Source organism: Vitis riparia, chromosome 9, assembly GCF_004353265.1.
Source record: "Vitis riparia cultivar Riparia Gloire de Montpellier isolate 1030 chromosome 9, EGFV_Vit.rip_1.0, whole genome shotgun sequence".
In the NCBI taxonomy this organism is placed as follows: Eukaryota; Viridiplantae; Streptophyta; class Magnoliopsida; order Vitales; family Vitaceae; genus Vitis; species Vitis riparia.
In genome coordinates, this window is record NC_048439.1 from 8,269,650 (window position 1) to 8,341,738 (window position 72,089).

Here is a 72,089-nt window from a genome sequence, read left to right on the forward strand (position 1 = left end):
CTTTTTCTATAAATTTACTTGATTATCGATGAATACTTACATATATTTACATAGTTTGATAAATATTTTAAAATAATATTAGAATAACTTTGTTTTTTCTCAATTATATTAGAAAATAATATAAAGTTACTTATAAACTTTATATCATTTTCTCAAAGTCAAGTCATTTACAATTATTTCTATCTAGCCTTCTCCATTATGACAACTTTTATATGATAGTCGTTGATTGGAAGAATCTACATGTCTTTTTTGATAGGATAGTTGTTTTTATTTTTTTTTATTCCAAAAATTTGCTTCTATCATTGAAACTTTCAAATCTTTTATGTATATTACCAATCATTTTACAAGTGAGTTAATTTCACTTAGGGTAGATGTACTTAGCCACACCCCTATAGATGTAATTTGTGTTTAAATTTTATTTTTTATTTAGGTAAAAATATCTTAGGTATATGTGTTCAACAATTCTCTAAAAAATAAATTTTCTTATCTAAAAGTTTATATAGACAAAATACATCTATAGAAGTCCTAACTAATGAAATTTAAAATCAATGGTTGTTTAGTGTATTTACATTAAACCTTATGGGGTATGATTGAAATTAACTCTTTTACAAGCACTTGTAGCTAATATGTTTGTAGTTGTAGTGTTGGAAATTGATCATTTTCTTGAAGGCCTCTAAGATATTGAAAATATTGCCATAGTTTTAGACTTTTTTTTTATTACACCTAATAAAAAATATTATTAATTTAACATATATATTCTTGACTTAAAAGTAAAGTCTCTCCATATTGTATAAGCCCTTAGGTGGCAATATTAGGTGAAGTTTTTCTTTCGTTTATTACAAAATATAAATAATTTATTATTGTATGATAAAATTTTATGTAATATATTTTTATAGATGTAAAATTATTAATTGGGTTTTTTTTTTTTACTAAATTGTCATTTCAATATATAAAACTTATTTGTAAAAAGACAATTATAAACTATATGAAATTGAAAAACATTTAGTTTTTTTATTTAATTTAGAATTTTATTTGGATTAATAATTGATATTTATAAGATTTTTTAATATTAAAAAAAGTTAGCATACTTAAGAAAGATATTCAAGATCGGGAGTGTTTGATATTGGATTAATTTCCTTATTTTCTCTATTTTAATAAATTTTCACGTCCATTACAAAATTTTTGTTGTTTATTTTTCACTTCAATATTTTTATTTTGTAATAGACATTTGAAAAGATTTTTTCCTACATGTTAAAAAAAAAAAGATTTGAACACTCCTAAAAAAGAAATATTGCAATAAAATTAAAGTTTACACTGTAGGACTATTAGCAAATGCTATATACTTAAAATAGACCAATTAAAGTAGAAATACTTCTAAAATTGTAATTTAGGTAACAATAATATAAAAAGATAATATTTTTGAAACAATAGTTCTCTTGGAGTTTTGGGTACGATGGACTAGACTTTATGTAACAATAGATATACAAACTTTCCATTAACATCTTGAGAGACATGATGAGGAGCAAAGTCATCCAAGAAGGTACCATAGAGGTACCTTAGCTCCATTCATCTAGACTACATAATGTTTAAAATCAAATTCAATGACTAGATTTCAAAAATCAATATAAGCTTTCTCATATTCTACTCTATATAAGACAATGGTATGATACCTCTCTTGTGTCGTAGAATGCACCATGAAAACCTTATCATTTTAACATCAGTTTGAAACTTAAAAGTCACTTAACACATTCTAGTTATTAATTTAAGAGCATTAAAAGAAAATATAAAAAAAGTTACTTTATCCTTGTGATTTTGATCTAGGACTTTTAATGATATTAAAAAAAAAAAAAAACAGAAAAATAAATGGAAATAAAATCAACAAATTAAACAATTGAATTAAGTTAGTTTAATTTTTGCATCGTTAAATGGGTAAATAAAGACTCTTAGATTTGATATTAATATGAACATCATGACTTCAGTGAATCTTACAAGAAAATTTTAGTTTGAAAGACTTCATTCATTAAACGTGTGGCACGTATTAAAGTAAAACTAAGTCTTCTCTATAATTTGTACCTATCATAGTTTCTTTCCTCATAAATAGCCTTTTTTGATATAATATAGACTTCAACATGCATGGTGGGGCCAATCAAACTACTAGTCAAGACAACTCATGGGCAACAACGATGTACCAACTACATTTAAATACTCTTCATCTATTTGCATATCAAGAGTAATTTAGTAGTGTCTTTCTTATGTACCTCATATCTAGACTTTCAATGGAGAGTTCTTCATCTAAAAATTTGACTTGGGTTTTCATACTAGTTTTGGTTTAGACATGTGGATGCAAAGGTTGCATCAAAGAAGAGAAGTAGGCTAAATCATCTTACAAATTTTCAAGTTCAAATTAGATGCACTAAACATATGCAACATATTTGATATAACTAATATTTTCTTAAGTAATTGAATACAATTTTTTTTTTTATAAATTTACTTGATTATTAATGAATAACTACATGTATGGTATTGACACAACTTGATAAATCTTTTAAAATAGTATTAGAATAACTTTGCTAAAAAAAGTAAAAATAAAAATAAAAATACATCTATATATATAAAATTAAATAAAATTAAAAATTAAAAAAGACTATATATATATATATTCTCTGTGTGTGTGTGTGCATGGTCCCACAACTCATTAGCTACTCATAAGCTTTATATCACTTTCTCAAAGTCAAGTCATTTTGTAATTATTTCTATCTAGCCTTCTCCATTACGACAACTGTATAGGATATTGATTGGTTGGAAAAATCTTCATGTCTTTTTTTATAAGATAGTTTTTTTTTATTATTACTATTCAAAGAATTTGCTTTTATTATTGAAACTTTCAAATCCTTTATGTTTAGTGGTCCTACAATTCCCTATTCATTGGTATTTCATATTACCAATCATTTTACAAATAAGTTTATTTCACCCTGTAAATATACTTAACTACCAATGGTTTCAAAATTAATTGATTAACACACTTATAGATGTAATTTATTTTTAAATTTTATTTTTTTAGAAGAATTGTAGGTAAAAATGTTTTAGGAATATGTGTTCAATAATTCTCTAAAAACAATTTATATAGATGGAATACATTCATGGAAGTTCCAACTAATGAAATTTAAAACCAATGACAATTTAATGTATTTGCACTAAATCTTAGGGGAGGTGTACTAAAACTAGCCCTTTTACAAATATTTGTAGCTAGTATATTTGTAGTTATGGTGTTGGAAGTTGATCATTTTCTTAAAGGCCTCTAAGATATTGGAAATATCGCCAAAGTTTTGAACTTTTTGTTTCACCTAAAAAAAATATCATTAATTTAATATATATACTCTTTGCTTGAAAGTATAGTTTCTTCATATTGTATGAAGTTGTAACTAGGTGACAATATTAGGTGAATTTTTTTTGGTTTACTACAAAATATAAATAATATATTTATTATATGATAAAATTTTGTAAAATATATTATTATAGATGCAAAATTATTAATGGAGTTTTATTTTTTACTAAATTATCATTTCAATAAATAAGAACTTATTTGTTAAAAGAAAATTATAAAATATATGCAGTTGAAAAAAATTTAATTTTTTTATTTAATTTGGTATTTATTTGAATTAATAATTGATATTTGTAAGATCTTTTAATATTAAAAGAAGTTAACATACTTAAAAAAGACATTCAAAATCAAGAGAGTATTTGATATGAAATTAATTAATTAATTTTTTCTATTTAAATAAATTTTTACATCCATTAAAAAAATTTTATTGTTTATTTTTCACTTCAATATTTTTATTTTGTAAAATAAATAGAAATAAAATCAACAAATTAAACAATTGAATTAAGTTAGTTTAATTTTGCCACCGTTAAATTGGTAAATGAAGACTCTTATATTTGATATTAACATGAACATCATGACTTCATTGAATCTCACAAGAAAATTTAGTTTGAAAGATTTTATCCTTTAAACATGTGGCACATATTAAAGTGAGACCAAGTCTTCCCTATAATTTGTATCTATCACAATTTCTTTCCTAATGAATAGCCTTTTTGAATAGAATATAGACTTTAGCATGCATGGTGGGGCCTAGCTATCAAACTACTAGTCAAAACAACTCATGGGCAAGAATGATGTACCAACTAGATTAAGTATTCTCCATCTATTTGCATATCAAGAGTAATTTAGTAGTATCTTTCTTGTGTACCTCATTTCTAGACTTTCAATGAGGAGTTTTTTATCTTAAAATTTGACATGGGTTTTCATACTAGTCTTGGTTCAGATATGTGAATGCAAATGTTGCATCGAAGAAGAGAAGTAGGCTAAGTCATCTTACAAATTTTCAAGTTCAAATTAGATGCATCAAACATGTGCAACATATTTGATATAACTAATATTTTACCAAGCAACTAAATACTTTATATATATATATATATATATATATATATATATATATATAAATTTATTGATGATCAATGAATACCTACATGTATGGTATTGACACAGTTTGATAAATCTTTTAAATAGTATTAGAATAACTTTGCTAAAAAAGTAAAAATAAAAATAAAAATAAATAATATATATATATATATATATAAAATAAAAAATTTAAAAAGAATATATATATTAGTGGTCCCACAACTCATTAGCTACTCATAAGCTTTATATCATTTTCTTAAAGTCAAGTCATTTACAATTATTTCTATCTAGCCTTCTCCGTTGCGACAACTGTACAAGATATTAATTGATTGAAAAAATCATCATGTCTTTTTTGATAGGATAGTTTTTTTTTATTCAAAGAACTTTCAAATCCTTTATGTCTAGTGGTCCTACAATTCCTTATTCATTGGTATTTCATATTACCAATCATTTTACAAATAAGTTAATTTCACTCGGTAAATATACTTAACCACCAATGGTTTCCAATTTGTAACACTCTTATAGATGTAATTTGTTTTAAAATTTTATTTTTTAGAAGAATTGTAGGTAAAAATATTTTAGCTATATATGTTCAACAATTCTCTAAAAACAATTTATATAGATGAAATACATTCATGGAAGTTCCAACTAATGAAATTTAAAACTAATGATGATTTAATGTATTTGTACTAAATCTTAGGGAGTGTGGACTAAAATTAGCCCTTTTACAAATATTTATAACTAGTATATTTGTAGTTGTGGTATTGGAAGTTGATCATTTTCTTAAAAGGTTTACCATTGAAGTTAGTTGAATATAAAGTTAGGTGAACTTTACCATTGTTAAATTGGTAAATGAAGACTCTTAGATTTGATACTAACATGTACATCATGACTTCATTGAATCTCTCACAAGGAAATTTTAGTTTGAAAGACTTCATCCTTTAAACATGTGGCACATATTAAAGTGAGACCAAGTCTTCCCTATAATTTGTATCTATCACAATTTCTTTCCTCATAAATAGCCTTTTTGAATAGAATTAATATAGACTTTAGCATGCATGGTGGGCCCTGTCAAACTATTAGTCAAGATAATTTGTAGGTAAGAACGATGGACCAACTATATTAAATACTCTTCATCTATTTGCATATCAAGAGCAACTTAATATTGTCTTTCTTTTGTACTTCATGTTTGAACTTTCAATGGAGAGTTTGTCATCTAAATATTTGATGTGGGTTTTTATACTACTCTTGGTTCAAATATGTAGATGCAAAGGTTGCATCGAAGAAGAGAAGATGGGTTTGCTTGAATTCAAGGCTTTTCTTAAATTGAATAATGAGCATGCAGATTTTCTTCTCCCTTCATGGATAGATAACAACACTAGTGAATGTTGTAATTGGGAGCGGGTTATTTGCAATCCCACCACAGGTCGAGTTAAGAAGCTTTTCCTCAATGATATAACGCGACAACAAAATTTCTTGGAAGACCATTGGTACCAATATGAAAATGTCAAATTCTGGTTACTAAATGTCTCCCTATTCCTTCCTTTTGAAGAACTTCACCATCTAAACTTGTCTGTAAACTCATTTGATGGGTTTATTGAGAATGAAGGTATGTTACCTCTCACCTTTAAAATTTCTTTTCACTTATACTCCAAACATTCTAAAGGAACTACTAGCATATGTTCTTAAAAGTGTTCAGGTGGAGACCAAATGGTCACTAGTAACTATTGAATTTAATATAAGAACAATTACTAATTATTAAAATTTATAATGTAAATTAACATTTAAACAAAACAATAAAAAAATTATTATTTTAGAAAACTATAGATTACATTAGCCTTATATATATAAGCATACTTGTTATTTATGCCATCATTTCACACTCAACCCAATAAGTGGGATTCAACTAAGAGTGAGCAATTTCACAATTATTAATTAATAGGAACACTTAGGCTCCCATATCCTTATCCTTTTTGCTGAATTGTCTTTCCTTATCTTCCATTCCTAAAAAGCTTGATTTCTATATTCCAAATTGATAGAGATTGGTTAAAGAAAGGTGATCACAAAATTTGACTATTGCTTTCAAATGAGGAATCGCCATCTTCAAAATTTCACATTTACAAAAAAAAAAAAAATCTAGCCTCGGGTAAGGTCCAAGCCTTATTGTTTTAAGTTGATGTCAGGTTGGTTTAATAATGAACAAAGTAAATCCCAACCCATGACCATCTACGCATCTCCAAATTCCACCCATCCACAACCCATTAATATGACATTTTCAAGGACAAAATTTAATCAATTAAACCTATTAGATGGATTCTCCATACAATGTTAAAATGAATATAAAAACTTTAATTCAAAAAATAATTTCCTTTATTTAGTTAGGATTCAAATTATAGGGGCACAAAACATGAAAATTTTCATGTTTAAAATTCACAAAGATCACAAAAGCTCTTTGAAGCTCTATGGACTTTTTTATTTCTAACATTTAAACACAAAAATCACCAAATTGAATTAGAAACTTGGATGCATATTCTTATATTAAAGACATGTAAGCTTACATATTTAAATATGAAGATCTCAACTTGTAATTACATGCTTCTAATTAAAGTTATATTACTCTATTTTACAGGATTTAAAGGGTTATCAAGTTTAAAGAAATTGGAGATCTTGGACATAAGTGGTAATGAGTTTGACAAAAGTGCCTTAAAATCTTTGGGCACAATAACATCACTCAAGACATTGGCTATTTGCAGCATGGGACTGAATGGATCTTTTTCCATTCGAGGCATGTTATATGTCCACATTATTTCTTTGAAATTAAGTAAAATGTATTTCTAACTTTTAATGTTCCTTAGTTAATCTCTCTTTTGATTCATGTTTTTGCAGAATTAGCTAGTTTGAGAAATTTGGAAGTGTTGGATCTAAGCTATAATCATTTGGAAAGCTTTCAACTATTGCAAGGTACTTCATTAACTTGCTAAAAAAACTTATGATATTTTGTTATTAAATTAAAGGTAAGATTAACAAACAATTTCTTCCCATTAGTTACTTTTCTTTGTAATATCATTAAATTTGATATAAAGTAGTCTAAATCATCCTTTCAATTTATAAGTTTTAATTAAAACGCATCAAGCATGCACAAGGTGTTTAATATAACTAATATTTTCATAAGTAATTGAATTTTTTTTATGAATTAATTAACTTGATTATCAATAAATACTTACATGTATAAGATTAATATAGTTTTATAAGTATTTTAAAATTGTCTTACAACACACACACACACACACAGAGGGAAAATGAAAGGTATGTGATACATTTATGCTATGTTTGGTTCCCAAAAAAATTGAGGGAAAATGAAAGGAGAAAAAAGTAGAGAGGAAAAGTAAAAGAAAAGAAAAAAAGTGAAGAAAAATATAAAATTGATTAAAGTAAATACATTATTTTTATATGTTACTTTAAACTTTTTCACTTATTTTAATTCTTCATGTAAAGATGAAATATTTGAAAATGCATAAGTTTCTAATTATTTTTTTATTTTATTTAATAAAATCATTTTCTTTAATTTTTTTTCTTTTCTTAATACTTTTCACGAACCCTTAAGTTATGTTTGGTTTGCAGAAAATATGAGGAATAGCAAATAGAAAAGAAAATTAGAAGGAAAGAAAAAATGAAGTAAAATAAAAATAAATTTAAATTTAATAAATTATTTTTATATGCTACTTTAAGCTTATTTCACTTATTTTAAATTATTTAAACTCATTTCTAATAAATAATAATGGAAATTGTAGAGAAGTTTGTGTTATTCAAGCTTTGCAATGACTTTTCAAGGTGAAGGAAAATATTCTTGCTGAAATTGAAAAAGGAAATACCTTCTTAAATAGCCTATTGACCGAAAACACATTACCCTAACATATACACACACCTTTATTATTTATACAATCATGTAATACTTAATCCAGTTAGTGGGATTCTAGTGGTTGTTTCTATCTTGGTTTCCAATATTTCTGATTGATAGTGTTCGATTAATGAAATATCATAAATTTTGATCCCAGTAAGGACCATTCCCTATTAAATGTAATTGGGTTAACCTAAGACTAAATGCTAGACCCAACTAATAAAAACCCATTTGTTTGTTGGAGTCTAAATAACTGGCCTTAGGTAGGGCCCATGCCTTATTTTTTAAGATGTAGTCCAACTGGTTTAACACTAGATTGAGTAAAGCCCAACTTATGAGCATCTGTGCATTTCCATCCATCCACAACCTACTGGCATGGACAAACTTTGGTCAATTAAAAACCTATTATAACTGTATACAAAATTTTAAGTTCAAAAGATAATTTTCCTTATTTAGTTAGGATTCATATTAAAAAAGCACAAAACATGAATTTTCATGTTTAAATTCACAAATACCACGAAAGCTCCTTCAAGCTCTATGGACCATTTTATTTGCAACATTATATTACTCTTAATTATCAAATTAACCAACAAATTCTTCTCATTACTTATTTTTCTTTTGCAATGTCATAAAATTTGATGTAAAGTAGTATTGGTCATCATTTCAACTTTCAGGTTCCAATTAGATGCATCAATTAAGCATGTGCAACATATTTGATATAACTAATATTTTTATAAGTAATTGATTTTTTTTTCTATGAATCAATTAACTTGATTATCAATGAATACTTTCATACATGATATTGATGTAGTTTCATAAATATTTTAAAACAGTCATAGAAGTCTTTTATCTGATTCACTAGAAAGAAAAATAAACTATTCTAATGAAAATACTTGATGATTTGAAGTGATTGCTTTTGATTTTATTTGATTGCTACCATTATTAATTGTTAGAAATTGGCAACAAATACCCATTTTGCATCACTTCTATATGCATCGGGGGAATGAATTATATTTCATAGAGCTAACAGGGCAAAACTCATACTTTTGGAATTATGGAAAAGGTTGCTAGAAAGCTAATTAACAATTTATATTATGATTAAGACTAGTTGGGTTAGAAATAATTCATATGGAGATTAAAAAAAAACTATGTAATTTAGTTTAGTAGCTTGGGTGCTAATGTAATGATTAATGATCTGCAACTTGAACACATCTACTAGTGCTTTCTATTGTATAGCTAAATTTATGTTACCACTTTGAACTACAGTACTTACATGAGAAGAAAGCTTTTCCTTAGTGATAATGCAAAAGAAATTAAGTATCAATTTTTGTTAAACTAACAAGTGATAGTTTAGATATGTTTTGAATACACTTCCTTTCTTCTATTTTTTTATTTTGAAAAAAAAAAAACTCTTTAATGAAATATAAGAAATCTTATATGTATAAAAAGTAAAGACTTAAACAAAAAAATTCTTCAAATTTTAAAAATTTCGAAAGTATTTTTAAGAATTTGTATTTTTAGTATAATAATTCCTATATTTTGTATAAAAGTTTTTGTTTAAAAAAATAGAAGTGTATCCAAATTACAAATTAATTGTTAAATTAAGAATGTTTCTCAGATCAAGAGATAATGAAAGTTGTAGAGAGTTTGCATTACTCAACCTTTGCAATTACTTTTTGAAGGTAAAAGAAAATACCTTCCTACATAACATACAATGGCAGGTTCTGGTTTGTAAGAAACTAATAAATGATTAAGAATATGAATAAGACTTCCTTTATAATAGATATGTAGAGAAGAATAGTGGATGATAGGAGGTGAAAATCTTGTAATAAAATATCAATATCGGTTATAAGATAATCAACATTTTCTCTATTTCTTGTACCTATGTGATTAAGAATCTTGTAGCTCCCTTATTGAAATATAATATAAAAATATAAATAAACTATTTAGAAGTGCATGTAGTTTTCAACATGAGGAAGTTCAAAAGCAAGTTAATTATGATAATTTTCTATAGTCTATATTGAACACAAATTATTTTTACTAAAGGTTCAATCATTCTATGAAGGTTAAAAGTTTGAATTGTTTACATATGCAAATGTGAAATTTGAAAGTTTATAATTTTTTATAATTTTCTTGTAGATTCAAAAAGCTTGTCCATATTCAAAAAGCTCGAGACCTTGAACCTCAATCACAACAAGTTCAAAAACACTAGCCTACAACAATTGAATATATTTACATCCCTTAAAAATCTTTCTCTAAGAAGGAACTATGTTGGAGGATTTTTTCCGATCCAAGGTATGTGTAATTATTATTATTATTTTTAATGATAAATATTAGAATTGTCAACATCTTTTATCTTTTTTCCCCTCAATGGTGTTGCAGAATTATGCACTCTAGAAAACTTGGTGATGTTGGACCTAAGTGGGAATTACTTTATTGGCATGCAAGGTAAATACAAAGTGAAGTTTTGGTTATATATATATCATGTAAGAACATAACTAAAATCAACATTCTTTGCCTATCAATTTGTGCATGACTATTATTTAGTTATTCTTTGTAACATAATTGAAAGAATGTTTAGGTGTACAACATTTAAGAATTTTACATGGCACAATGAAAAACATGGTAATCAATGTATGCAATAAAATTCTAATAGTTGAAAAAGAATTTTTTGTAATTTTATGTTCATGTATAGTAATCAAAGAGAAAATCATGAAAATGTATATTAGTTAGACTTTATATATCAATAGACAAAAAGAAAGAAAAAAAAAATTAGTTCCTTAACTTATCCTAAAATTTTCTAGATAACAAGGAGTTTTTTTATTTTGGGCTATAAGGTTTACAACCTGAAAAGTGAAGATGATTAATATTAGTAATATAATTTTGAAATATAAAAATTAATGAAATAATGTTCTCTATAACTATAACTATAACTGCAACTGCAACTATTAATAAAAGATAATAAAGGTACTTTAGACTTTGAATCCATGGTTAGGTTTGCAATTTTTTGATGATCAATAAAGCAACAACTTATGCTGCAAAAGGCTATACAAAATGTATTAGGAGCATTGCTAAGCTCATTTATCAATAAAAGAAATCCAGTAATACTTTGATTGGAAAAAACCTAGAATCATGTTTGATATATATAATAGGTGAAGAAACAAAATAACAATTCCATGGTATTAGTTAGTTTGATATCTCTTTTGTTATATGGAATAACTATTCCATTTTAAAATAATTATTTCATCTTATCGCTAGAACAAAAAATTTCAGGCGGTTATATGGGCTTTTGGGTTTCTTAAGAATTTAAGCATTTATGGGTCACCCATATATATATAGGAAGAATAAAAAAATATATATATTCTATGGAGACAAGGGTAGACACCCATAAATGTACATATAATTATTTAAATAAAAATATCAATAAGAAACAATATACAACAAAATAGAAAATTTTAATCTTCCTAAATTTTAAAAATAAAAAATAAATGAAAAAAAATTAAAAAGTAAAAAAAATAATAAAAAGGTCAAGAATACAAATAGATAAGTAAACAAAATATAAAAAAATACATAAATTAAAATTAAAATTAAAAAAAAAATACATAGATTAATATGAACACTAAATGAGGTTTTTTGAGATAGAATTAGTTAGACTTGAACTAGATGGATATTAAAAAAAAAAAAAATTCAAAGAAATGAAAACTAATTAGATGCTAAATATTGGATTAAAATAACCAAATGAATAAAGAGTAATTATTAATTTTTAACATTTTTCATTCCTTAGAATTATTATTTTGTGTATTAAATGTATTATGAGTGTAGTGGTATAAAAAATGTAGTTAAGAATACTATGAAGAATAATAATGGTGATGATAATGGTGACGACACTTAATACCTTTTATTGTATATTTAGAAAAAATAAGGTTCTTGATCTTTATGGAGATTATCATTACTCATCCGCAAGCATGTTGATAGTTGAAACTACTCAATTATCAAAAATTGAATTTCTAACCTTCAATTTTTCTCTCTCAAATGCATATGTGGGTGAGAAAGCACTAGGAAGATTATAAGGTCTCACATGTATATGAGTCATAGGATAAAAAATATAGAGACAATACTAGCATTTATTTGATCCAGTGGCAAATAGAGAAATATAACATAACCATAACCATAATGTTCTAACCTTATATATATCAGAACCATGTTTCCTTCATTCAATTTTGCAACTTTTTCTTTTCAAATTAGAATGTAACTCGTAGGATCCATTGCCCATCAAAATTTTGAATCGAATATTATAAGATATTTCACATTTCAACCTACTAAAGCATGAGCTTCAATGTTCTCATGCACTTTTGGCTACTAAGTTAAAGAACCTTTGAGGATAATGGAGTTTCTATGAGTAGCAAAGCATTATAATCACAAAGTCTTATCAGTGATATGCAATTTAACCAAGAACTTATTCCCAACTATTTTATGACTTTTATGCCTTTTCTTGGCTACTTGTAGGCAAGCTAAAGAAATTTTCTGGTTTGTTCAAGTCTAAAAAGTGGTTTCAAGTTTAGGGCCAAGCTTGGGCTGCACCTAGGTCCTTGGGCCTTGTTCAGCTCCACGTTTAAACCAACCTTGAGTCCATCTTTGAAATTTTTCTCCCAATTCATTGATTAATATTAGGATTTTATAGAGCCTATAAATTGACCAACTAAATAAAGTAGGTTCATAAACTTTTAGGTGAAAATTTTCTCTCTAATAAATGTTAATTCAAGAGTCTCCGTAATCTTTTTATATTCATATTAATTGGTATTTAAACCAACCTTACTATATTAAAGTCAATTACCAAATAGTGAACACTATATCTGCTACTACCACTATGATGGTCACAAACATAGAATGCTTTTTTTTTTAGAGTCAATTGATGCTTATAACCAACAGCTTTGTTTGAAAATAAAATACATCGAGTGATTGCATCAAGAGATTGATGTAATAATTGCATACTTGATCTTGATAATGCTAATATGAGTTGACTAAATAAATGAGTATTTACTTATAAGGTAGCCCATAGAACATTATTTGTGGAAATATTCATGCACCTCTACATATGTTCATGATAACTTAGGTTGATAAATTTAAGAAGAACAAATTCATAACCTTGGGCATAGTTAGTAAGAAATTTCACCAATAGAGTTTGGTATCATGATTCTAATTGTTCAAATTGTTTTAAAGGAGTATTTTAAATTGCATGTTAATTTGCTTCTAATAAATGGAGAGAAACCAATTCAAGAAGAGAATTGTACTCAAGCTATGTATAGCATTCATGAAGATGTAGAAAATATTGATGAACTTACTTTTGAGCAAGTTGAAATCATAATTAAATAAAAGAACAAACCCAAGGGTTAAGATTGTCAAGTAAAACTTTAACTAAAATTTATTGATTTTTTAAATGCCTATTAGAGGGACAATAGAAGTTCTAGATAGAAAGTAAGAACTTTTCTAAGGAATCACTTGTTAGATTTTAAGTGATCAATAAATATAATGTCCAATTTAAAACTTTTATAAAAGCAATGCTTCTAAAGAATAACTTGATTTGAATTTAAAGTTATTATTGATATTTGTTTATAATGGATGTAGTTAATCAACTGAACATAGTAAAAAACACATAAATTTTTCAAAATACCTTCTAGTTGTTGGGTATATTTAAGTAGTCATCCATATCTCATTATCTTTTCACTCACATACTGATCTCCTTATTGATTATTTACCAATTACAAGTAGGTTGAAAGTTAATCAATGTTAACTTGATAACAAATAAGTCTCTCTTTGAAACTTGTTTTACAAGATAACGAAATGTAGTTGATCAATCATCAAAACAATGTTTAAGCATTAGGATTTAGTTGTTAATTTTTATTTTTTATTTTTGTGCTTAAACAAAGACATAAATGATAAAAACTCCTTAAAAGTACATAGTAATTGAATTTAATTTATACATCAAACAAGAACAAACTAGTCTTGGATTTAAAATTCATCAGGTTTTGTAATTATAATTCCTAAAAATTTGTAAGACAACAAAATTATTGCACACTAGGTTATTGGGTGTGTATGACTAAGAGGTGAAGGAGGGTTCATCTTATACAAAGGATGATTTGATTAATTTTAAAGAATGGATAAACAATAATTGCATATTCAAGTAAAAATAACATTGCTAAAAAGGAAAATAAGTATTTTAGTCCTCAAACCTAAAATGGCTAAAAATTTTAATTAATACAATACAACTTCACCTACAAAAGAAAAAAAAAAACCCAAAACTTTTCAATAGCACAACTAAGTCCATTTATCAAAAGCTCTATGAACAACAACAACTATCAAATCACATAAATCATGTTGTTTTCAAAGTGCCCTCGATGTTTTAAAACTTAAGATATTACATAAAAATCAACCAATGGTGTATGACATTATAAAAAACATATCCAAATCCATTGTCGAACTTAAACTAAATTCAACTTTATATGCATAGTCGCAAGTGGGTCTTTTTGTCTTTCAATTTGGGTCAAATTTAGATGTTAGTTTTTTACACGACAAGAGATTATCAAGGTGATAATTCATGCATATAAATAGTATTACTAATAAAAAAAAAGATGGTAAATGCAATTTTTTTGTATTCACTCACCATTTGGCATACTAATAAGAAAAAAATATATAATAGGTGTTATCAATAATATTACTCATCACTAGAAAGTATAATTTTTCATTTGTTGTCACTATTTGTGCACTTTGGAAAGCTTGCTAGGTACAACAAATTAGCTCAATGAAGAAATTGATCAATTCCTTCATTTCTAAATAAATTTGCATATACACTAGAATAAAAACAACTTTTTAACTTAACAAGTTGACTGAGTCTCAGAACTTAGTAGGTTGAAGGCATAAATTTCCATCCAAACTCATTTACTGGCACCACATGTTGGAAAAATAAATAAAAATCAAAACACTTGAGTATAGTTGCAAACCAATCTAAATATAGAGTGAGATCTACCTTTCTTTGAAAGTTTAGAACAAATTTTTATTTTTATGGTAAGACTATGCAGTACTTATCCCTCTCTTACAAGTCTATAATAAGTCCAAAGCATGGGATATTGCATAAATTCTTGAACTCAATTAGCCTTTAATCCATGCTTTTCAAGTAAATGTAAAACCTGGTGTACTTGTTCTTGATTCACATCCTTGTCACTATTATCATTACTTGTTCTTGAATATAGAACCTTTTTGTCTATTAACAAGTGGGCCTATGTTCCTCCATGATTCAAGAGTATTATGTTTTGTTCATCATTAGTTGGTTTTGCTCTAAAGCTTCTTTTTTATGACTATCAATAACCAAACTTAGATACCAAAATTTATGCAAGAGAGCATGTACTTTATACAGTCAAGAACTTGTGAGTTTAGATTTTGTTATCTAGGTAAAAGAATAAATTGGTTTGTTAAAATAGCTAGCATTAGGTATCTATTCAATTCCTATCTTAGACAATAAAGATAGAAGTGATAAAATACATTCTTATTAAGAAACATTTGATACCAAAAGTGATGTAAGACAACATAGTTCCTCTATTCAATCAAGTTTAAGGCTTAGATGAACCTATGAATTTATATTAATTAATTGGGAAAGAGAATAAATAGGCTAAGTAGAAGTGATAGGATTGTAATAGCATTAAGTTAATGATCTTGTTTAGGTCTTCTACTAAATTAGAGAAGAAACAAACAAAAGTAATCAAACGTGTTAGTGATAATTATATCTACTTAACATTGAGACAATAGTTGTACTAATGGTAATTATATTATTTCTTGAGAGTTTAAACAATATATATTGAAAATATTTTTAAAGGTTTAGCAACTACCAAGGTTATAATCAACTACGAGCTTTTTATTTTTAATATTATGAAATATTAATATCTTTACTTTCTTTGATCTTCTTGTAGGTTTTAAAAGTTTGCCTAAGCTGAAAAAGCTGGAAATCTTAAACCTTGGTTATAATGGGTTCAACAAGACCATTATAAAACAGTTGAGTGGACTCACATCCCTTAAAACACTAGTTGTAAGCAACAACTATATTGAGGGACTTTTTCCTTCCCAAGGTATTGCTTATTCTTTTAATATCCTTAGTAACCACTCTACCATAATTTATTTTTTCAATTTTATTTTCTTTCTTGAACCATCTTACAGAATTATCTATTTTTGGAAACTTGATGACACTGGATTTAAGCAGGAATAGATTCAATGGCTCCCTATCAATCCAAGGTAAATTCTAATTAGAATTATCATTATATTTAGGACATATAATAAATCAATTAAATTGTTTTATCTATTATCATTACTTGGTTATTTGGATTTTCTTGATATTGTTTATCATTTTACATAGGAAAATGAAATTAAAAAATCAACCATGCTTAGTGTTTAAGCATTGGGCTAGAAGTATATTTTTCTTCCCAATTTAATCAAAGAGAAAAGTCATAAATAACATAATTTAACTTATACCTTATATTGATTGAAGAGGTTAGACTACTTTTGGATTTAATGGTCAATATTTGTTGAAGGTAGGGTTTCCTAAATTTGATCAAAAGAACTTCAATTTAAATTACCATAACTACATAAAGTTGTGACTAGCATAATTAAACTCTTTTATTAATAGATGTTCATAGACTAGTATTACAATCCCACACTCACAAATAATAAAAATTTGAAATTAGACTTCAAATAACTATGCAATATACGAAACTAAAAAATGAATGGTAGGTCATAATTAATTAAATTCGTACTATATTCAATGTTGGTCAACACGTGTCAAGTAAAAGTTTTGGCCTAAGTGTAAGGGCTCACTTGCTCCTATATAGATGTTATTCACTTTGGGTCAAGGCCTACTTTAAAATATCTCTATACATTTATGAGAAGTCTACTAAATATAAAGTCGTAGAAACTTTTCTCCTTAGCTGATGTGGAATTTCACATTAGGACTAACATTTTATATATTTTGAAAACATAATTTAATTAACATTTTAGAACTAATTATTAGTTATCCATTTATAATCCTAGAGGAAATTCCTTTTACCTATGCAAATTATATACCTCTAGTAATTACCTTTAATTTCTCATTTACAACTTCCTAAAATAATATGAAAAATGACAAAGTGTACAATATCTACCAATATGGGTGGAATATGCAATGAGATCCACAATGTTCAATATAGTACTAGTATCTATGTCATCTAATAGAAATGAAAGTACTAAGTAATAAAAACAATTGTTTTGGGCACTTTATGCAATTGGCCTTGTAAAAAAAGAAATCTAAGGTAGTTGGACTCATTTACTATTAATTTAACATATGACTAGAACCTATTGAATCATTTGCAATAGCACTTACTTTGGTCATGTCCAAATTTATTGCACATGGTGCAAAAAGGGGTGGTGCTAGAGGATGCTTTGTTTTCCCACTTATGGAAGTCTCAATCTTGCTAATATATTTTATGCCATGTTTGTCATATACAAATTTAGCCTAAGTGTAAGGGCTTGCTTGCTCCTATATAGATGTTATTCATTTTGGGTTGAGGCCTACTTTAAAATATCTCTATAGGTTTATGAGAAGTCTACTAAATATAAAGTCGTAGAAACTTTTCTCCTTAGCTGATGTGGAATTTCACATTAGGACCAACATTTTATATATTTTGAAAACATAATTTAATTAACATTCTAGAACTAATTATTAGTTATCCATTTATAATCCTTGAGGAAATTCCTTTTACCTATGAAAATTATATACCTCTAGTAATTACTTTTAATTTCTCATTTACAACTTCCCAAAATAATATGAAAAATGACAAGGTGTATAATATGAGCCAATATGGGTGGTATATGCAGTGAGACCCACAATGCTCAATATAATACTAGAATAACAATTTAACATATGTTTTGGGTACTTCATGCAATGGCCTTGTAAAAAAAGAAATATAAGGAAGTTGGACTCATTTACTAGCAATTTAACATATGACTAAAACCTATTGAAGAATTTGCAATAGCACTTACTTTGGTCATGTCCAAACTTATTGCACACAGTGCAAAAAGGGGTAGTGCTCGAGGATGCTTCCACATAAGAAAGACCCTACTTAACTGTTACAAAGATTGTTTTCCCACTTGTGGGAGTCCTAACCTTGCTAATATATTATATGCCATGTTCATCATGTACAAATTTTTCTTTACCAAATTTTTCTTTAATGGTCTTGGACCTAAGATTAAATATTTCATTAGTATCGGTCATGTCGTTCCTCAACTTTTCAACTTTTAGAGTTAAATCTTTATCTTTATCAATGATAGTTTTATGTTTAGTCCCTAGAAACTTCACCTTATTAACAATATGTTCATTTAATATGTTGATATTTTTAATATTCAAAGAATCATAGAGCTCATTAATTTTAATGTCTTTTTATTCACTTTTATGCTTTCAACCTTTGTTTTTAGTTTTCCTATAATACTGCATTATAGACCCCATGTACATCATTAAAATAAAACTCATTTTTTTCACTAGGATTCAATTAACCCAATGGATCATAATCAAAATTAGCTACATATGAACAAAAACAATAAGATTATCATTTTGTACATCTTTACTCTCATTTGAGTTCTTAGCCCTACAATCATCAAACATGGAATTACTCCAAGTCCCCTACATAGCCTTCATACCTAATGTTTTTAAGGCAAGGACAATCAATAACCATGTGTCCCATTCCCCCCACAATTAAAGCACTCAATTTTCTTTTTCTTAGATGAACTCTTTTCTTTTTTTCCTTTTGTTTAATTCAAATCCCTTTTGCTTTTTAGAGTCTAATTTGGTGAAAGATCTTTTGTGAGGTTCCATGGCATTTTAAACATTTTAAAGAAAAATGAAAGTTCAACATATGTTAAACATTGGTCATTATATTCTTTAGACTCATTTTCTTTCATAGAAGCTTTTAGGGCTTCGTCCTTAGGCCTCATAGAACTAGGTAAGGGCATCGTGTAAGTTTGAAGGGATTCCATAAGTTCATTAACTCTAATTGAATCAATATCTTTGTCTTTGTTTTCCTCTATGGTAGTTTCCTTAGGTGCCTACAAGAAAGAGAGAGATATAAGGATTTTTTTTACTAGCTTAGATTCAAGAATCTTCTCCCCTACATTAAGCTTGAGTTGCAAATATTACTCAACTCATCATAGAATTTAGAAAATATTTCATCTTTCCACACATTGTAATACTCTCAAACTTAACATTTATATTTTCAACAAACTTCACAACAAAATTGCTCTCATGATATATATATATATATATATATATATATATATATATATATATATATATATATATATATATATATATATATATATATATAAGTCATCAGAACTAGCATCATTAAAGATGCTATAGAAGGCCCTCACTTTTCCTCATGGTCTTTGTTATCAAATTTATCTTAGTCATGTTTTGCCTTTAGTTTAGTAGTGGATTTACTATTTCCATCAAATATTAATGGAAGTCCTCATCCAAATTCAACTACATTCCGAACATGTTCTTTTTACATTTAAAAAAAAAAAATCATATGATCTTTTTTTTTTGGAAACTTTTTAGAAATAGTTTAGGCATTAAGTATTTGAATTTATTGAGTGATTGAATTTCAATCCATTGAATTATGCAACAATTTAATTATAAATCATGTGATTACTAAGTAATGTTAGATTGATAGGTTTGTAAATCAAGAAAATAATCTAGCAATTCAATTGGATTACACAATCTTTCCCTTCATTTCACCGACATTTGGATTTACCTTCAAATCTCTATCACATATATACAACCCATATATGATTCTCTCCAAGCTTAGCCTTTTTTTCTTGCTAAGCGGTAATTTTAAAGGTCAATAATTTTACTATCTTTCATCCCTCGGTCGGATGAAAAGTCTTAGAATTGTCCAATGTCAGGTAGCATTTTTGCAAATGATTTTATTTGATTTTTAAAAAAAATTGTTCTTAAAAATAAGTTTTAATGAATATTCACAATATAAAATAGTAAATTACAGCTCAATTAACCTCAAGATACTATTTATTTTTGGTGACTCATCTTAGTCATTTCTCAAATGTATTTAAGAAAATCATATGATGCACCTAATCAATGTATTTAATCTCCATATATATTTAAAAATATAGCATATGATGCACCTAGTTAAAAAAATACTATAATTGCAATTAAATATAGAATTTAAGTTTTAATTATACAAAAAATATATAAAATGTTTTAAAATTAAAAGAAAAACATATTTTAATAAATAATAAGTAGTTTGAAGCATTTATTTCTAGAAGTAGAGAAAGATGAGGGATTTTAAGAGTTGAAAGAAAAATAATTTGGAAGTCATAAAATTTTTTAAAGAAAAAAAAATTGTACTGAGATTCTAGGAATTTTTTTTTAAAACTAATTTTTAAGAGCAACCAAAATTTGAGAAGAAAGTGGAATAGTATAAAGGTAAAAATAAATTTTAAAGTGACTAGTAATTATTATAAAGGATTATTATAGTACTATGTGCAAAAATTAAATAAAAAAGTGATTCAAGTAAGAACAATTTTTAGAGTAAAAGATAATAATATGAGAAGTCATAAATATTAGGGTCATTGTCAAATATATTAATATAGGTAAAAATAGCTATTAGTAATATAGATATTTCAAAGAAAAGTAGATAAATGTTCCTATTTATAAGAAATAATAAAATTATTGTTTTGCATTTTCGTATGAACCAAGCAAAAATGATAGATATCAAATTGAGGTTTACCAATTTATGGTGTTTTACTTAAATCATTCTAATTTTTTTAAGAATAATGTCCTCTCTTACATTAGTTTTTTTTTTTTTTATTTTCTTTTGATAAATTTTACAACTTTAACCAATTTGGAGATATTGAATTTGAGTGGTAAAGAAAATTTAAAGAAAGTGTATTTTTAAAATATTTAATTTTCTTTTTCTCAAGTTTGCTATGACCACCAAACAGGAAAATGATTTTATATTTTTTTTTTCTAAATTTTTTCTTTCATTCTCTTTTTTTCCCCTACATTATTTCCTTTTCCTCAAACTTTCTAGCTACCAAGTGTAGCCTAAGAAAAATAGGGAAGAGAATCTGTTAGTATTTTTTTTTTTTTTTGAAGTATTTTTTCTTACCTTATTGTATTTTATCCAAATATAAGAAAATTATTTTCTTTATTTGTTATTTTCCTTCTTGCTTTTTAGGAACCAAACATACTTTCAAACAAAATTAATTTTTAATTAGGAGTGACAAAGATTTAAGGAAAAACAAAAAAAAATAAGAAAATTTAATTTTTGAGAGTAACTATAATCGGATTGCTTCATTTAATACAAAATTTGAATAAAAAAATTCTTTCAATGAGAATTCAAGGAAAGGAAAAAACATTTTTATCTCTAGATTATAAAAATTAATTACTTAAAAAATCTCCTAACATCATATACATTCATCTTTCTTTTTATGGATTGGAAAAACTCAACAATTTGGAGAAAACTTAGTCAAGAAAGAACAAATTTTGGAGTAAAATTTTATTATTTAAGAAGATCATAAATATTATGGTCATTATAGAATATGATAATGGTAAAAATATTTGTTGGGAATTTAGATACTTTTATAGAAAAGTAAACAAAGTGCTCTAGTTTATAAGAACAATGCATTTCCTTAGTTTAGTATGAAAAAAATGTAAAATGATAGGTTTTGATCATTTTTAAAGGTAGCAAACATTTTATTTTATTTGTATTTAAGAACAACGTCATTTCTTATACAATGTTTATTTAATTTTCTTTTGATAGATTTTGCAAGCTTAAGCAATTTGGAGATATTGGATTTGAGTTATAATTCCTTCAATGGAATTGTTTCATCATCTATAAGATTAAAGTCTTCTCTCAAGTCTTTATCCTTGGCTGGAAATAGACTCAATGGTTCTTTACAATGTCAAGGTAGGAAACATTTAATTTTATTTGTATTTAAGAACAATGTCTTTTCTTATATAATGTTTTTTTAATTTTCTTTTGATAGATTTTGCAAGCTTAAGAAATTTGGAGATATTGGATTTGAGTTATAATTCCTTCAATGGAATTGTTTCATCATCTATAAGATTAAAGTCTTCTCTCAAGTCTTTATCCTTGGTTGAAAATAGACTCAATGGTTCTTTTCAATATCAAGGTACATATGTTATGCTTTCTTTGTTTCATAAAGATTAGACAAGATAAACATTGTGAAAAAAAGGTTGTCATAGTTAATGTAAAATGATAGGTTTTTGATCATTTTTAAAGGTGGCAAACATTTTATTTTATTTGTATTTAAGAACAATGTCTTTTCTTATATAATGTTATTTTAATTTTCTTTTGACAGATTTTGCAAGCTTAAACAATTTGGAGATATTGGATTTGAGTGGTAATTTCTTCAATGGAATTGTTTCATCATCTATAAGATTAAAGTCTTCTCTCAAGTCTTTATCCTTGGCTAGAAATAGACTCAATGGTTCTTTTCAATATCAAGGTACATATGTTATGCTTTCTTTGTTTCATAACGATTAGACAAGATAAACATTGTGAAAAAAAGGTTGTCATAGTTAATGTAAAATGATAGGTTTTGATCATTTTTAAAGGTGGCAAACATTTTATTTTATTTGTATTTAAGAACAATGTCTTTTCTTATACAATGTTATTTTAATTTTCTTTTGACAGATTTTGCAAGCTTAAACAATTTGGAGATATTGGATTTGAGTGGTAATTTCTTCAATGGAATTTTTTCATCATCTATAAGATTTAAGTCTTCTCTCAAGTCTTTATCCTTGGCTGTAAATAGACTCAGTGGTTCTTTACAATATCAAGGTACATATGTTATGCTTTCTTCGTTTCATAGAGATTAGAGAGGATAAACATTGTAAAAAAAAAGTTGTCATAGTTAATGTAAGCTAAAACTAAAAAACTTGCTTTTTCAATTATGTAAGCATGTTTTGTTCTTGATGAATCTTTACAACATTCAAAGTTACTAATATTTATAATTCATAGAGACCTCATTAACAACCACTAACAACTAATTGTAAGTAACTATGAAAAAAGTAAGGACAAAAATGAGGGAAAAGCAAGGAAAGTGACAAATTTGTTCATCCCCATAAAAAATGCTAAGGAAGAAAAAGGTGAAGAAAATTTAAAGAAAGTATATTTTTCAAAAATTGAATTTTCTTTCCCTTAAAGTTGGTATGGACAACCAAACAAGAAAATGATTTTGAAATTCTTTTTTGACTTTTTTCTTTCATTTTTTTTCCTACTCTATTTTCTTTCCCTTAAACTTTCTAGGTAGTAAACATTACCTAAGATAAATAGGGAAGAAAATATTTTATCATTTATTTATTTAGTATTTTTCTTACATTTTTTGTATTTTATCCAAATATAAGAAAACTATTTTTCTTTATTTTTTCTTTTCCTTGTTGCTTTTCAAGAATCAAGCATACTTTAAACTCTAATTAAGAGTTACATAGATTTACGAAGAAACGATGCAACTGGTAACAAAAAATGAAGGAAATTTAATTTTTGAGAGTAAGTATAATGAGATTGGTTTGTTTGATACAAAATTTGAATAAAAATTCTTTTAATGAAAATTCAAGGAAAGGAAAAAAAACAACTTTATCTCTAGACTATAATACTAAATCAATTAAAAAAATCTCCTAACATCGTTTATGTTCATCTTTCTTTTTATGGATTTGAAAAACTCAATAATTTGGAGAAAACTGATTTCAGGAAGAATATTTTTTAGAGTAAAAGATTATTATTTAAGAAGATCATAAATATTATAGTCATTGTTGAATATGATAAATGATAAAAAATAAAAATAAAAAATAAAAAAGTCGTTGGAAATTTAGATACTTTTATGGAAAGATAGACAAAGTGCTCTAGTTTATAATACTAAAGCACTTTTCTAATTTGGTATGAAAAAAGGTAAAACGATAGGTTTTGATCATTTTTTAAGGTAGTTTGTTTAAATCATTTTAATTTATTTTGATTTATGAACAATAACTTTTATTACACTAGTTATTTTGATTTTCTTTTGATAGATTTTGCAAGCTTAAGCAATTTGGAGGTATTGGATTTGAGGTATAATTCATATAGTGGGATCGTTCCATCATCTATAAGATTGATGTCTTCTCTCAAGTCTTTATCTCTAGCTGGAAATTACCTCAATGGTTCCTTACCAAATCAAGGTACATATATTGTGATTATAGGTTTTTCTGTTTTCTTTTTTAATATCTTGTTTGTTCTTTATGCCAATGAAGTCATGCATGTCTATTAATTTTTGGTATTTAATGAAAAACTTTATTCTTAATTCATAAAGACCTCATCAACTGTGAGTAACAGCTAGTTGTAAGTTTGGGGGCATTGACAAGACGAGGAGATGATTGGTTACATGTCTTATTCTCTTTTGTAGGCTTTTGCCAATTGAATAAGCTTCAAGAGTTGGATCTTAATTACAATTTATTCCAAGGGATCCTTCCTCCATGTTTGAATAATTTGACATATCTGAGGTTATTGGATCTCTCTTCCAACCTATTCTCCGAAAATCTTTCTTCCACTCTGTTACCTAATCTCACATCCCTGGAGTACATCGATCTCAGTTACAATCAGTTTGAGGGTTCATTCTCTTTCAGCTCTTTTGCTAATCACTCCAAGCTTCAAGTGGTCATACTTGGAAGCTATAACAACAAATTTGAGGTAGTTGGAAGGGATAACAACAAATTTGAGGTAGAAACTGAATATCCAGTTGGTTGGGTTCCCCTGTTTCAGTTGAAACCTCACCAGTGACCTTCCTGGTTTTCTTCAATACCAATTTAGATTAACGGCAGTTGATCTCTCCCATAATAACTTGACAGGAAGTTTCCCCAATTGGCTGCTTGAAAACAATATGAGATTGGAATTTCTGTTCCTGAGGAATAACTCTTTAAAGGGTCAACTACTTCCCCTAGGACCTAATACCCTAATCAGTTCGTTGGATATCTCACACAATCAATTGGATGGACAACTTCAAGAAAATATGGCCCATATGATTCCAAATATTTGGAAGTATTCCCAATTCAATCTCTACACTTTTAGAGCTAAGGATTCTTCTGCTAAGAGGAAACCTTTTAAGTGGTTTCATTCCATATCGACTTTGTCATTTGACTAAAATAAGCTTGATGGATCTTTCAAACAACAATTTTTCTGGGTTAATTCCCGGATGCTTTGGTCATATCGGATTTGGAGATTTCAAAACTGAGCACAATGTGTATATACCGATGTTGGATTCATATTCAAAAAGCAATCCTTCTATATATAGGGTTTACTTAATAAAATATTTATTTTTCTCTAGTGAACTCCTTGATAAAGTAGATGAAGTTGAGTTTGTTACCAAGAATAGGTATAGCTCCCACATAGTAGATAAAAATATTTGTTGGGAATTTAGATATTTTTATAGAAAAGTAGACAAGTATTCTAATTTATAAAAACAATGCATTTCTTTAGTTTGGTATAAAAAAAATGAAATAATAGGTATTGGTAATTTTTTTTAAAGTAGCAAACGTTTTATTTTATTTGTATTTAAGAAAGATGTTTTTTCTTATACTAGTTATTTTAATTTTCTTTTGACAGTTTTTGCAAGCTTAAGCAATTTGGAGATACTAGATTTGAGTTCTAATTCCTTAAGTGGGATTATTCCATCATCTATAAGATTGATGTCTCATCTCAAGTTTTTATCGCTGGTCGGAAATCACCTCAATGGTTCTTTACAAAATCAAGGTACATATGTTATGATTTGTTTGTTTCATATAGATTAGAGAAGATAAATATTGTAAAAAAAAAGTTGTAGTTAATGTAAGCTAGAAAAAAGTATCTTGCCTTATAAATTATATAAGCACGTGTTTGTTCTTAATGAATCTTTACAACATTTAGAGTTACCAATCTTTATAATTCATAAAGACCTCATAAACACTGAGTAACAACTAATTGTAAGTAATTGTGGAAAAGTAAGGAAAACAAATTGCTTCATTTGATACAAAATTTGAATAAAAATTCTTTTAATGAAAACTCAAGGAAAGGAATAAACATTTTTATCTCTAGATTATAAGGCTAAATCATGTAAAAAATCTCGTAACATCATTTATATTCATATTTCTTTTTATAGATATGAAAAATTCAACAATTTGGAATAAACTTATTCAATGAAGAATAATTTTTAGATTTAAAGATTATTATTTAAGAAGATCGTAAATATTACCATCATTGTTGATGTCTAAGATCATATTCAACAATTTTTTTAATATGTTGTTTTCTATGGTAATTAATTGATGTCTTGTAATTTTTAATATTTAATGAAAAACATTATTTTAATTCATCTAGAGCTCTTAATTCATGAAGACCTCATTAACGGTGAGTAATAGCTGGCTGTAAGTTTGGAGTCAAAGGCATTTCAAGGAGATGATTAGTTACATGTCTTGTTCTCTTTTGTAGGTTTCTGCCAATTGAATAAGCTTCAAGAATTAGATCTTTCTTACAACTTATTCCAAGGGATTCTTCCTCCATGTTTGAATAATTTGACATCTTTGAGGTTATTGGATCTCTCTTCCAACCATTTATCCGGAAATCTTTCTTCGCCTCTGTTACCTAATCTCACATCCCTGGAGTACATCGATCTCAGTTACAATCATTTTGAGGGTTCATTCTCTTTCAGCTCTTTTGCTAATCACTCCAAGCTTCAAGTGGTCATACTTGGAAGCGATAACAACAAATTTGAGGTAGAAACTGAATATCCAGTTGGTTGGGTTCCCCTGTTTCAATTGAAGGCTCTTTTCCTATCCAACTGCAAGCTCACCGGTGACATTCCTGATTTTCTTCAATACCAATTCAAATTAGTGGTGGTTGATCTATCCCATAATAACTTGACAGGAAGGTTCACCAATTGGTTGCTTGAAAACAACACGAGACTAGAATTTCTAGTCCTAAGGAATAACTCTTTAATGGGTCAACTACTTCCCCTGGGACCTAATATCCGTATCAGTTCATTGGATATCTCACACAATCAGTTGGATGGACGACTTCAAGAAAATGTGGCCCATATGATTCCAAATATTGTGTTTCTAAATTTATCCAACAATGGTTTTGAAGGTCTTCTCCCATCCTCAATAGCTGAAATGAGTTCCTTACGGGTGTTGGATTTGTCTGCCAATAATTTCTCAGGTGAAGTACCAAAGCAGTTGCTTGCAACAAAAGATTTGGTGATTCTAAAATTATCATATAATAAATTTCATGGTGAAATATTTTCAAGGGACATGACTTCGTTGAATATTTTGTATTTAGACAATAATCAGTTCACGGGAACTCTGTCAAATGTAATCTCCGGAAGCTCTCAGTTGAGGGTGTTGGATGTGAGCAACAACTACATGTCAGGTGAAATTCCAAGCGGGATAGGTAACATGACATTATTGAGAACATTGGTCATGGGCAACAATAATTTTAAAGGCAAATTACCACCTGAGATTTCTCAATTGCAACAGATGGAGTTTCTTGATGTTTCTCAAAATGCTCTTTTAGGATCTCTTCCTTCTTTGAAGAGCATGGAGTATTTAGAGCATCTACATTTGCAAGGGAACATGTTTACAGGATTAATACCCAGAGATTTTCTCAATTCCTCATATCTATTGACTTTGGATATGCGAGATAACAGGTTATTTGGAAGTATTCCCAATTCAATCTCTGCATGTTTGGAGATAAGGATTCTTTTGCTAAGAGGAAACCTTTTCAGTGGTTTCATTCCAAATCATCTTTGTCATTTAACTAAAATAAGCTTGATGGATCTTTCAAATAACTCTTTTTCAGGGCCAATTCCCAAATGCTTTGGCGATATCCGATTTGGGGAGATGAAAAAGGAGAATGACGTGTTTAGACAGTTCATTGATTTTGGGTATGGAGGGGATTCTCGTAATTTATATGTTGGATTCACGGTGAAAAAATGGGAGGTTGGGAGTGATGTATATGATGAAAAAGATGAAGTTGGGTTTGTCACCAAGAACAGGCATGACTCCTACAGTGGTGACATCCTTAATTTCATGTCTGGATTGGACTTGTCATGTAATAACTTAACCGGTGAAATCCCTCACAAACTTGGAAAGCTAAGTTGGATTCATGCATTGAACTTGTCTCACAATCAATTGAAGGGCTCCATTCCAAAGAGTTTCTCCAATCTTTCTCAAATAGAGAGCTTAGACCTTTCTTATAATAAATTGAGTGGAGAAATTCCTCTAGAGCTAGTTGAACTCAATTTTCTAGAGGTGTTCAGTGTGGCTTACAACAACATCTCTGGTAGAGTTCCAGGTACCAAAGCACAATTTGGGACATTTGATGAAAGGAGCTATGAAGGTAATCCTTTTCTCTGTGGGACATTGTTAAAGAGAAAATGCAACACAAGTATTGAGCCACCATGCGCACCATCACAATCTTTTGAAAGTGAGGCAAAATGGTATGATATCAATCATGTTGTTTTCTTTGCAAGTTTTACTACTTCATATATCATGATCTTGTTAGGATTTGTTACCATCCTTTACATCAATCCTTATTGGCGTCATAGATGGTTCAATTTTATCGAGGAATGTATATATTCCTGTTATTATTTTGTTTTTGATAGTCTTTCCAAGTTATCAGCATATTTGTATAATTAGATACTTTTAATTGGATGATGTTTGCATAATTAACTACTATTTGTTTCCACTAGATAGAAAGAAATGGGATGTATGATTGCTACGAGCTGAAACTTACATACTTTGCTCAAATTTTGACATCTTTTGATTTTATTTTCAAGTTCCGTTATTTTTTATGTATTGTTTAATTCAAGATTTAACCATATTTTGTTACTCTTATAAAAACAAATTCAAATTTTTAGGAAGTTTTAGCATTAAAATAATTTCATAGTCATATTTTAAAAAATAAAGAAGAAAGAAAATAATAAATAATTGGAAAAACAATTCAAGGGAGTATTAAATTATCATCTTAGAATTGTTTGGCATAGTATGGGAATTCAAAAATAATCTTTCAATTTGTTAGAAGCGTTTATTTATTTATTATAGCAATGATTGAAATATCAATCACAAAGCAATGTTTTCTTTTCTTTTGTAGGGCACTAACACTTTTTCTTTGATCATAATAATTGATAAATATATTACACAATTATTTGTTTTTAAAAAGGAAGGGATGACAAATATAATAACATGTGAAATATTTCTAAATGATGGGAAATAAGCCATCTAATTAGGGTGCAATATTATTCATTTTAATTTATATGAATTTACTTATTTTTATTTGCATCAAATTTTGAACCATTTTATGAAATTAAGGGAGATTAAAACATCACGAGTTTCTTATTTTAATTTATATTTTTAATAATAAAGCATGAAATATTTTTTAAAAAAATCATGAATTTCTTTAATTCCTTAGGAAACCAATATAAAAAAAATTGAATATATTATGATTTTATGTCCTAAATCTCTAAATTTGTTCATCACGTATTTATTTTTATATTAAATTTATTATTATTAATTATTTATTCTATATTATTATTTATGTTTAAAAATGTCCATAAATAATTAAAATTAATAAATATAAAAAAATGAAATATTAAAAAAATTAAATTAAAAAGATTTCATCAAACTAACATATTTAAAAAAAAAAAAAAAGCAAAAAGAAGATGGGGATATTATAGATGAGGGGAAAAAGATTAAAAAAAAAAAATTATGCGGTATGTTAAAGTTATTTTCTTTTTAAAATAATAATAGTAATGGTGAACTCATTTGTCTAAAAAAATATGCTCATAACCTAATTTTTCCAAATTCCAGGTAAATATGCTCATCTAAAAAAAATATTATTAGGTTTTTATGTGCTGATTGGGTTTTTTAAATACCCAATATGCCCTCCAATCTACTAATTAAGCATCCGATATGGCTAAAAATAAATTAAAAAAAAGGAAAAAAAACAAAAGTGTATGATCCTCTTTCGCGAGTCTTCACATTTTGAGACACTGAACCCAAATCAAAATTAATCCTCCAAATTAATTTTCACCTCCAACCCAAACCCTAACTGCTGCCCCGTTTTCTTCTCAAACATAGCTATCCGAAAAACCCTAACCTCTGCCTCGTCTTCCTCTTATCCCGGAAACCTAAATCCCGTGACCCTAACCCCTTCTCTTTCCGAAAACCCTCCGGAATAGGAAGATTCATAATTCTTCAGAATTAATTTTCACCTCGAAGCCAAACCCTAACTGCCTCATCTTCCTCTCATTCATATCCTAAAAGTAGCTTCAACAGTCAGGCCTGTAGCCATGAAAGCCGTAATGATCGCCACTTCCGGTGATCCCCAAGTTCTCCAAGTGCAAGAAGTCGAAAACCCTAAAATTGGAGATGATGAAGTTCTAATTAGAGTGGACACCGCTGCCATTAATCGAGCAGATACGCTTCAGGGGAAGGGCTTGCACCCTCCCTCAAAGGCGGCAGTCCCTACCCCGGCCTCGAATGTTCTGGAATCATCGAAGCTGTTGGAAGGGTCGTCGTTCGATGGAAGGTTGGCGATCAGGTATTTCAATTACTGAATATTTTTTGCTGTTCCTGTATTTTTCTCGGCTATCAAACACCAGGAACGCGTAAATAAGGAGGTTAGCTGATTGCGAAAACGGAAATTTTTTGTTCGTGTTTGTGTTAAGGAGTCTTTGTTGAGAATTTTGGGGAAATTTATGATAAGTTTGTGATTTTATGATTAATTTTGTGTATCAATAAATGTTAATTATTGAGCTTATTGGTTTTTCAAATTTATGGTTGTAAGAAAATTGGTCAGTGTAAGGTTATGGGTTCATTACCAATTTGCTTACTGAAAAATTTTCCAGATATTGTGGGCTGGTTTGGTAGCAGAAATAAGAACTGTGTTTTCTTTTCCAAAACGGAAATAGATGCAGAAAACATGTTTGGTAGCCTACTTTCAGAACTTGTTTCTGAAAATATTTCCTGAAAATGAATTATTTCAGAACTTGTTTTTAAAAACTGCAAGCACTTTATCAATTTAAAAGGTTCTGAATGGACATGTTCATGGTCTTCATTTTGTAAAATGAAAGCTTTTATGAAAAAACCATTTTCCATTCTACTAAGCAAACAGGCTTTATATTGTAACGGATCTATTGGCCATCTCCTTTGTCATGTTTTGTGAATCATGGCAACACTGGAATCCACTCCATTACTCTCTATTAGTAATTAGGAGAGAAAGCACCGATTTTAATGCTATCCTTTATGTGATTTTGCTTCCTCCCGAGTACAAGTTCATAATATACATGGTACATGGTACATGTCTGTATGACAGTTTGTGGTATACAGATGTGTGCTCTTCTTTCTTGTGGTATACAGTTTGTGGTGGAGGGTATGCTGAAAAAGTGGCTGTTCCAGCTGGGCAAGTTCTTCTTGTCCCATCTGGTGTTTCTCTAAAGGATGCTGCCGGTATTCCTGAGGTTGCATATCCTGTTTGGTTTTAATGATGAGCCGACTGTCTGCAGGAGAAACATTCCAGGTGAATTTTCATTTTTTTTTATTTTCTGATGCCTGATATATTTACCAGTACACAACTTAGCCTAATGGGGTTGTGCATATTCTAATGGTTTAAAAAGTCCAATGCGCACAAATTTACACTGTTGGTGTTTAATGTGTGTGCATCAATATTGGATTAGGGAGGCAGAAGAGCCATGGTTTTTATTAAAACATTACATCATCATATTCTTATTTAGATACATCGCGTCTCACGATTTCATTGCATCCAAGGCCATGTTGTTTTTGATTGCATGGTTTGTCATGATAATTTCTCAACCCTTCTCTGGAAAATTATGTTGGATGGCTGATATTAATTACCCCAAAAGAAGAAATTTTATGTTGAAGTAAGATGAGTACCACAAAGAGTTACTTTTGGTTGTTCCTATCATCAAATAGGTGATTGATGCACAATCCAAATGGCAAACACTTTTTCCCCCTTTATCCAGATGGAATTTTTATGCATGGATGAATTGTGAAATGAGGACTGATAATATTTCAGGTTCATGGGGGTTCAATTGGAATTGGTACGTTTGCCATTCAAATAGCGAAATACCGAGGAGCAAGGGTATTTGTTGCAGCAGTTGCCATCACTATTCTACCTCATCTCATGGCACCAATTCCTTGTCTTCACATGTTTTTGACCATTTTTTACAACCGGAAACGAGGAAAAATTTGCTGTTTGTAAGGATCTTTGAGCAGATGTGTGCATCAATTACAAGACTGAAGACTTTGTTGCTTGGGTGGAGGAAACAGGAGGGAAAGGTATATTCTATGTATCCTAACAATAATTTCAATTGAAGATGAAATTGCTTTTTATTTTTTAGTGCACCAAATCCACTAGTCTGGAATGTTTGAAAAGATAAATAGTCATCTTCCACGTGATTCCGATTGTGAAGATCTAACCCCAAAAATGTTGAATGACAGGTGTTGATGTTATACTGGATAATATTGGAGGGGCCTACTTTTAGGGAGACATGGATAGTTTAAATGTTGATGGAAGACTTTTTATTATTGGTTTTCAGGGTGGAACAGTTGTAGAAGTAAATCTTTCAGTTTTACTTGCAAGGCACCTTACAGTGCAAGGTGCCACTTTCTCTATAGAAGATTTTTCTGTAGTTTTGGAGTTGATTCAATTTGATTAATCTCATCCAAGTTCAGAACTGAGGTGGATTCTGGCAAGCCAAGGAAAAACCAAATTACCATAAATTCTTTTTTTTTCTGGATTGTTTTACTTCTTGGAAATCCTGTTTCTCGATCTGGTCAGGTATATGGAAATTCCAAGGAAAATATGTTTTACATTTTCCATAATTGGAAACACTCAGGAATTTAATATTTTCCTCTGAAATAGCAATGGTTTTCTAATTACGACATTTGTTTTTCTTGTATCATCCCAAAATATTTTTTAGGTGTTTGTTCTCTCTTGACACAGCTTTTAATCAGGTCTGTCTTGCTTTTTGATAGATCTCTTGACAAGTTGCTTTTATATCATACTTTCTTTATTGGTTTTGGATCATGCACCTTGCTTTGTCAGCCCTGTTATCACTACCCAAACTAGTAAATTTATGCACAAAACTCCATGTGTCAGTAAACTGTGGTTATTAGGTTGTATTAAATAATTTGTAAATACGGTGGATGAGTTTGTACTAAATGGCAATTGTTTCTGCAGCGGCAGGTTTGCGAAACAGAAGTCTGGAAAACAAAGCTGTAATTGTGAGTGAGGCGGAGAAGAATGTTTGGCCTGCAATCACAGGTGTACAAGTGTTTTCCATTGACGGAAGCAGCAGAGGCTCACCGGCTCATGGAAAGCAGCAAGCATGTTGGGAAGATACCACGCATTCGATTATGTTATGTTTATGAATGATCTTATGCCTCAGAGGGATGACATGATTTTAAAACTCTTATTGAGCATCTACTATCTGATACTATGTGTGATGCACAGGCCTAGGTGGTCAATGCTTAGTTTCTTATGTAGCCCTGTCATTTGAGAATAAAAACCAGCCTTCCCGTCCAAACATTTAGACTAACTGGAATCTAAAGCTTCAAGATGGTTGAAACTGAATTTTCATGTGGAAACAGATCATAACTCTCCAACCTCCACAAATGAGCTTACCTTCCTTATCTGAAGTTCGAACAAAAATGTATAAAACGGTTAGGTAGAACTGTCTAAGAAACCAGAGCTTGGCTGGTTGATCACCTTATTTACAGAGCTTGGATGTGAGAGAAACCAGCGCCCCTAAAGGTCAGGACAAGATTGCCATTCCACCAAAGTTCAGCCTTGCATGCGGTCACCTAGTATTTTCTTTTATTCGAGTCTTCCCCTCTACCCTGGCACTGGGATTGAAGGCGAATGAAAAACCTGCATGGATTGAAGGTGTGCCGCTTGAGTTGATTGTAGTTTGAGCATGAAAATTTGAAGATCCAGAACAGCAAATGAGGAATGCCTATCAATTTGAAACCAGCATGGGTGGATGAATGGAGGGGTTCTTCACTGAATTTGTCCATGAAGTGGTTTCCATTAAATTGCTTGATTTAAAAAACGAAAAAAGCATATATTGCTTATTTGAAGTTGGAATATAACTTAAGTTGCCAGAATGGTTTATGCTTATAGTGCTGATTTTAAAGTACGAAACAAATTGGAACTAACACAAAAAGTAGTTATATACCACGAAGAAATGATTTGGCAAAAGTAAGGGTGAGTTCAGGAATGAAGCTTCATCATTTCAAATATGAATGCAAAATGTCTTTTTTTTTTTAATAAATTACAAAAAATATATATATATATATTGCGAACAATTTTTTCTTTTTTCTTTTTAAACAAACTGCAAAAATCCTTTTTTTTTTCTCCAACAAAGTGATTTTTTTTAATAAAAATAACTAAAATCTAGAATGCACTTTTTTTTTTTTTTTTTTATCAAATCTTAAAAATTATTGTTTTCAATAAATAACTTATTTATAAAAAGAAAACTATAAAATATATGCACTTGAAAAATATTTAATTTTTATTTGATTTAGTATCAATTAGTATTTGTAATATTTTTTAATATTATAGAAGTTAACATTCTCAATAAAGATATTCAAGATCAAGAGAATACTTGAGATTGAATTAATTTCTTTATTGTTTATATTTTAATAAATTTTTATATCCATTACAATAGTTCTCTTCCACTATATCATAAAATTTGGTTTGAATTACTTTTAAACTATCTTGTAGATTTTCAAGTTCCAATGATATGCATTAAGTATGTGTAACATACTTGATATAACTAATATTTTCTTAAGTAATTGGACGTTTTTTTCTATAAATTTACTTGATTATCAATGAATACTTTTATGTAGGGTATTGATATAATTTGATAAATATTCTAAAATAGTATTAGAATAGCTTTGCTCTTTCCCAATTAACAAATTTACCAAATTAACTTATATATATTAGTTTATTTGAATTTATTGGTATTTGACTCAAATTGTTATTATTTTTAAAATTTTAGGAAAACCAATATTTATAGAGTTAAATTATATTTTGGTAAATTATCTTTTTAAGTTTGACTAGGATTAGGAAACTATTAATTTAAGATTGACCCATAAGGCTCTATAAATTTGTAGTTTTATATAGGATTTAAAAAGAGAAAGAAAAAGTAACAAAAAATGAAGAGAGATAGGCAAATAGTGCATTGGAATTTAGATAGAGAAAGGTTGAGAGAGTTTTGATCACTACTCAAAAAAAGCATATTTTAGATAGTAATTCTCGTGAGTTTCACATCTTTTGAGTATTAGTTATGCCTAAAAATGCTCAATTAACATGTTACCATTTAAAGATCGGCCAAGTCGAAAGTCCTTGAAACAGCTTTGGACCAAGACTCCATCTTCTTATTCCTCTATTCCTCATATGTTTAGGTAAGTAAAAATAATAGCTATATAATATGTTTATGTAAGTAAAAATAAATTATATTGTGATAAGTTATTGATGGACACCATGCAGACCCATGAGAGGGGCATGGGCTTGACTTTGAGACCGGGCCTTGAGTTTCCTTTGGTCAAGGCCTTGACTGGTGTTGATATATGTCATTAAATTATATGTGTCTAATACAAAATATAAGATCATTAAAGTAAACAAATTATAGATGTGTATTAATTATACAAGTAATACAAATCATATTGTATAAATTATAGTTAAAAATTTTAAGCTCCACCAAACTAATAGAATCTCTATTATAATAATTGGAGTGAACACCAAGTTGGCCCGTGTTAGGCCTGGGCCAGATTTTAAAGACTAGGCCTTGAGTTCCCCTTGGGCCTTGGCCAGGGCCTTCTCTTTGTATCATCATTTTGAAGAAGCATATTGGTGTGACGTAAAAAAAAAACTATACTAAATAGAAAATAAATAAAAGCATCAACAAAAATAAAGGCCAAGATCCATGAAAAGTAATCTTTAAATTTGTTGCATATATAATTTCAACAATGCATAAATAATTACAACATACACAGTACAATAATATTACACAACTATATTTTCAAATATAATATAAGATCATTAAAGTGATAAATTGTAGTCGTATAAAATATTTGTACAAGTAAAGAAGAAATTATGAGATTAAGAGCCCGTTTAGCAGTGATTATAATAAAAACGTTTTTCTTAAAAGTGTTTCCTTCTGTAGTGTTTCATTGGAAAATACTTTTTTGAGAATCAGAAAAAATGATTTTCAAGTGTTTTTTATAATATATTGTATAAGTATAAAAACACTTTTGATATTAATAAATTACCAAAAAGGACATATATACATTTATATTGTTAAAAAAAACTAAAAATGATCTTTTTTTATGATTTAAATAAATTTTTTACAAGAAGAATTAGATTAATAAATAAATATCAATCATGATATAACAAATTATTTGATTATATATTAGTTTAAAATTAATAATTTTTTTTATCACTATAATAAAATTTTAAAAAATATTTATAAAAAACATCTAAATCAATAAAAAAAGAACATTGAATAAAAGATAATTTTCAAGGTAAAACAATATATGATTACCTATTAATTTCTCAAAAAAAAAAAAAACTTTCTAATTAAAAGTAAATAAGAAGACAAATGTTTTCATAACCAAAAAGGGGGAAAAATGATATTATTACATATTAGAGTCATAATTAAACATCAATGAGATATAAGAAGATTTGCAATTCGATCACGTTCTTCTTCCATCTCTCTTGCATGATGTGAACCATCTTCCTCAACAAGTGAATCTACTCTACTCTCTTCTTCATTTAAGTGGAAACAACCCTTGATCATCATCATAAGGTTTAAATTCCATATCCATTCTAGCATTAATCCTTATAAAGTTGTGAAGAGCCATTGAAGCAATAACAATCTTTACTTGTTTTTCAAGAGGAAAACTATGCATTTGTCATAGCATTCTCCATCTATTCTTCAAAACGGCAAATGTTCTCTCAATTGTGCACCTCAAGGAAGAATGCCTATGATTAAATATTTCCTTTTTACCTCTAGGTGAACTACCTCGTCGAAAATCTGGAAGATGGTAACTCTCGCCTTTATAAGGGCCTAAATATCCACTCATTTGAGGATAACCAGCATCGACCAAATAATATTTACCTACAAAATAAAAACAAAAAATATATATTAGATAATAAAAATTTGATCACAAAAACAAGTTTGATTTTGTCATTCACAAACCTCTAGGTGGATGAGGAAAACTCAATTCTGGCCTTCTTAATGCCTCTAAAAAGACCCGTGCATCATGAGCAGCACCTTCCCATCCGACCCATGCAAATGTGAAACACATATTGAAATCACAAACTGCCATAACATTTTGGGTAGTCATGCCTTTTCTACCAATATATGGTATTTGTCTATCTCTAGGAACCACAACAGGTATATGAGTTCCATTAATTACCCCAATACAATCCTTAAAATATGGCCAATACCGATCATCATTTCTTATTTTATCAGGGACTTCCTTAAACTATGGATCACTTGGTTTTATAATATCCATGGCCATAAGACAAACAACATCTAATACAATCTCAAACCATCTAGATACAGATTCACTAGAGTGTTGAAATCTTTCTTGAATCATCCTATTGCTTAGTCCATGACCTATTGTAGTGAGAAACATTGCTAAGGCCTCTGTTAAGGGCACATCAAAACCTTCTTTTAGGCCATACCTTTTAGTAAGTGTTTCTAATAAATTCATAAACACATGTTTTTCCATTCTAAATTGCTCAAAACACCTAATTTCATGGCCATTTAAGACATCCATTACAAACTTGTATCCTGTGTGGGAAGAAGTTCTGCAAGGTTTTTTTTCTTTGAAACTAGTAAGTTTTACAGCTGCAACACAACCCGCAAGCACCAACTGATAAAAATCATGTTCATCACCGTTTTCATCATCAAAATTTTGATCATTATTATTAGAAGACATCTACACAAATAAAAAAAGAAATACATTAATAAATCTATTTTTCTCCTTTTCTACCTCTTTGAAAAAGAAGAATATTATCAACTGAATATAATGTTCACAATAAATCCTTCAAGTATCTAGAAGGAACATTTCCTTTAATTGTTTGGGCAAGAAAAAGCATAGCTCAACAAAGCTTCAAGCAACAAGTTATTTATATATATGAACCAGGCTAGAAGTAATCATGATAGGAACATATAATACTGCAATACTCAAGGTTCTTGTGTAATTCTCCTAAATTGTATTTCCTTTTTAATTTTCCAAAGTACTCAATTTAATCTCTCATCACAAGCATGGGACTCAACACTTCAAAACATTTCTCCAATAATTTTTCAAGGAATCAACTTGGTTCCATGGCCTATAACTGATACTATCAGATGATCAACAACAAATAATATCTTAAATCTAGTTTACCACACATCTAACCATACATTTATATTAGAAATGCAAATACAAATACAAGGCCACAAATTTAAAGTTATCAGTTTGCTCCTTTCTTGATAAGCAATAGGAAGCCCATACAAATAGGCTCCTTTCCCATCCCACTGCTCTATTCTTATTTTGTAGATAATTACATTACATATGATAAATATAGAAGATAGATTAACTCAATTAGCATAAATTGGAACAAGAAGCTATGCATAAATAGCATATATAATACTCACATTACTCGGCTCTTACAACGGTTTTTTCTTTGAACCTATATCCTTTTGATTTGTTGAAGTATGTTGAGTCATTTTTTTAACATGTGCACCAAGTATTTAACTTGTATAGGCCTGCACATAATGTGAAAGCAAATATTATTATAAAATGGTTCATACATCCGATTAGTGTCTAATTAAGTGTTGTTTCCAACAAGGGCATTCCTCCACTATAGAATTGTTCGTGCTGCATGGATATTTTCTCTTTCATTCATTTTGTTCTATTGGATTTCCAGCTAGATTTATGTGTTCTAGGATTTTCAGAACTACTCTTACACACACCAACTTCGAAGGTAAGTGGTATTTTTCATGAGAAAGAAATTCGAAGTGATCATCCTAATATCAAATAATATAGCAAAATTAAGGGTTTACAGGAATTAAAGCTGGGCTTCCATACAATCATGTTAAAGGTAAATAGCAGGGCAATTTGTTCATACATAAAGCTGTTTTTCCCCTTTTCTATGTCTGTGTCTTAAATGGGTCTCGCCCTAAATGTGAAATTGAAATGACCCTAATGAAAGAAGAAGTATGTGATGATTGAATTAAGAAAGAATGCGAAGTTTAACCACTCAAAAAATATACTTGTGTCTCATGAATTTGTTTGTTGGGTGTGATTCAAAGAGACAACCTAAGGTCCAAATTTTGATCATCTCATTTAAAAACAGATTATTTTCCGGTATGAGTGTCTTTAATGATAATCTACATCATACCCTTGGGAGTCATTGTTTGGGTGACCCATTACCCGACATAAGCGGGATCATCCCACCTCAAAATTTTTTGGAATATTTCAAAAATTTTGAAGTGTTTTTTTAAAAAAACACCTGTCAAGTGATTCTCTCAAAATCATTTTAAGTATTTTTCCAGATTTTCATAAGTGTTTTTAAAAATTTGCCAAACACCTTATTTTCATCCCAAAAACACTTAAAAATGTTTTTAAGGGTAGAAACACTTTTGAAAATCACTGTCAAACGGACTCTAAAATGCTTGTCGGATTCTAGGTAAAGAAGAATGAGATATAGAGATTGTCCCATCAGACATATAGAATTTCATATACATAATTTCATATATTTATGGGTTTGAAGAGACATATTGAGATTTTGTAGACATGTTTGGAGTTTTAAATCTTGAAATATTACTCTTTTATTAAATTAACATTTATAAAATTTGGAAGAACATAATTGGATAATATCTTAAGTTATTTTTAATGAAAATTGATAATTACCTTTTAATTATTAAATTCATTATTTCTATTTATTTTTGTAATATATCTTAATTACTAAAATATTTTATTTCCTTTATTTAGTTTGAAAGCTATTATATATCTTTTGTTTGTATAGAGCTCATGAGACATATCTCACAATTTAATTTAAAGATTCATTACCAAATGACAAATTTTATTTTGTCACGCTTCTCTTCTTTTCTCCCAGACCGGATTGGTCGACCAATCGTTGATCGGAGCCTTTCAGAATGGCTATCAAACCGCCACTGAACCGAGCAATCAACGGTTTAACCACTAACTCGGTGAACTGGTCTACCGGCTCAAGTTTGGATCCCTTTATTTTGTGGCAGAATGCGCCCAACCAAATTGGGCCTCAAGCCCAACAACCTAAAGTCCATGTGGGCTATCTACTGGATCTCACGCATTGTAACTTGCTCTGGGTGAATGGCCATTACAAACTTCCCTCATCTGATTTTGATGTGGGAATGGGAGAGATGAGGATTTGACATTTGGACCTAAGGCTCAAAGGGTTTTAACTCTACTCAACTACTTTATGCCTTCTATTTAATATTGCAAACCAAAATAATAATAGACATGATTCTTTTCAAAATTTTTATAATAATATAAGTAAAAATAATGTAATATTTTTTTAAATGATAAAATAATAGGTTATATAAATTTTAATATATATGTAAAATTAATTAAATTTTAATAAATATCTTCACATTTAAACATTACATATCTTTTATTTAATAAAATGTTAAAATATTAATATATCTATATATTTAATTTGATATTATTATAAATTAAAATTAAAATATTAATAATTTTTATTTTCTTTATATATTTGAAATTGTATAATTATTTCTTATTTTAATAATATATAAATTGTATATTTATGATATTATTAGTTCAACTGTAATTCAACCATCAGTTCGATCATTGAACTGTGAATTAGTAAATTTTTTTTATTCATTGATAGGTTCGATCCTAAAATCATATATAGATATCTATGGAGTGTATACATATATTATGTATCATAAATTTATATAGGGATCACCTATGTATGTAGGGTATACATATATTATGTATCGTAAATTTATTTTTTATATTATTTATTTTTTAAAATTAAAAAAATTATTAAAAAATTAAATTCGTAGTTAAAAATAAAAGAAGGAAAAAACATTTATAAAATATATTGTAAAATAATGTCAATATATGTATTATTTTATATAAGGTGCAACTTGGAAGGGTTGGTCCAACCCAACCTAAACCTAACTCGATGTTTGAGTGGGTTTAGGTAAACATTTTCAATACTTGGGTTGAGTTTAAGTTAAGTTTTCTCAATCCGAGTTCAATTTGGGTTGGGTTTGGACCAAGATTTGAATAACTTGAGTCTAACTCGAACCTGATTTAATGTTTTTATAGTGTTTATATCCTTTAAAATAATATTCTTTTTCATTTTAGATTTTAAAGAAAAAATATCAATTATAATTATATCATATACTTTTTTTTTTGTTTTTGTTTTTAGAGAGATATATAAGTTTACTTTTATTTTTTTATTGTCATTTTGAAATTTTGTATTACTTACTATTTAAATTTTGGTATAAATATATAGAATTTAAAACAGAAAATAATATGGATAGATTTTGAATCATGCAACCTAATCAACCCAATTAACCTGAGTTTGACCTGTTTAACCCAATCAACCCGAGTTTAATTTGATCAACCCGACTTTAACTCGACTAACCCAAGTTCAACCCAAGCTTAGAAAAATGACATCGGGTTGGGTTGAGTACCTTGAGTTAGAGGTCAGGTTGGATTGAGTTTGGGTTGATTGTTTTTTAGTTTGGGTTAGGATCCAGTTAGCCATTAACTCAACTAACCGACCTAAGTTGCGACCCTAATTTAATATATATTAAATTATTGTTATATATTGAACAACATAATATAAAAAAATTATTTATAAATTTTAAATCTTTTAGTCATAAATATTGCTAAACAAAAGAAAATTTCCATTTTTTTAATAGTGAATATTGGAATGCAATATAATTTTATTTTAAACAAATATTAAATATTGAAAAATAATATATATTCCATTTCATTTTTTTTATTCATTTTACAAACTAAATATAAACATAACTGTGGACCCCGCATTTCGGCTCATGCGTTTCCCACTCAAATGGCGAGCTCGATTTTTATTATTTTATTTGAAAAATGATTTTTATTGGTTGAGAAAAAATGAATTGGAGTCGCCACTTATTTTTGTTTTATTTTTAAAGGGTACTCCTTGTTTTGGAAAAGGTGGTCTGTGAAAAACCGGATCGGGTTCGGGAGTCAGGTTACTTATCGGGAAGGTACGGTAAAGACCGTAGCACCCCTCTAAGTCCCTAAAAACGGGTCTCTACTAATAAAATGAAGCAATCGTAGCATCTAATAAAGAAATCAATGAATACCCGAATTGATCATGCACATATGGGAATCAGTACATGTATATAGATTGACCAAAGTGAGAATAGGTGTGTACCTGGGCAACAAGCCGTTATGCGCTATCAAGAAGTGAGGTTAGTACACAATTAAGGAATATTTTCGAGCATGCTATAGAGCAGAATAACATCAATCATGCATGACAATTAAATCAACCAATCAATCAATCAATTATACAGTTACTTATGTAGGGCCCCCACCAAAGCCCTGTTTATTTTAGCATGAATTAATTCCATAAATTCTATTAGTCGGAATTACGGAACTTAATCTTTGCTTATTTCAAAACATTTTTAAAAATAGAGGAGGTGTGAAAATGGCTTGCCAGAAAGAAAGTGGCAACCAATTTTTATTGAAGAACGGATTTTTGGAACCTAAACATTATAAGGATGAAAAGTGGAAGAATTGAAATTATTTTTAAAGAAAAACTAAACTCTGGACAAAATTATTTGAGGAGCGGGATTAGGGAAAATTATTTTCAAAATTAAAGAATAAAATAAAAAAATAGGATGACCATAGGATCCAAATGTTGCATGCCAAAAGGTGGCCATGCAACTGGAAGCATGTGGGGGTGAGTCCAGGTGGAGTGATGGTGGCAGGTGCGATAGCTTGCCCTTGTGAGTCTAATTTCCGTGTGTGAAGTACACAGCATCAGCTTCCATATCTCCATGGCGCCATCTCATCTAGCATCTGCTGCATATAGGTTAGACATCACTATATATTTCCCAATATTCCCAGATTCGATCTCAAAGAAATGATCAGCCACTACTCTTCCTAATTCAACCTCGTGGTGAGTCCTATAACACCTTCCATTTGTCTGCTCCAATCACCAACATTCTGGTGGTAACATATGAGGATTCAGAAAGCTTCATGAGGACACTCGCTTAAACAGCCCACTAATGTCTCTCCCAAAGCCAACAACTCCTGAGGACACTCGCTTTTGACTCCCATTTGGCCTTCTTCGCTTCACGTAATGTGCACACTCCCAGTGTTGAATGACAGAATCCGCAGTCACAAGATCGGCGTCTGCAAAATATTTGACTCCGGCACGCCATGGCTTTAAGCTTCACAAATGGGTAGAAGGTTCTTTAGATGGCTCCAGTTTCTCAAAGTTTCCTCAGTCAATTTCTCCACAATAGTCCCTCTCTCCGGATCATCTAAGATCCTAAGTGGAAAATCATCTGTGCTAAGGAGGTCTCTGACAGCTTCATTGTTCTCAGATTCAATAGGAGATGTAGAGGCTGCTTTCTCTGCTGCCCGAGTAGTGTTTGAATCCATCCCACCATACTTCCTATGTTCCACTAGCATATCCAGAAATGGAAAAGTGCAGCACGCATCATAATTCAGCGGACGGGACATCCAAGGCACTGTTGGTGGGGATAGAAGGATCTCTTGACAGCCACTGAGAATGCTGAATGACAAACCCCTATGTTTCATAGAAGTACTCAACGACAAATTTCATGTTTCCTCTATCATCAACGGGAAAAGTCAATTCACGTGTTGCTTGTGATGTTAAGCCAGATATCCGATGAGTAAATTCAACTTGGGCTCCACTGAGAGCCTTCTTAATCTTTACACTATCAGCATCAGTTAATGGTCGAGAAGAAACATCCCGATTCAGAAGTTGTGTCACAAAATCAATGACAGGTAAGGGCTCAATAAAAGCAGTCGAGGACATGTTAATATTCAATGACAATCTCATCTGAGTTGGCCGAATACTCTGATAGAAACCACGCCAACTTTCCAAACCTTCACCCAATGGTTGCCTCATCTGCCCCTGGTTTGATATCCTACATTAAATTCAGAATTTTCTCCAGAAGGAACGACACCTTTTCTTGAGCAACAACAGCTTCTTTGGCATCTTCACTACTTGAAGTTCGGCAACTTTCACTGGATTCCATAGGCAAATTTTCCTTTTCCTGCTTGTGTTTCTTCTTGAAGATCCTGACTTCCTGGGTTCATCTGCATCGGACTCTGACATTTTAACACCTTTCTTACTTCCCGCATCTACATTGCCATCTTCTTTTCTGCAATTACTTTGACTCTCAAGGCCTCTTCCTTGTTGCAGTCCATAGGAGATTCAAAAATCAAATATCATGCACAACCAAGAGGCAACAAGATACACCTTCATGTGTTTCACACATCTTCCAGAGTCTCCATTCATTCATCCTCTGCTTTGGCCGACGGAGCCTCACCAAGTGCCCACATATGGATCTCACTCTCCTTAATGTCTCTCATGATCGTAACAGCAAAGTCCTTCCCCTCCGGAGCACAAATAGTCACCGGGAACAGAGGGTAGATAGCAAGGGTGCAAGCATAAAAAAAAAACAGAGCATCAAAATAATGAGAATCAAATGAGCCCAATATAAGCCTCATTTCATCTATCGATCCATGAACTCAGATGTTGGGTGGATGAGATCAAATGAGCATCAAATAAGAGGTAAAACAGAGGTACAAAATATCTCATGAGGAAATCATAACAAGGCAAAACTAAACTTCAACAAAAACCCATTAGCAAAATATGAACATACTCACCCCCAAGCAACAAATATCATCCAAAAATCAGCAGAAACTGAACAGAAGAGTATACCAGTAGAAGCTAATAGGGAAACCACAATGAAGGTACCTGAAAATGCTTCTCTTCAGCAACAAATATCTAGAATCTCTTTTCAAAACCAATGCTCTCTGATTCTTCCCCTTTACTATCCTCCTCTCCAGCTTGTTCCTCTACAACCCTCTGCTCCTCTGATTTTTCTCTGTTTCCTCTCTCTGTCACAGAAACGCTGCCATATCTCCTAACCAACACGTCCAAAAAGCCACCTCTCACTAACGGCCTGCAGCCTTTGCATAACAGACCCGCTCCTCTGAATATTCCCTTGACAGGTGTCGCTCCCTGATTGCATCTCCCATCCACTACTCTGATTCCCAGCAGCCATCCACGAGTTGACAAGTGGCTCATTGAGAGGCCTCCACCTGGTAAGAATGAGTTGCTGGGATATGACAAAAACCGAGCCCCATATGGGGGTCTACAATAACATAACATATCTTATTATGTATACTACCTTAGAATATCATATCCATTAGATATAATATACAAAGATATCACATTCTTTTAGAAAAAATAGTATGGGATATATTGTGGACCCGCATTTTTTGCATGTGTTCCCATTCGATGGCAAGACTCGTTTTTTATTTGAAAAACTGATTTTTAAAAATTATTTTTGGAGTCGCCACTTATTTTTGTTTTATTTTTAAATGGAAAAAAAATTGTAAGTGTGACTCCCATAAAGGGAAAGTAGGTTTGAGAAAATCAAGTCAGAGTCTAAGGGTCAGGTTATTTATTGGAAATATACCGTAGTAAGTTGTAATAGTACCTCTCTAAGTTCTAAAAATTAGGTTTCTATTAATCGGCTAAGACAAGTGTAGCAAGTGATTGATTAATCGTGGATACCAAAGTTTAGGATATAGAACAAAGCAAAGTATGCACAAGAATGAATAAATAAGCAAGATGGAGATGGGAGCATACTTGAGCGACAAACGAGAGCGCTTACATGGAAATAGGGTTAGTGCACAAGTGTAGAGTAATCACATATAAATCACAAAACAGATCAAAGTCAATCAATATTCAATCACAGATGTTGGGCCTCACCAAAACCCAATTTATTTACATTAATTAATTATAAAGAAAATAATAAATGCATGCCAGAAGAGAAGTTTGGGTTCAAAATTTTATTGAAATCAACATTTTATTGCCAAGGAAAACCCAATTTATTTACACCACCAACTCCATATTTCCTATTTTTCTACCTATTGCCAATTCACTCCTTTCTCTGAGAAGATTTTTGAGGTTATCGTCATGCTTGAGATAATCTAGAAAGTTGAGTGGCATCACTCTCTGAAAGGTATTTTATAGCATGGGTAATGTATGGGATACATCTGATAGGCTGTTATATCCATAAACCACCATATTAAACCATGGTTCATATCCCCAACACCACACAAGAATCTGTACTCATCCCAAGCAGCTTGGAAATCATAAAATCAGGTTTTGAGGGCCTCTCGAGACATGCACAGCTTCACCCTTTGTGCATTCTTTTGATTTGGAAAATTTCTTCTGCAGAATTCCCCATTATCATGCCCTAAACCAAGACATATCATGATCGGATGGGCCCCTTTATCAATTTCACAATATCCAATAACATATCATTTACTTTCGTTTTGTCAACGGGAATTAGCATTTTGCATGGGAAGCACCAACGAAGATAAGGGTTTTCAAATTGGATCACCAGTAGAGAAACCCATCGCAACTATTTGAATAATTGAGCACAACATCGACTTTGGAAAACTCCTCTTAAAGGTGAAATCATCATCTTGGCTAAACGTAGTCACAGTTAGGTTGTGAGCAATAATCATAGAGGGCTTTCAGTTTGATAGCAACGAAAAGGTAAATGTACTCGAGAGAAGTTCTGACTCTAGGAAAAGCACTCTTGAATCCAAGTGAAGGTCTGTTCTGGATCTTTTCCTGACTCTCTTTGTTAAAGGAAGATAATCTACCAAGGATTTGGATGCAAGGCCATGTTTAGGAGACTTATGTAGAATATTTATCCGTAGCTCCCCACCCGAAACATTTGCATAAAGCGTCTTCCCAATGTGAACCATCGTCTTGCCTGAAAGTGTCGAGCAGCAATATGGCATTCTTTCTGATTAACTATTTTGTCAAATTCTAGAGCTCTCATTCCAAATCCATCAGTTTTCTCAAATGATTGGCTAGTAGAGATCCATGGATATAACATATGATTGTGCACAACAAAAGCAATCAAATGGTAGGTTGGTTTGGCTGCATCCCACAATCGCAAAGACTTATCATGCGAAATAGTTACCAATTGAGTTGAATTTGGCCTAAAAAGGATATTCGTTATTACAAACTGGTGTTCTTCCGTGGTGCTCTCTCTTTGCAGGCTATCCATGTTCCAAAGAACAACTCTCTTGTCATGTCTAGCACTGATTAGAGACTTCCCATTTGAAGAAAATCGACAATAGGTAGATTTGCCATTCTTGGTCTGTATACATCTAACCTTAGCAAGGGTTGAACCCTTTTATGCTTAGTTGTGCCATACAAATCCTTACCACCGCCTGCAGCATGTAATCGAAATGATTCGATAATGTCATCTAGTGAACCAATACTTCCAAATGAGATACCACTGCCTTTGTAAGTAGGGCTCATGACTGAGAATTGCGTAAAGCCCTTTGCTTGGGTTGCAACTTGACCGATGCACAAAATATTCATAGGCCTCTTCCCATAACTGGCACCTTGTGTCTGCAATAGAATTGAACATGTATTGAAGTGACTTTTTTTTGCATTTTCTTGTAAGAAAATTCTAAACAATAGAGACTACTTAGTGTGGCCGGCCCTTCGGATCATCAAGGTCCATTTCTGAAGAGGGCCAATTGTTCCACAGTCGAACCAGATAACATGGAAAGTATGCTACAATGCTTCAACGGGATAATTGTTGGGAAAATCTCTTCAAATTGATGAATGGTAGTTTTTCATTCTTATTTCATTCGTTCATGTACAAAGTATATATAGAGGGTAATCACTATTTTAAGAATGAGAAAGAATGATACAAGAAAGGAATGATATAAGGAAAGAACAACTAATATCCTAATATCTCAACATTCTTAATATCTAAACATTCCTAATATCTTAACACTCCCCCTGAAGTTGGTGCATAGATGTCACACATGCCCAACTTGTCTAAAAATTTTGAGAACACTCGACTTGAGACTGTAGCTTTGATGATGATATCGGCCAATTGATTTTTTGATCGAATCTTAGGCAATTCCACAATCTTATCATCCAACTTCTCCTTAATGAAGAATCTGTCCACCTCGACATGCTTTGTACGATCATGTTGTACTGGATTATGAGCAATATCACATGCGGCTTTATTGTCACAAAACAATCGGATTGGTTGCCTAGATAGGTAATCTAAATCCTGTAAGAGGAGTCTTAGCCATAATGCCTCACAAAGTCCTAGAGCCATACCCCTAAATTCCGCTTCTGCACTTGAACGAGCGATGACATTCTGCTTCTTACTTTTCCATGTCACAAGATTACCACCTACAAAGGTAAAGTAACCAGATGTAGATCGCCTATCATCCACTGCACCGACCCAATCAGCATCAGTATATACTTCTATACTCTAATGATCAACATTTTTAGTGAACAAAATTCCCTTCCCAGGAGCATTCTTTAAATACCTCAAAATACGCATGACTGCATTCATATGTTGCTCTCCAGGATTATGCATGTATTGACTTGCTACACTCAATGCATAAGCAAGATCTGGTCTTGTATGAGCTAAGTACATTAATTTCTCCACAAGTCTCTGGTATCTTCCCTTATCGGTTGATACTTGATTAGGTTCAACACACAATTTCAGACCTTCTTCTATTGGTGTATCAACAGGTTGACATCCCGACATTCTAGTCTCCTATAAAAGATCTAAGACATGCTTTCTTTGAGACAGAAAAATTCCTTCACTTGATTAAGAAACTTCAATCCCAAGAAAGTATTTCAGATGACCTAGATATTTCATTTTGAATTCTCTAGATAGATAATTTTGCAGAGCTTTTCTTTCTTCAGGATCATTTCCTGTAACTACCATGTCATCCACATATACGATGAGTGTCGTAATCTTACCATGTTACTTTTTCAGGAACAAAGTGTGATCTGAATTACTTTGATGATAGCCAAAATCTCTCATTGACTTTGTGAACCTTTCAAACCATGCTTTTGGGGATTGCTTCAACCCATACAATGAATTCTTCAATTTGCACACCTTCTGACATTGTTTTTCTAACACCATGCATCCTGGTAGAAGATCCATATATACTTCTTCAGATAACTCACCATGCAGAAAGACATTTTTCACATTGAACTGTTGTAATGGCCAATCCAGGTTTGCAGCTAAAGACAGTAATGCTCGAACTGTGTTGATCATAGCTACAGATGCAAATGTCTCTTTCTTCTTCTATCATTTTTTTAGTTTCTGGGTGGTCATTACTACTTAGTTCCAAAGTTGCACCACTCATATCGAACTCACCCGCTTCCTGGTTCACTAGTTCAGATTGTCCAGATTCATCCTCTTCATAGATATGATAATTATAATCGAGAGTCTGAATTTCCTTCTGGTACTCCCCTTGAAGTTCAGACTCAAATGAAGAATACATCGAATTTTCATGAAACACCACATCCATTGTAATAAACATTCGTCGAATTGGAGGATGGTAACATCGATATCCCTTTTTGTGCAATGCATATCCAACAAACACACATTGCAATGCACTGGAAGTTAACTTGGTGCGTTGGTGTTTATGTAGATGCACAAATTCCAAGCAACCAAAAACACGAGAAGGTAGATTTGGGACGGTTGGGGCAACTACGACATTAGTAAGAGCTTGGAGAGTTGTTTGGAAGTTAATTGAGTTGGAAGGTACTTGATTGATAAAGTATGTGACAGATGTTATTGCTTCTCCCCAATAAGATATCGGTATTTTTGCTGCTATCAAGGAAGCACGAACAACCTCTAACAAGTGCCGATTTTTTCCTTCAGCGACTCCATTTTGCTGGGGTGTATTGGAACAAGTAGTTTGATGAATGATGCCATGTCCTTCCAAATACTTTTGAAGATCAGAACTCTGATATTCTCCACCATTATCGCTACGTAAAACCCGAACCTTTGCATTGTACTGAGTTTCAATCATTTTATGAAATTTTGAAACAACAAGTTCACTTCATCTTTGGTCTTCATCAAGCATAACCATGTGATTCTGGTACAATCATCAATAAAAGTAACAAACCAACGCGAACCACTCAAAGTTGGGACTTTGGATGAGGTCCAAACATCAGAATGTATAACCATAAAAAGAAATGGACTTTTATTCAAAATTAACGGAAATGAAGCACGATAGCTTTTAGCCAATTCACAAATATCACAACGGAAACCAGAAATATCACTATTTGCAAACAAACTAAGAAACAATTTTTTTAAATAACCAAAGGAAGCATATCCCAGACGTCGATGCCACAACCAAATTTCAGACTTTTTTTTCTCCCCCTCAGATCAATCTGCCATCAAGGCTTGTCACAACTTATTTGAATCATTTGAGCGTAAGTCCAAGTAATAGAGTTTTCCCCACTTAATTCCACAACCAATCGTTTGTCTTGTTTGGATGTCCTTAAAAACACAAAATTCAGGCTAAAATATGACAATACAAGATAAGGTTGCAGTGATTTGAGAAACTGACAAAATATGGTAATTTAAATATGGAACAACTAAAACAGAATCCAAATTCAAACTATCAGTAAGAGTTAAGGATCCTTCCCCAATGACTAGGGTTGTGTTACCATTGGCTATGGAAACAATTTTTTGTGAGGAAGGTCTAAGGGGTGAGACCTGTCTAGAATCAAAAGTCATATGATCTGTAGCACCAGAATCAATTATCCATGCACTATTAATAACAAGTGTAGAAATATTTAAAAACTTACCACCATAATTTGTAGCGGCTACCAATGTAGAGGCTTTCTCAGCAACATTAGCCTCTGTTTTTATTTCAGCAACAGCTGCAGTCAAGGTTTTCTTGGAATCCTTCTTCCGTTGATCACGATTATGAGACCACCAGTCTGAATATCCCACAATTTCAAAGCAACAACTCTTGGTATGACCAGTCTTATTGCATTGAGTGCGTTTGAAGGTTGACCAGAAGTATTGAAAAACAATAGCATTTTTTTCACTCATTTTTTTTTTTGATCGCCAAAGAGGGACAATGGCTGGCCTTACCGACAAAATATCCAGGATTTCAGTTCCATGGCTTTGATACCATCTTCAAATTGATGAATGGTAGTTTTTCATTCTTATTTCATTCGTTCATGTACAGAGTATATATAGAGGGTAATCACCATTCTAAGAATGAGAAAGAATGATATAAGGAAGGAATGATATAAGAAAAGAACAACTAATATTCTAATATCTCAAAATTCCTAATATAAGGAATGATATAAAGAAAGAACAACTAATATCCTAATATCTCAACATTCCTAATATCTAAACATTCTTAATATCTCAACAAAATTCACCTAGAGCTGGTATAATTCATTGGCGTACAGAGTTTGTGGAGCTCCATTGACTTCAACCACCCATTTCTGTAGATTATTGATGACTTTATGCTCGAATCCCGCATGAAGATTGACCTGACATTCTGCTAGCTCTTTCCGGAAGGCGATCTTGCTTAACACCTTGTGAGAAGGAGCAGAGGAATTGGACATTGTTTCCTTGAGAAGATCAAAGTGGCCAATGATGGGTTTGGACCAGAATTGCTATCTGGATTTTCTTTAGGTGAACCAATTAGTGGAGTGGGTGGCTATGTAGCAACTGAAGGGTGGCCATACTAATAAGGAGATATTATTTCATGCACGTGGAGAGAAAATGAGTAGCTTCTTCAAGGATTTATGATTATTCATCTCCAACTTACGTTGAATATCTCTTGATCAACAAATTTCTGCTCTGGAGCTCCCTTAGTTTCACTACAACCAACTTGGCCAACTTGGTTTCATCATGTTTCCTACAACCTCCAAGCAAAGCACTCCAGATCACCGAATCAGGTTCCATTGGCATTTTGTTCATAAACTCCTTTGCCTATTGACAACAGACTACCCCTCAAAATTTGATGAGATAACATCAACGCTGACATGTTAGCCATCCCCATAAGCATCTTTATAAAGATTGATTTTGTGTTTAGATATATCTCTCTCCTCAAGTGAGTTCAACTTTTCTATAACATCTTTCTCCTTCTCCGCTAATAGTCTTAGCTGAACATCCAACCTATGTTCCCAAAGTGCTAGTATCTCGTATCTGATGACTAGCCAACAACTTTGCCCTTGCTGAGACCCAAATAAGTATCCAAAACCATCGACATCAACCCTCTCACAGGCTTTTGTATTTGAAGGTTGGATTGGGATTGCTTTGAATGCACTAGCACTGCAATAAACAATTGTTTCTTTTCCAATAAAAACACCACAAAGAGGTGAGAGGACCGTGTTAAAGATATGGACTCACATATTTATCAATGGTTCATGACTAAGCTATTCCTTTTTCGCATATTTGTTTTTTATCGGTTTTCTAAAGTATGAGACACCTCATGTGTAGAGCCTGATACCATATGTGTCTTAGATGATGGGCCTGAGACACATATGGCCCAATATTTTAAACGGAGTGGTCCCTAAGGCAGAAGGGTATAAATATAAAGGCTAAGTGTCTGCTCATCATGATCACATCTTTTGAAATAAGAACAGAACCTGCTCTCTCCCGTTCCCATCGTTAGAGAGAATAACAGATAAATGTGGTGCCCTCCATAGCCTTAGAAGATCCATACCTTATCCATATTGGAAAATAATGGACTCAGGTATGTTCCAAGAAATGCAAAAGCAAGGCATGTTTTCCATGATTGAAATATATATACATTCAATTTCTGTTGTTTGGGTGATAATGGAGAATAAAAAATTCACATAGACCGGTATTAGCAAAGTAGTCTTGTTGTCTGGATTGTTCTGGGCCCGAGTACCCTCTACAAAATCTTCATCCTCATTTGTATTCCTCCATTACATTCCTAGGGGTTTCAATGTGATGCACATGGCTTACAGGTATCCATAAATACCGGTCTGTATAAAAGTTGCTCTTATGGTGCTCTCCTATAAAACATGCCAATCAAGATAATCAACCTAGCTTAGATGCTCAGCACCCCGAACTTACCAGAAATAGAGGAATAAAAAGCAAGGATAGAAGCCAGAGTAAAAATTGAGAGAAGAGCAAATAGGAAATCAAGTAAAACATGAATGTATAGAGCCTCATTTCAGATGACATCCATGGGCTAATAACAAGTGGAATTAACAAAGTACACACATATGATTCTTATAAATATCAAGTTCAGGGACGAAGCTGCGCATCAGCTACTTACAGGAGGAGTCAAGGAAACCAAGATAAAGATCAAAGAGAGCATGTATGCAAATAAACAGATTCAGCAAAATAGACCAAACAACTCATGATGGCCACACCAATCAACAAGATAACTTCTAGACATTTGCAGAAAAATGGAGCAGAATAATGTGAAAATGATAGAGTGCGAAGTTCACGGTGACCATACCTGCAAGTCTCCTCTCCAAGCAGAGTTTGCTCAACTTTAAGTGTTTTCTTGCCTCTTTCTCCACAACACAACTTTCCTTTGTTGTTCTCTCTCAAAACCTACTCTCTTAGAATATCATAATCTTTCCTTCTTTGCTCTCTAATATGTCTTTCTCTACTTCTCTCTCACAGTCCTGTTGCCCCCCCAAAACCTCCATTAAAAAAAATCCCAGAATACTCCTGCTTTCACTGTTCCCAGGCCATTGTCCCTCCCACAACTCCTCACAGCTTTTTTCTTTCATCCTTGAGACATTCTGCAGCTCCTCAAACAGCCTCTGCTACATTTCCTCCCCTAGTTTCCCCTTTTAGAAAATCACTGCTCCACTCTCTGAAAAAGTGGTCTCTAACCAACCTCCACTAGAGAAAATATCCTCTCTAATAGCTTACTTGTCCTGCGGAAAAAAAAAAAAAAAAAAAACTATTACACGTGGCAAAAAGTGATGAAAAAACAAAAGGGAGCCTGACTCACCTCTCTTGCAAAATATAGTGTACTACACGTGGCAAAAAAGTGATGAAAAAAAAAAAGTTGGTCTACATAGACATCCTATTCTATCATATCATTTCAAATCCAAAGCAACATGTATTTTCAATGGGATTTGTTGTGATGAGTTTTACAGGATTGTAACACGTAAATATGTTAAAAGAAGCTTGGGACCTTCCTACAGTAACACATAAAGGTACTTCCATTGTGAAGTTGTCAAAATTACAAATTTAAATTACAAAGTTTGAAAACATAGAGATGAAAGATGATGAAACCTTCTTTGAAATTTTATATTGAACTCATTAATATTATTAATTCTCATTTTAGTCTAGGGGAAAGGATTCTTTACTCTAAAGTGGTAAAAAAAATATTAAAATTTCTCATCGAGAGATTTAGACCTAAAGTGATCAATATAGAAGAAAGTAAAAAATTCTGAGTGTAGGTAAACTTGTAGACTCAAATGACTCTACCATCTCATAAAAATCCTCAATTTTATAAATTATATAGATTTCTTCATTTGATACAAAATTTGAATAAAGATTTTTCCAATGACAATACGAGGAAAGGAAAAAAAAAAAACTCTCTAGATCATATTATTTAATCACTTAAATTATTTTAAAATAAAAATGTTTATTGCTAACATTATTTAGGTTCATCTTTCTTTTGATGGAGGTTAAAATTCACAATTTGGAGGAAAAAGATGAGGATTCTGATTTTTTTTTTTTCCATGTATGAATGGGATTCTCATCGTGTATATGCAGGTTACTCAATGGTAGATTTGAGCCACCAAAGTCTACAATATGAGGAAAAAGATGAAGTTGAGTTTGTCACCAAGAACAGACATGACTCCTATAAAGGTGGCATCCTTAATTTCATGTCTGGATTGGACTTGTCATGTAACAACTTAACAGGTGAAATCTCTCATGAACTTGGAATGTTAAGTTTGATTCATGCATTGAACTTGTCTCGCAATGAACTAAAGGGCTCCATTTCTAATAGTTTTTGCAATCTTTCTCAAATAGAGAGCTTAGATCTTTTTAATAATAAACTAAGTGGAGAAATTCCTCCAAAATTGGTTAGACTAACTTTTTTAGTGGTGTTCAATGTGACTCACAATAGCATCTTTGGAAGAGTTTCAGATATGAATGCATAATTTGCAATATTTGATGAAAGTAACTATGAAGATCGATAATCCTTTCCTTTGTGGACCACCATTAAAGAGAAAATGCAGCATAAATGTTAAGCCACCTTACCCACCATTAGAGTCTTCGGAAAAAAGTGATGCAAAATGGTATAATATCGATCTTGTGGTTTTCTTTGCAAGTTTTACTATATTATATATCATGATATCATTAGGAATTTCAACCATTCTTTACATTAACCCTTATTGGTGTCAAAGATGGTTCAATTTTATCGAGAAATATATATACTTTTGCTATTATTTTGTTTCCTATACTCTTTCCAAGTTATTAACATATTTTGAATAATTAGAGATTTTTGTTTTCAATAATATTTGCATAATTAACTACTATTGGCTTCCATGACATGGAAAGAAATGCGGTGAAGGCAACAACCACTTTTTTTTCTCCTCTCTACTAGTGCATGATTGATATGAGTTAAAACTTGCACCCTTATCTTTGCTTAAATTTTCTCAGCTTTTGTTTCAATTCTTAATTATAATTTCTTTTATGTATTGTTTAATACAATATCCTAAACACATTGCTTTGAAGGTTACTTATTTATTAAGCATGATATTTATTTTCATAAAAACAAATTCAAGTTTTTTAGGAATTTTTAGAATTATTATAATTATTATAATTTGGAGTTCACATTAGAGGAAAAAAAGGAAAGAAAAGAATAGATGATTAAAAAAACAATTTTAGTAAGTATAATTTGTCATCTTCGGTATAACAAATGGGAATTCCAAAATAATATTTCAATTTGTTAATCTATTCCTTATAGTATTAATTGATATATCAAATAGGAAGTCACGTTTTGATTTTTTATTAGCTTGAATTGCATGTCACATATATTTTAAAATCAAGCATACATCAGCCGGGAAGTTCTTGTAACATGCATGATGAATTGAATAATTTTCTTAATTGTGTGAGACACAAAAGCTCTTTGTTTAATAATAATAATAATAATATACTACACATTATTAAATCATATATGTATATTTATAGTCGTATAATATATTTATATAAGTAACGATAAATTATATTGTATAAGGTATCGGTAGGAGTTTTCAATTCCCTCATACAATAATATCTATCAATAACTGGATTGGACACCTTGCTGGCCATGAGAATGGACTTGACATTAACACATAGCCTTGAGTGGTGTTGATATTATTACTTTGAACCAGAACTGCAGCCATCTCAAAAACTATATTATATAGAAAAGCAAAATAAAAACATTAGTTAAAACAAATGTCAAGATCCTTGAAATCACGTTTCATTATGTTAAATTACCATTTTTTAAAATAAATATTTTATAGGTTGTGTGAATAAATATAATTGCTATGAAGGGTTTCAATTTAATTTTACTAGCAAATCCATAATAGGTGAAAAGACAAAACTACCATTTTTGTTTTTTTTTTCTTTATTTACCTTTTTTCTCTCGTAATCTTACTCCTTTCTCCTTTTTGTTTTTTCCTTTTTTATTATTAATTTGCCTTTTTCCTTTTTCTCAACTAACTATTTTTTTCTTGTAATTGTTATTATCATTCTTATTATAAATATTATAACCTTATATTATAAATTTTTAGTTTAGATTATATTTAAACTAACTAATGTTGTGGTTTTAATCGACATGGAAAAGAATGTGGTTATACATGTGATTGTCGCCTTTTTTTTTTCAATTAGTTAACTATTGATACAAGTTAAAAGTAAAAATTGCAATATTATCTTTACGTCAATTTCACCAATCTTTTGTTTTTATTTTCATGTATCATTTCTTTTTTGGTTATTTAATTAAAAGGATTAAAAAAAAATCACATATTCACAAGAATAACCTTCATATTTTAAAAACATAAAATAAACATTTTTTTTTTACAAAAATACCCTCCAACTATAATTTTTATATGTCCCTATTTCAAATCCAAACACTTCTTTTAATAATAATAATAATAAATAAGGGCAAAAATGTCAAACTAGGATTATATTTATAATTTTCAATAATTAGAGGTTGTTTTTCCAAAGTAAAAATTATTTTGTTCCTTTGGCACAAATATTTCTTTCTTTTATGTATTTTTTTATTCAAAATATTAAACACATTACCCTCAAGGTTACTATTTATTATGAATGGTGTTTACTTTACATAACGACATATTCAAATTTTTTAGAATTTTTTAATGTTAAAATAATTTGGAGCTTAATAGGGAAAAAAAAGAATAAATAATTAGAAAAGCAATTCAAAAAAATAAAATTTATCCTCTTAAATTGGTTTTGTGTAATAATTAGAATTTGGATTCATATTTATTTTAAAATCAAGAAATTCAAGTGTTGGTAGCATCAATAGAATCTTAACAAATTTGCAAAAAAATATTTAGGTAGATCACATTTAAATATAGCTAATGGAATAAAAAAATTAGTATTATTAGGAAGACATGATCAATTAAATCTTTTTTCTTATCTATGACACCGACTTTATTTTTTTACATAGTCAATATAATTTATTACAACTTATATGTCATTAAATTATACATGTTTATATTAAATATAATATAAGATCATTAATGGAATAATTATGCAAGTAATAAAAATTGTATATAATATAAAAAATTTAAACTCCATCAAACTAATGGAATCTATTATAATAAGTAGACTAGACACCATGTTGGCCCGAGTTGGAGGCCTGGGCCAGATTTTAAAGGCTGGGCTTTGAGTTGCCCGTGGGCCTGAGCCAAGGCCTTCTCTTGGTATCATCATTTTGAAGAAATAAATTGCTGATACAGAGAAAAAAACTATACTAAATAGAAAAATAAATAAAAGCATTGACTAAAATGAAGGTCAAGGTCCTTGAAAAATAATCTTTAAATTGTTGCATATATAATTTCAATAATGCATAAATAATTGCAATATATATGATATGATAAAGAATTTGGAATTAAAAGAAGATTGATCTATTTTAAATGTGGTTGGAATATTTCTAAATTTGTGATGGGAAGTTAGACAGCCAATTAGGGATCCATATTATTTATTTTCAATGATATGAATTTATTTACTTTTATTAATATTCTTAATGCAACAATATAAAATATGTCAATTTTCTAAAATTAAAAAAGTAATTGTAAAGAAATTTTTTAATTATTTTTCTGAAATTGAGTTTATTATAACATTTTTCTTTACATAAATTTCTTTTTATTTTTATTTTTTTTAAAATGAGATATGAAAAAAAAAGATCAATATTAGTAAAAGTAAAACCAATATATAAAAAAAAATGAATAAATGTTTATGAAATAAGATTTAAAAGTGAGGTAATTTTTTCTCTTTTAATTCCTATTCAATTCATTACAAAAAATATTTTTGGTTTTTATGCTAAAATTTATTGTTTATTAAAAATTCTAGTATATCTAGCTATCATAGAAGAGCTCCAAAATTTTATTGTTTAAGAGAATATGTGTTGCCACTTTAAAAGATTTATATGCAAAAGGGATTGATATTTTTTTCCTTTGAATATGTTTAGTTCTCGGAAAATTTGAGGGAAAATGTGAGGGAAGAAAAATAGAGAAGAAAAGTATAACGAAATAAAAAGTGAAGGAAAATGAAAAATAGATTTAAAGTTAATAAATTATTTTCATTGGTTTTTTCAAACTTATTTTACTTATTTTATTCTATTAAATAAAGATTAACTAATTTTAATTATATTTGGTTTGATTTTTATTATTTTTCAAAGCAAAACCAAATATGAAAAAAAAAAAAAAAAAAGGTTATTTTTTTATTTCCTTATTACTTTTCAGGACTCAAACATAGCTTTTAGATTTGGAGCATGGAAAGATAAGAGTATTGAATAAAGGTTCTATATATGCCATGCCCATGCCCATGATACCATTGAAAAAAATGGAGAGAGGGTGAAACCTTTACTAGATGATAAATTATTCTCTTCAATGGAAATCAAATATAATTATTTTTATCTTGTATTAATTGAATGTTATACTCCATAAACTCAAAATTAAAATAAATAAAAAATTTAAAAACTAGGACAATCCCTTTTTTTTTTTTCAATTTCTTAAAAAGAAATTAAATTATATTTATTTATATCTATTTTCATCCCTACCCAACAAAATAAAAAAAAAATTAACAAGGTGGGACATGTATGAGAAATTCTCACACTAACTCTCTCTAGTTTATTTTTTATTTTTTTAAAAAAAAAAATCAGTTTCTTTTTAAAAAATTAAACTACATAAAAAATAAACAAATTTTACAATTTTTTTTTTAAGAAAAGTAAATTTCTTATTTTATATATGTTAAAAATAAATATAATCTTTTATTTTTTATATATATAATTGGGTAAGGTAGAGTGAGACAAAGAAATAATCCCCTTCGATTCCAATCCGAATTTTTAAAATATAAAATTAAAATCTTAAACTCATCCCTAATCCATTTATTTTTAATCCTAAACTTGTCTTATTAAGAATAAGGCAAAGTGAGTACATGAAAACACTTCTTTTATCATCATCTTTACAAGTTCTAATGTTTAGATTGCAATCCATATCAAAGATTTATAAAGAAAGAACAACGATGAATTTCATAAACATTTGAAAGCATATACAAAGTTTTAAATAATATTGCTTGAGGTGCAAATATTATTTGGCGCACATGTTGAGGGACTTCAACTGGTGTAGTCTAGGTTTTTTACACTAGTAAGTATCTTGAATATCTAGAGTAACTTGATCAAATCTCTTTAATTTTATTTTCTTTGATGGTTGTATGATGAATTAGAATGCTTATATAACATGATTAAAAATTTTAAAAAAAAAACTAAGAAGAAAGAAAGAAGCACCGATCTTCCAAATATTGCTTCCACTTTAATATCTAAAAGGCTCTAAGAAAATAACTTTATTCATGAATCATAACCCAAGTTGAAAATAAATTGAACCCATTTTCTAAGTTAAATTTTGAATTTTTTACTAGTGAATGCAAATTGGGAAAATATATATAAATATAATTAAACTAGAATAGTAGGCTAGGTTTGTAGGTGGAGTTTGTTTGAATTGCTGGAACTTCCAAGTCGTTGTGGGTCTAGTGGTCCCATAGCTCTTTATTAATTTCCACCATCAATTTTCTGCAATAAAGTCAAGTCATTCCTAACCCCTATATTAAGTTGGCCTTAAAAGTCAAGTCATTGATCATAGTTACATTCATGAATCACTACCCAAGTCGAAAATAAATTGAACCCATTTTTCAAGTTCAACTTTGAATTTTTTACTAGTGAATGCAAATTGGGAAAACATATATAAATATAATTAAACTAAAATAGTAGATTAGGTTTCTAAGTGGAGTCTGCTTGAATTGTTGAAACTTCCAAGTCATCGTGGGCCCAGTGGTCCCATAGCTCTCTATTAATTTCCACCATCAATTTTTTTGCAATAAAGTCAAGTCATTCCTAACCCCTATATTAATTTGGCCTTAAAAGTCCAGTCATTGATAGCTAAATCCCAACCCAAGTCAAAAATAAATTGAACCCATTTTCTAAGTTCAACTTTGAATTTCTTAATTGGAAAAATGTATATAAATACAATTAAACTATAATAGTAGATTAGGTTTGTAGGTGGAGTCTGCTTGAATTTGTGAAACTTCCAAGTCATCGTGGGTCTAGTGGTCCCATAGCTCTCTATTAATTTCCACCATCAATTTTCTGCAATAAAGTCAAGTCATTCCTAACCCCTATATTAAGTTGGCCTTAAAAGTCAAGTCATTGATCATAGTTACATTCATGAATCACTACCCAAGTCGAAAATAAATTGAACCCATTTTTCAAGTTTAACTTTGAATTTTTTACTAGTGAATGCAAATTGGGAAAACATATATAAATATAATTAAACTAAAATAGTAGATTAGGTTTGTAGGTGGAGTTGCTTGAATTGTTGAAACTTCCAAGTCATCGTGGGCCCAGTGGTCCCATAGCTCTCTATTAATTTCCACCATCATTTTTTTTGCAATAAAGTCAAGTCATTCCTAACCCCTAAATTAATTTGGCCTTAAAAGTCCAGTCATTGATAGCTAAATCCCAACCCAAGTCAAAAATAAATTGAACCCATTTTCTAAGTTCAACTTTGAATTTCTCAATTGGAAAAATGTATATAAATACAATTAAACTAGAATAGTAGATTAGGTTTGTAGGTGGAGTCTGCTTGAATTTGTGAAACTTCCAAGTCATCGTGGGTCTAGTGGTCCCATAGCTCTCTATTAATTTCCACCATCAATTTTCTGCAATAAAGTCAAGTCATTCCTAACCCCTATATTGAGTTGGCCTTAAAAGTCAAGTCATTGATCATAGTTACATTCATGAATCACTACCCAAGTCGAAAATAAATTGAACCCATTTTTCAAGTTTAACTTTGAATTTTTTACTAGTGAATGCAAATTGGGAAAACATATATAAATATAATTAAACTAAAATAGTAGATTAGGTTTGTAGGTGGAGTTGCTTGAATTGTTGAAACTTCCAAGTCATCGTGGGCCCAGTGGTCCCATAGCTCTCTATTAATTTCCACCATCAATTTTTTTGCAATAAAGTCAAGTCATTCCTAACCCCTATATTAATTTGGCCTTAAAAGTCCAGTCATTAATAGCTAAATCCCAACCCAAGTCAAAAATAAATTGAACCCATTTTCTAAGTTCAACTTTGAATTTTTCTTAATTGGAAAAATGTATATAAATACAATTAAACTAGAATAGTAGATTAGGTTTGTAGGTGGAGTCTGCTTGAATTTGTGAAACTTCCAAGTCATCGTGGGTCTAGTGGTCCCATAGCTCTCTATTAATTTCCACCATCAATTTTCTGCAATAAAGTCAAGTCATTCCTAACCCCTATATTAATTTGGCCTTAAAAGTCCGGTCATTGATAGCTACGTTCATGAATCCCAACCCAAGTCAAAAATAAATTGAACCCATTTTCTAAGTTCAACTTTGAATTCTTTTAATTGGGAAAATGTATATAAATACAATTAAACTAGAATAGTAGATTAGGTTTGTAGGTGGAGTCTGCTTGAATTTGTGAAACTTCCAAGTCGTCATGGGTCTAGTGGTCCCATAGCTCTTTATTAATTTTCACCATCAATTTTCTGCAATAAAGTCAAGTCATTCCTAAACCATATATTAATTTGGCCTTAAAAGTCAAGTCATTGATAGTTACGTTCATGAATCACAACCCAAGTCTAAAATAAATTGAACCCTTTTTCCAAGTTCAACTTTGATTTTTTTACTAGTGAATGCAAATTGGGAAAACGTATATAAATATAATTAAACTAGAATAGTATATTAGGTTCGTAGGTGGAGTAAGCTTGAATTGGTGAAATTTCCAAGTCATCATGGGTCTAAGGGTCCCATAGCTCTATTAATTTCCATCGTCAATTTTTATGAATTAAGATTTAAAAGTGAGAAGGGAATAAATTTTTTCTTTTTCAATCCATTACAAAAAATATTTTTGGTTTTTATGCTAAAATTTATTGTTTATTCAAAAAATTAAAGTATAAAAATAATATATATATATATATATATATATATATATATATATATATATATATATCTTGCTATTATAGAAGAGCTCCAAAATTTTTGTGTTTAAGAGAATATGTGTTGCCACTTTAGAAGATTTATATACAAAAAGGATTGATGTTTCTCCTTTGACTATGTTTGGTTCCCAAAAATTTGAGGGAAAGAAAAAAAAAAGTAGTAAAAAGGAAAAAATGAAGGAAAATAAAAAATAGTTTTAAAGTTAATAAATTATTTTTATATGTTTTTTCAAACTTATTTTACTTATTTTTTTTTCATTATATAAAGATTCAATAATTTAAAAATGCATTAATTTCTAACTAATTTTAATTATATTTAATTTTTCTTTTATATTTTTTAGACGGGATCCGACACATGAAAAAATCCTTTTTTTTAGCATCTTTTTTTCTTTTCTTATTACTTTCCAATAACAAAATATAACCTTTAGATTTAGCCTTTAGACTTGGAGTATGGAAGGTTGCTGAGTATTGAAAGAAGGTTTTGTATATGGCCATGATACCATAGAAAAAATGGGCGACAGAGAAAAAACCTTTATTAAATGATTAATTATTTTTTTCAATGGAAATCAAATATAATTATTTTTATAATAATTACTTTATTTTTTAAAAAAAAAATAATAAAAAAAATAATTTGTTGTTGCACTAAGTATTTTTGCATTTGGAGAAGCATTTTACTACTTACTACATAAATAGATATTCATGGAGTGCATTCTCTAAAAAGCTCCAGTCTCATGAAAATGGAAAGATGGACCGCCTGGTGAACCGGTTCGAGTTTGGATTTATGGGCTGCCTCAGCCTTACACGCATGATAGGCTGTTGGAGGTGAAGAACTAATTAATTTAAAGCCTTCTTCTATCCTCTCCTATTCCTCTATCACTCCAAATGTTTCACATGATAATGACAATTCTTTTGTTAAATGGTAAAAAAAAAATTTAACAATTAATTTAAAAAAAATTTAAATTCTAAATCCAATGGAAATTTGACTCTAATTTGATGATAGTTAAATTACCATTTTGGGAGATTCCACTCACTAGTATTCTCATTTATAAAATCATGAACTTTGGCATCCTAATTAATGCAATTTAAACTTTTTTTTGTTTACAAATGGAATAAGAGGCAACATATAAACCCAAAAGTTAATTTTCCTACCATCTCTATGCACCATTTTAGCTTTACTCCAATATATTTTATATGATTAATTATTTTCATTCAAACAACAATATCAAAATATTTTAAAATTAGACATATCATAATTAAATATCATTATATTATTATTGAATAATATTTAATGTAATTTAATAATCAATGTATACTTATAAAATTTATATTTTTTATTAATGCATATAATATTATTATCAAATATGATAAATTATATATATATATTTCTTCAACAAAACAACTTTAAAATATTTATTATACTTCTAATTTCATTTCTAAGAGGTTTTTTTTTTTTTTTTTTTTTTTTTACATTTTTATAAGTTTTGATCAATTGTAGGCTAACCGATATTTTTTATCAAAATATCCGCCAATATATCTCCAATATATTATATATATCCGTAAAATCGAAATACCAATATATCCGTGATTATCGATATTTTTATCCTTGAGGGATAACAACTAATCTAGTTTTTGCACTTATTGATATTCCTCAACATTTAGATTGATTTGACCAAAATCTTTTTAATTTTATTTTCTTTGATGGTTATATGATGAATTAGAATAGTCATATAACATTAACAGATTTAAGAAAAAACGATAAAAAAGCTCGCATTTTTCAAATATTGGTTTCAACTTTGAATATTTTTATTGGTAAATGAAAATTGTGAAAAACCTACTAATGCTAATACTTTTCACCACATAATTAAATATAATAAACTAGAATAGTGAGTCATTGATGTCTTATAAAGCTACATGCCTTCTTTGACTTGTTAGTTGATTTTTGTAGGTGGAGTCCATTTCCATTTGAATTGTTGAAACTTCCAAGTCCTTGTGGGTCTAGTGGTCTCTCTAATAATTCCCACCATTAATTTTGTATGATGCAGTGCAGTCATTGATAGCTACTATATCAATTTGCTATTAAAAGTCAAGTCATTGATAACTACTATTCAATCTTTTTCAATATGGAAATTGGAATCTCTAGCACTACTCTTCTCATTGTTCATTTTTAGGTAATGTGAGAATGTGAGAATGTGTGAACATAAATGTCTTCTAATCAACCAATTTTTTTGAAAAAAACATGTACAAAATTGCAAAACTTACAAAATCAAACTTTCTTGTTGAATAACCATAGCTTGATGGTTTTGAAGAATCAAAGGATGAATCATAAAAGGGTATTTGATAAAAAATAAAAATTTTAAAAATTAAAAGACAACTACTCCCTTAAGTGTAATAAGTGTATTTGGTAGCACAAATTTCCTACCACTTATTATTTTTTCCTTTCTTAAAAAATTATTTACTCTATTAAATAAACTAACCTTGGCTTAGCACTTATAGCAAAATAGGTTAAGTAGTTTTTAAAATTTTATAATATTAGATTTACATTTTTATCCTTCAAAATTTCATTAATGCTAGATTCTTCTATATGCTTAACTAATAAATAATTTTTAGCATTTTTCTTTTCTTATAAACATAAAAAAATAAAAATATTATTAACTTATTGGTATATTTTAAAATTTTAATTAGATTTAAGCTTTTATTTGTTTGGATTACCAATTATACATATAAATCCTTTGTTATTATTGTTATTATTGAAAGAAAGGGGTTGAATAGGTAGTCCCTCAATCCCCAAATTAAATTCTTTATTGCCTACTTTTGGTTTATTCCTTTACATGAATTCCTTGGTGAGAGTAAACATTTCATTAATAGATAAATAAAATTGATTCCATATCATAGGGTATAATGTGGAAAAATCACCAGTCTCATGTGTTCCTTAGTGGATCCTTTGGAGCCCTTATCAAAGTTTCATGATGAAACCATTGACTTTTGTTTAACCCAAATATGCTTTCAAGACAAATCTTGAAAGATTTGAGAGATGGAGGTTCAAGTCTTTTATGAACGACCATGTTCTCTTAGGGTTCATGAAAATTCACACCTTTTGATAAATAAAACTTATCTATTTATACGTCTAAAACCCAGTATTTATTTATTTAATTATAGAAAGTTTCTTAGTTTTAAAAACATTTCAAAAATCATTTTTAGAATCAAATAACAATTTTAGAGATAAACACAATATTAAAATTTAACAAAAACAAATTTTCGAATTAAAAACACAATATAAACTAAATTACAAAATATAAAGTAATTTTTACCCTAATTTCTTGTTGCAAAACCAAATGGAACACCTAGAAGGGGAGTGAATGGGTGATTTTAAATTTTTTCAATGATGATTTATCAGTTATACCCAATTCTTTTACCCTGCAAGTTGTTAGGGACTATCAATTCTTTCATTTTGGCAATTCAAACAATATATCAAATAATAAAAAGATATAAATAATGAGACATAAATATTTTTACGTGGAAAACCCCCCACACTAACCATGGAGATAAAAAGCCATGGATTCTAAGACCTATTAATCTAAATTCACTGTACGAAATCAAGTTACACAAATTTATTTGACAACTTTACCTTAAAGACTTACTTTCCAGTACTGACAACTTGATTCACATCCACGACGTAGCAACCCTCGATTACTCCAATGGATCACTTCAAGCTTACTAAAAGGATGAAGGCCTTCAAACCAAGATTCAAAAATCAATTCCTTGAATGAGAGATCAGGAATGGTGTGCCACTTTAGGCTTTCTCTCTAAGAACTCTAAAATGATCTCCTCAATGAAAACCTCTTAAACAAAATGAGATATTTCTCCACAATCTCTAACCCTCAAGGGGTTATAATGAGATATTTATAAGCAACTAAGTTGAAGAGTTTCGGTTTTGGAAGGTTTCTCAATTGAATTTGTGTGAAAAACTCGACAGAATCAACATGACCGCTTGAGGCAGCACACTTCCCACTTGAGCGTTTCAGGCACTTGAGCGGTAGCGTCCTAAGCGCTTGAGCATTCCAGGCTACTTGAGCAATCTTGCTCTATTTCAAAAGTTAATTTTAAATCATTTTAAGTTCAAAACAAAATTGATTCCCTTTATACCTCAAAGGAGCCTAACTTGCCATAAACCAAACTTTTTTAGATATACTTATGACTTCTTGGTTGGACGAACAACAACTCTTAATTTTCAATGGAGAGCAAGTCACTATCTAAAAAGATTTATATGGTCAAACATAAAAAAACAAAAAAATTGCCAACATAACAACAAGACTCAATGTCCATGCATGGTCACCTGAAAGGTGACTCCGACCATAATATAATGCATGTTCTCATAGAACATGTGAACAAGATGGGGATAGGAAGTCCCCTAGAGAGAAAACAGAGTCTCCTAACCCTACTCTTGAATGATGATAGGGAAGACAGTGTCCTGAAAAGCTTAGAGGTTAATGGCATGCTCAGGCTCGACACATAGATATGTGAAAGAAGCATAATAATGGTCTCGTGCCACCTGGTAGTGAAAGCGCTCAACCGGAAGTACATCTAGGTTAAAAAGACCCTAGAGTGGGATGCCCTAGACAGTTTCAGTGACCTAGGAAAGGTCACCTCTGTAATGACCCGCACCTAACCATGTAGATATTGTCCGCTTTGGATCCAAGGGGGCCCTCACGGCTTTAAAACGCGTCTTCTTGGTTAAGAGGAGCCTCTACATATATAGCACTAGGAACATTCTCTCCTATCCGATGTGGGACATCACAAACACCCCCTCATGCAGACACAACGTCTTCGTTGTGTCCCATGGGATTGCGGGACCAAATAGACAAACACCCTTTACGGGGCCAAACAAACCCCCACACCAGGGTCGGGGATCGACTCTGATACCATTTATAACGACCCGCTCCCAACCATGTAGCTATTGTCCGCTTTGGGTCCAAAGGGACCCTCACGGCTTTAAAACGCGTCTACTTGGTTAAGAGGAGACTCTACATATATAGCGCCAGGAACATTCTCCCCTATCCGATGTGGGACATCACAAACACCCCCCCATGCAGACACAACGTCTTCGTTGTGTCCCATGGGATTGCGGGACCAAACAGACAAACACCCTTTACGGGGCCAAACAAACCCCCACACCAGGGTCGGGGATCGGCTCTGATACCATTTGTAATGCCCCAAGACCCACTCCAAGGGCGTGACGGTCATTTCACACTTCAAACCCGAAGGCTTATAGTGTAACCTGACCCAAACAATTATCTTGTAATCGGAAGTTACCAATTACCAAGTACCTGTTCAGAGTAGCGGAACAAAATCTAAAATCCTGAACATTCAATTTCAACACTAAAACATCCACTATCCAAAATCCATTGTCCAAAAAATTTGCAAACTTAAACAATTCAAGTACTAAAACAAACTTCAAAATCTCCAAAACTCAACTTTGAACTAACATAAAATTTAAAGGATCAATATCTAAATAGCTTCCAAATACCAAAAGATCCAAATGAACATAACTAAAGTTAAACAAAATCCAACATAAAATCCTAAGTCAAATCCTAATGATGACCATTCCTCAGCCTAGCCATCACTCCTCACCCGAACTAAGAGTACCTGAAAAATTGTCAACAATTGGGAATGAGCTCACAGCCCAATAAGGAATATTAATGTAGTTCAAGAATCAAATATTTTCATTTCAAATAGGAGATATCATTTTTTTTTTCTCATCAAATATCAGAGTTTCAAAAATACTAATATATTCAAAATTCAACCAACCATTTTCATATCAAATTCAAACACTTTCATATAAGATTCAATCAAATCCATTCAATTTTCATTACTCTGGTCATCAAATATCAAATGCCCAATTAGGTGGGACTTTTCAAATGGGTGGCTAGCCTCAAATTGTTCCTGGTGGAAGGAACCAAACACTACTAGTACTAGTAACCTCTAACCAAACCCCTAGAGGCTGGGGTCCAAATCAATTACATTCCCACCATGAAATGTAAAGGTCAACTATTATATCCCGTTGACAGGGCCGAATAGTCAACTATTATATCCCGTTGACAAGGGCCAAAAAAACCAGAGTGATGTTTTTGTTCAAGTATTCAAATTTACACAACATAATATCTCCATATTTTGTGTCATAAATAAAACAAAATATTCCAATATAATATTTAGTGCAAAACAGTTTGATCCATGCATGGTAACAAAATATCATTTTCTTTTCCACAATTCAAAATAACATATAAAATAATTTAATTTTATAAATATTGCATTAACTTCCCTTACCTCAAAATATGCAAAGACCTTGAAGGAAAAATAACCCTGAAAAGTCTACTCCTCACCTATAGAGATCTGTTCTTCAACCCTGAAATCTGACTCCAACCTTACGTTCTCTGATATTCTGCGAACAGGAACTCTATTCAGAAAAGAACGGAAAGAATAAAATTTCTAATTTATACCTAGGGTATTTATTCGTAAAATTACACTTTTACCCCTCTTCCTTTTTATTAAATTAATTAATTAACTAATTTAATTATTATTAGTAATTTCCTAAATTACCCTTAAAAGAAAATGCTTGGGCGTTACAACCTCCCTCTGACATCTATGACTAGCCATATCTAAGGTATATAATATGAAAAAACAAAAGCTAAACAAAAGCTAAAGAAAATCCAGAGAAAAGCTAAACCACTAAAAATGTTAAACTCAATGCGTCGAACAATACTATACAAATGGAAATGAAAAATATGAAGCAAACTGACCTCAGAAGACAAAAGGACAGTAACCCAGAGGGCTCGAAGAGGAATAGGAAAGATTGAAATGAATATGGCGTGATGGATGACCTTTATATAGCTTATAAGAGTGCTTGATGCAGATTAGCACTTGAGCGTCATGACTAACTTAAATCAAATTATTTATTAATATGGAAATATTTTAAAAGTTTCAAAGGAAGTATTCAATTTAGAACCTTTTTAGAATTTTTTTGAAAGAAACAAAAATAAAGCGTGAAATATTATGTGTTAAAGGTGTTAGAAGACAATATTGTCTAATCCAAAGCCTTACACATTCCCAAAAAAAAAAAAAAGGAAAAAGAGAGATATTATATAAGATTTTGATCACATCTAATAGAAACTAATATTTAGCAACATATCACCAAGCACTATCTTATCAGAAAGCTCTAACATGTTGGAAATTTATGTAAGGTTCCATAACAACTAAAAACTTTTTCTGACGACTCGGTAATGGACCATTTGCACTTTAACTACATTATTGAATTTAAATCATATTAGAATAGTAATTGACTTCTCTTTTGTGAGGCTACATATCTTGTAGGATGGGATAGGTGATTCATTTCATATATGAAATTTACTTAATTTAGTAATGCTTCCAAGTTCATTATGAATCTAATGGTATCACAACTCCTTTAATATTTGTAATCTGTAATCTTTGTTTCAACTTCTCAAGTCTAGTCATTTTATCGGCATAACTAGTTTGCTTCAATTATCTCTCAACTTTATTATAAAACTAAGGGAAAGGATTATCACGCATTTTATATTAACTTAACCAAACATCTTTATATATCTTACATATATATATTTTTTTGTAAATTTAGGAAATTTTCATCCATTAGCCATAGTAAGTAAGAATCAAATAAGGGATATGTAAGCCAATGGTGATATTGATGGCGTCAAATCAATGACATAGTAGAAAAGTGGATTTTCCATTTTCAAACCTTTATATTTTCATCCAATAGTAAAAAGGTTTAGGCATCACTTGAAAAGTAGTTCGTTTTTTACCTTGGACTATGATTTATGAATAAAGTTCTTCTGTTGTATACCTTTTGTGATGCCCCAAACCTAATTTAGGGGTAAAAAAAATAATTTAGAAAAAAATAAATAAAAAGTTAAATAAATTTAATTAAGGTAAAAATGTATTTTTGTATTTAAAATTCCTAGGTATCAATTATATATTTCTTGTCTTCTCTATTCAAAAAACCCTATTACACAAAAATCAAATATCAGAGAACATAGGACAACGCAGGGTTGAAGATTTGGAGGTTTAGGGTTGAAGATTAGTTTTCCAGGTAAGATTCTAACCCTTAAATTAGTATTTTAGATTCGTTAATTAGTTTGAACACTTTAGATATTCTTTGAAAAATCTGAATCTACGTTAGGGTTTGTTAATTTAATTTTTAAATAAAAAAGATTCAAAATTTATGAACATAAGTAGAGTTGTTATTAAAGATTGAAATTTTTTTAATATTTGAATTAAAAATCTAGAAAAAAAGAAGAAAATAAATTATAGCTTTGGATGTGGAAAAAAGTTAATATTAATAAATAAATAAAACCTATGAGTACGGAGGTAGAAAAATATGAGAGTTGAAAGCAAAGAAAAAAAAAAAAAAGAATAAGGTTTTGTGGTTGTACGTGCCTCCTTAGTGGAAAAAAGAAATACAAGGTTGCTTGCAATCGGATATGACAAAGAGAGAGAGATAAATGCTTAGATGTTGATTTTTGTGGGGAAAAAAAGATTGGGTAATGTAGGAGAGAAATAGGTAGCACTTGTAGAGTTGGTGGGGTTGTTGTAAAAGCTCGTAGGGGTAATTGTTAGGTAGTAGTAGGGTATGAGATTAATTGTTAGGAAACATTAGGACTTGAAATAATAATAATTGCTTCTAGTAAAAGTTTTAACTTAGTTTAAGTATATAAAAGAA

The 72,089-nt window shown here is 30.0% G+C and overlaps 1 protein-coding gene and 1 pseudogene across 1 annotated transcript; both read left to right on the plus strand.

Moving 5' to 3' along the window:
- Positions 1 to 5,734: 5,734 nt before the first annotated feature.
- Positions 5,735 to 29,168, plus strand: LOC117922455 (receptor-like protein 13). The gene is made up of 14 exons (XM_034840587.1): positions 5,735 to 6,068; positions 7,089 to 7,244; positions 7,346 to 7,420; positions 10,497 to 10,652; positions 10,740 to 10,805; positions 16,319 to 16,474; positions 16,563 to 16,637; positions 22,211 to 22,357; positions 22,437 to 22,583; positions 22,773 to 22,919; positions 23,108 to 23,254; positions 24,478 to 24,624; positions 26,045 to 26,191; positions 26,903 to 29,168. The coding sequence occupies exons 1-14, from the start codon at positions 5,753 to 5,755 to the stop codon at positions 29,104 to 29,106; spliced, it is 4,086 nt and encodes a 1,361-aa protein (XP_034696478.1). The 5' UTR covers positions 5,735 to 5,752; the 3' UTR covers positions 29,107 to 29,168.
- Positions 29,169 to 30,425: 1,257 nt separating this feature from the next.
- On the plus strand, positions 30,426 to 34,063 carry LOC117922457 (annotated as a pseudogene).
- The last annotated feature ends 38,026 nt before the right edge of the window (positions 34,064 to 72,089 follow it).

What these genes read in the sequence shown, in the direction of transcription:
- LOC117922455 (XM_034840587.1), top strand. Translation starts at nt 5,753, where the DNA reads ATGGGTTTGCTTGAATTCAAGGCTTTTCTTAAATTGAATAATGAGCAT. An exon ending in TGGTTCTTTACAATATCAAG is followed by an intron (nt 23,255 to 24,477) that starts GTACATATGTTA and finishes TTCTTTTGATAG; the next exon opens with ATTTTGCAAGCTTAAGCAAT. An exon ending in TGGTTCTTTACAAAATCAAG is followed by an intron (nt 26,192 to 26,902) that starts GTACATATGTTA and finishes TCTCTTTTGTAG; the next exon opens with GTTTCTGCCAATTGAATAAG.